This window comes from Nomascus leucogenys, chromosome X (assembly GCF_006542625.1).
Source record: "Nomascus leucogenys isolate Asia chromosome X, Asia_NLE_v1, whole genome shotgun sequence".
NCBI classification, from domain to species: Eukaryota; Metazoa; Chordata; class Mammalia; order Primates; family Hylobatidae; genus Nomascus; species Nomascus leucogenys.
Window position 1 is genome coordinate 1,528,242 of NC_044406.1, and position 72,089 is coordinate 1,600,330.

The 72,089-nt window shown below is 41.3% G+C and overlaps 2 protein-coding genes across 2 annotated transcripts; one reads left to right on the forward strand and one right to left on the reverse strand.

The window, feature by feature from the left end:
* Positions 1-8,838: 8,838 nt before the first annotated feature.
* On the forward strand, positions 8,839-49,049 carry ARSF (arylsulfatase F). The gene is made up of 10 exons (XM_030806487.1): positions 8,839-8,867; positions 12,754-12,903; positions 16,823-16,944; positions 21,124-21,246; positions 24,386-24,809; positions 29,851-29,987; positions 37,508-37,642; positions 40,178-40,340; positions 46,524-46,648; positions 48,563-49,049. Exons 1-10 carry the CDS (start codon positions 8,857-8,859, stop codon positions 48,943-48,945), a joined length of 1,773 nt encoding a protein of 590 aa, XP_030662347.1. The 5' UTR covers positions 8,839-8,856; the 3' UTR covers positions 48,946-49,049.
* Positions 49,050-49,293: 244 nt separating this feature from the next.
* On the reverse strand, positions 49,294-49,867 carry LOC115833210 (40S ribosomal protein S24-like). The gene is made up of 2 exons (XM_030806488.1): positions 49,775-49,867; positions 49,294-49,467 (listed from the first exon to the last, which is right to left on the reverse strand). Exons 1-2 carry the CDS (start codon positions 49,865-49,867, stop codon positions 49,294-49,296), a joined length of 267 nt encoding a protein of 88 aa, XP_030662348.1.
* Positions 49,868-72,089: the final 22,222 nt, after the last annotated feature.

Consider the following 72,089-nt stretch of genomic DNA (forward strand, 5'->3'; position numbering starts at 1 on the left):
GGAGTTTGAGACCAGCCTGACCAACATGGTGAAACCCCATCTCTACTAAAAATACAAAAATTGGGATTCCATTCCAAGATGACCTAATAGAAACAGCTCCAGTCTACAGCTCCCAGCGTGATCAACACAGAAAACAGGTGATTTCTGCATTTCTAACTGAGGTACCTGGTTCATCTAATTGGGACTGGTTGGACAGTGGGTGAAGCCCACAGAGGGCAAGTAGAAACAGGGCAGGGCATTGCCTCACCTGGGAAGTATCAGGGGACTTCCCTTTCCTAGCCAAGGGAAGCCGTGACAGACTGTACCTAGAAAATTGGGACACTCTCGCCCAAATACTGCACTTTTCCAATGGTCTTAGCAAAGAGCACACCAGGAGATTATATCCCGCACCTGGCTCGGAAGGTCCCACACCCACAGAGCCTTGCTCACTGCTAGCGCAGCAGTCTGAGATCGAACTGTGAGGTGGCAGCCTGGCTGGGGGAGGGGCATCCAACATTGCTGAGGCTTGAGTAGGTAAACAAAGCGGCCAGGGAAGCTCGAACTGGGCAGAGCCCACTGCAGCTCAGCAAGGCCTATTGCCTCTGTAGATTCCACCTCTGGGGGCAGGGTATAGCTAAACAAAAGGCAGCAGAGACTTCTGCAGACTTAAACGTGCCTGTCTGACAGCTCTGAAGAGAGCAGTGGTTCTCCCAGCATGGTGTTTGAGCTCTGAGAATGGACAGACTGCCTCCTCAAGTGGGTCTCTGACCCCCATGTAGCCTAACTGGGAGACACCTCCCAGTAGGGGCCAACTGACACCTCATACAGGTGGTGCCCCTCTGGGACAAAGCTTCCAGAGGAAGGATCAGGCAGCAATATTTGCTGTTCTGCAATATTTGCTGTTCTGCAGCCTCTACTGGTGATATCCAAGCAAACAGGGTCTGGAGTGGACCTCCAGCAAACTCCAGCAGACCTGCAGCTGAGGGACCTGACTGTCAGAAGGAAAACTAGCAAACAGAAAGGAATAGCATCAACATCAACAAAAAGGACATCCACACCAAAACTCCATCTGTAGGTCACCAGCATGAAAGACCAAAGGTAAATAAAACCACAAAGATGGAGAGAAACCAGAGCAGAAAAGCTGAAAATTCTAAAAACCAGAGTGCCTCTTCTCCTCCAAAGGATTGCAGATCCTCGCCAGCAATGGAACAAAGCTGGATGGAGAATGACTTTGATGAGCTGATAGAAGTAGGCTTCAGAAGGTCGGTAATAACAAACTTCTCCGAGCTAAAGGAAATGTTCGAACTCATCACAAGGAAGCTAAAAACCTTGAAAAAAGATTAGACGAATAGCTAACTAGAATAAATAGTGTAGAGAAGACCTTAAATGACCTGATGGAGCTGAAAACCATGGCACAAGAACTACGTGATGCATGCACAAGCTTCAATAGCCAATTCGATCAAGTGGAAGAAAGGGTATCAGTGATTGAAGATCAAATTAATGAAATAAAGTGATAAGAGAAGTTTAGAGAAAAAAGAGTAAAAAGAAATGAAGAAAGCCTCCAAGAAATATGGGACTATGTGAAAAGAACAAATCTACCTTTGACTGGTGTACCTGAAAGTGACAGGGAGAATGGAACCAAGTTGGAAAACACTCTGCAGGATATTATCCAGGAGAACTTCCCCAACCTAGCAAGGCAGGCCAACATTCAAATTCAGGAAATACAGAGAATGCCACAAAGATACTCCTCGAGAAGACACATAATTGTCAGATTCACCAAAGTTGAAATGAAGGAAAAAATGTTAAGGGCAGCCAGAGAGAAAGGTCGGGTTACCCACAAAGGGAAGCCCATCAGACTAACAGCTGATCTCTCGGCAGAAACTCTACAAGCCAGAAGAGAGTGGGGGCCAATATTCAACATTCTTAAAGAAAAGAATTTTCAATCCAGAATTTCATATCCAGCCAAACTAAGCTTCACAAGTGAAGGAGAAATAAAATCCTTTACAGACAAGCAAATGCTGAGAGATTTTGTCACCACCAGGCCTGCCCTAAAAGAGCTCCTGAAGGAAGCACTAAACATGGAAAGGAACAACCGGTACCAGCCACTGCAAAAACATGCCAAATTGTAAAGACCATCGATGCTAGGAAAAAACTGCATCAACTAACGAGCAAAATCACCAGCTAACATCATAATGACAGGATCAAATTTACACATAACAATATTAACCTTAAATGTAAATGGGCTAACTGCCCCGATTAAAAGACACAGACTGGCAAATTGGATAAAGAGTCAAGACCCAACAATGTGCTATATTCAGGAGACCCATCTCACATGCACAGACACATGTAGGCTCAAAATAAAGAGATGGAGGAAGATCTACCAAGCAAATGGAAAGCAAAAAAAAGCAGAGGTTACAATCCTAGTCTCTGATAAAACAGACTTTAAACCAACAAAGATCAAAAGAGACAAAGAAGGCCCTTACATAATGGTAAAGGGATCAATTCAACAAGAAGAGCTAACCATCCTAAATATATATGCACTCAATACAGGAGCACCCAGATTCATAAAGCAAGTCCTTAGAGACCTACAAAGAGACTTAGACTTCCACACAATAATAATGGGAGACTTTAACACTCCACTGTCAATATCAGACAGATCAACGAGACAGAAGGTTAACAAGGCTATCCAGGACTTGAATTCAGCTCTGCACCAAGTGGACCTAATAGACATCTACAGAACTCTCCACCCCAAATTCTTCTCAGCACCACTTCGCACTTATTCCAAAATTGACCACATAGTTGGAAGTAAAGCTCTCCTCAGCAAATGTAAAAGAACAGAAATCACAGCAAACTGTCTCTCAGACCACAGTGCAATCAAATTAGAACTTAGGATTAAAAAACTCACTCAAAACCGCTCAACTACATGGAAACTGAACAACCTGCTCCTGAATGACTACTGGGTACATAACGAAATCAAGGCAGAAATAAATATGTTCTTTGAAACCAATGAGAACAAAGACACAACATACCAGAATCTCTGGGACACATTTAAAGCAGTGTGTAGAGGGAAATTTATAGCACTAAATGCCCACAAGAGAAAGCAGGAAAGATCTAAAATCAACACCCTAACATCACAACTAAAAGAACTAGAGAAACAAGAGCAAACACATTCAAAAGCTAGCAGAAGCCTAGAAATAACTAAGATCAGAGCAGAACTGAAGGAGATAGAGACACAAAAAACCCTTCAAAAAACTCAGTGAATCCAGGAGCTGGTTTTTTGAAAAGATCAACAAAATTGATAGACTGCTAACAACACTAATAAAGAAGAAAAGAGAGAAGAATCAATTAGATGCAATAAAAAATGATAAAGGGGATATCACCACCGATCCCACAGAAATACAAACTACCATCAGAGAATACTATAAACATCTCTACACAAATGAACTAGAAAATGTAGAAGAAATGGATAAATTCCTGGACACATACACCCTCCCAAGACTAAACCAGGAAGAAATTGAATCTCTGAATAGACCAATAACAGGCTCTGAAATTGAGGCAATAATTAATAGCCTACCAACCAAAAAAAGTCCAGGACCAGATGGAGTCACAGCCGAATTCTACCAGAGGTACAAAGAGGAGCTGGTACCATTACTTCTGAAACTATTCCAATCAATAGAAAAAGAGGGAATCCTCCCTAACTCATTTTATGAGGCCAACATCATCCTGATACCAAAGTCTGGCAGAGACACAACAAAAAAAGAGAATTTTAGATCAATATCCCTGATGAACATCAGTGCAAAAATCCTCAATAAAATACTGGCAAACCAAATCCAGCAGCACATCAAAAAGCTTATCCACCATGGTCAAGTTGGCTTCATCCCTGGGATGCAAGGCTGGTTCAACATACACAAATCAATAAACATAGTCCATCACGTAAACAGAACCATCAACAAAAACCACATGATTATCTCGATAGATGCAGAAAAGGCCTTTGACAAAATTCAGCAGCCCTTCATGCTAAAAACTCTCAATAAACTAGGTATTGATGGGACATATGTCAAAATAATAAGAGCTATTTATGACAAACTCACAGCCAATATCATACTGAATGGGCAAAAACTGGAAGCATTCCCTTTGAAAACTGGCACAAGACAGGGATGCCCTCTCTCACCACTCCTATTCAACATAGTGTTGGAAGTTCTGGTCAGGGCAATCAGGCAAGAGAAAGAAATAAAGGGTATTCAATTAGGAAAAGAGGACGTCAAATTGTCCCTGTTTGCAGATGACATGATTGTATATTTAGAAAACCCCATCGTCTCAGCCCAAAATCTCCTTAAGCTGATAAGCAACTTCAGCAAAGTCTCAGGATAAAAAATCAATGTGCAAAAATCACAAGCATTCCTGTACACCAATAACAGACAAACAGAGAGCCAAATCATGAGTGAACTCCCATTCACAATTGCTACAAAGAGAATAAAATACCTAGGAATCCAACTTACAAGGGATGTGAAGGACCTCTTCAAGGAGAACTACAAACCACTGCTCAATGAAATGAAAGGACACAAACAGATGGAAGAACATTCCATGCTCATGGATAGGGAGAATCAATATCGTGAAAATGGCCATACTGCCCAAGGCAATTTATAGATTCAATGCCATCCCCATCAAGCTACCAATGACTTTCTTCACAGAATTGGGAAAAACGATTTTAAAGTTCATATGGAACCAAAAAAGAGCCTGCATTGCCAGGTCAATCCTAAGCAAAAAGAACAAAGCTGGAGGAACCATGCTACCTGACTTCAAACTATACTACAAGGCTACAGTAACCAAAACAGCATGGTACTCCTACCAAAACAGAGATATAGACCAATGGAACAGAACAGAGGCCTCAGAAATAACCCCATACATCTACCACCATCTGATCTTTGACAAACCTGACGAAAACCAGAAATGGGGAAAAGATTCCCTATTTAATAAATGGTGCTGGGAAAACTGGCTAGTCATATGTAGAAAGTTGAAACTGGATCCCTTCCTTACACTTTATACAAAATAAATTCAAGATGGATTAAAGACTTAAATGTTAGACCTAAACCATAAAAACCCTAGAAGAAAACCTAGGCAATACCATTCAGGACATAGGCATGGGTAACGACTTCAAGACTAAAACACCAAAAGCAATGGCAACAAAAGCCAAAGTAGACACATGGGATCTAATTAAACTAAAGAGCTTCTGCACAGCAAAAGAAACCACCATCAGAGTGAACAGGCAACCTACAGAATGGGAGAAAAGTTTTGCAATCCACCCATCTGACAAAGGGCTAATATCCAAATCTACAAAGAACATAAACAAATTTACAAGAAAAAAACAAACAACCCCATCAAAAAGTGGGCAAAGGATATGAACAGACACTTCTCAAAAGAAGACATTTATGCAGCCAACAGACACATGAAAAAATGCTCATCGTCACTGGTCATCAGAGAAATGCAAATCAAAACCACAGTGGGATACCATCTCACACCAGTTAGAATGGCCATCATTAAAAAGTCAGGAAACAACAGATCCTGGAGAGGATGTGGAGAAATAGGAACACTTTTACACTGTTGGTGGGACTGTAAACTAGTTCAACCATTGTGGAAGACAGTGTGGCAATTCCTCAAGGATCTAGAGCTAGCAATACCATTTGACCCAGTAATCCCATTACTGGGTGTATACCCAAAGCATTATAAATCATGCTACTATAAAAACACATGCACACTATTCACAACAGCAAAGACTTGGAACCAACCCAAATGTCCATCAATGATAGACTGGATTAAGAAAACATGGCACATATACACCATGGAATGCTATGCAGCCATTAAAAAGGATGAGTTCATGTCCTTTGCAAGGACATGGATGAAGCTGGAAACCACCATTCTGAGCAAACTATCACAAGGACAGAAAACCAAACACTGCATGTTCTCACTCATAGGTGGGAATTGAACAATGAGAACACTTGGACACAGGGTGGGGGACATCATACACTGGGCCTGTTGTGGGGTGGGGGGTGGGGGGAGGGATAGCATTGGGAGAGATACCTAATGTAAATGACGGGTTGATGGATGCAGCGTGCCAGCATGGCACGTGTATACCTATGTAACAAGCCTGCACGTTGTGCACATGTACCCTAGAACTTAAAGTATAATAAAAATAAATAAATAAATAAAATAAAATAAAATAAAATCAGGAAAAAAAAATTGGCCAGGCATGGTGGCAGGTGCCTGTAATTCCAGCTACTCAGGAGGCTGAGGCAGGAAAATCGTTTAAGACCAGGAGGCAGAGATTTTAGTGAGCTGAGATCGTGCTGCTGCACTCCAGCCTGGGCAACAGAGTGAGACTCTATCTCAAAAAAAAAAAAAAAAAAATGCACATGCCCTTTATATGTAAACTTTCATTTTAAGGAATAAGTTCAAATCTTCTTAACATATATTATGTTGGTGTTTTTAGACAATTCCAGTTCAAAATTCCTCTCCAGGTACATTTAGCTGAAGAAATCTGCATCTCTGGTCTGATGCAAGATCTGGTTTCCAGGCTGGGCGCAGTGGCCCTCGCCTGTAATCCCAGCACTTTGGGAGGCCAAGATGGTAGGATTGCTTGAGCTCAGGAGTTTGACCAGCCTGGGCAACATAGTGAGATTATGTAAAAATACAAAAATTATCCATGGACTAGTGGGTGCCTGTAGTCCCAGCTATTCAGGAGGCTGAAGCAGGAGGATCACTAGAGCCTGGAAGTCGAGGCTGCAGTGAGTTGTGATCACCATAATTTCACTCCAGCCTGGGTAACAGAGAGAGAGAACCAGTCTCAAAAACAAAACAAAACAAAATCCGGTTTCTAGAGTTTATAGAATCGTACAATAGCATGTTTAATGGAGCGTTCCATCTCACAAGATGGTGTTTGGTTTAGAGAGGGTTATTTATGCCCCCTGATATTCTCAAATCTTTATTTAAAATGCTGGGAGAGTTGCTATCTGGCTTTGCATCAGTGTTTAACATAATAGCCATCCATTTGGGGTGGGTGTTGATGAACAGCACACCTACCATCTTCCAAATTATAACCCACACTTTGTCTTGTTGAATATTATTAAGATACAAAGACAGGGAAGACCTTCCATTTTCCTCCCACGTACCCACCACCTTTGATTGGGAGCACAGATGTCCCTGAGGCACTGCTATAGACCATGAGGTCACCGCAACGCAAGGGACATCAAACGGGATTGCTCTGGCTCAAAACAGCCAGTCTTAATTCTGGTGCGATAAATGTCTTTGGTGGTTGTCACAGATAAGAACATTCAGCGTCAGCAAGAAATGCTGTAGGTATTTGGCTGAATGTAATGTTTTGTTGTTGGTGTGCCGTTGTTTTTTTCCTTCTGCTGGATGTGTAGTAACAGTTGCAAATGCGGGGTGCGGATTGCCTCATTTGCACATTAGCAGCAGGAACCATCTGGGTGAGCCTAGCACAGACCAGCCCTTTCATGGCAGAGAGAGGTGAGATGGAGCGGCTAACGCTTTCGTAATGATTCGAGGCAGCTGCCAGAAGAGGCAAAGCCTTTGCAGAATAGCCTGTCTGTTCTGTTCCCAGACATTAGAGAGACAATACGGCTGATAGGTGAGTTGGGGAAGCCTTGTTTGGACACATTTTCTCAGCCTTTTTTTTTTTTTTTTAACCTCTGGTTGAAATAGGCAGAGTCAAAAGATCCATTGACCTTTTGTATTCTGAAACTCAGTGGATCAGCTTAGGCACTGAGAAATTGATTCCAAACCAATTTTAGTGTAAGTTTCTCTCCTTTCTGTTACTCTCATACCCTTTCTTCTTTCTTCCCTCCCTCCCTCTCTTCCTTCTTCTTTCTTAACCAAGAACGTGTGTGTGTGTGTGTGTGTGTGTGTCAGTGTGCGTGTATGTGTGTCTGTGTAGTGTGTGTAGTATGTGACCAGAGTATCCATGCTTTGGAGCAAAATGAATTTAAGGAGGAATGCGTTTTTATTTTGTCCTTAGTGCTATTTTAAGGTACAAATATGGGTAATAACTTGCAGACTACAGATGGGCTTTTCTTTCATTGCAATGCATTTGGCTGTCGTATCCCTTAGTCCTAATCCCTCTGCCACTGCCAGTTAAATACAACCATTAGTCATTCAGTGGTTTCTGCATTTTGCAGTCAAAAAAGAGGCAGCTTATTTTGATTAATAGCCTCTTTCCTTATTCAGGACACAGAAGCTTTCTGAGTTTAAACTTTTAGGCTTGGCAGGACATTGAGACAATTCTCTTGGGCCAGCATGTTTCAGGGCAGGTTTTGCCACTGAGACAATTCATCCAAGAGCCCCAGGACTTGGGGCAGCAGGAGTTCTTTTAAAAATGGGCCAAAAGACGGGCAGAGAACTTGAGGTCAGGAGTTCAGGACCAGCCTGGCCAACATGGTGAAACCCCGTCTCTACTAAAAATACAAAAATTAGCCGGGCGTGGTGGTGCATGCCTGTAGTCCCCACTACTCAGGAGGCTGAGGCAGGAGAATGGCTTGAACCCGGGAGGCAGAGGTTGCAGTGAGCTGAGATTGCACCACTGCACTCCAGCCTGGGTGACAGCGAGACTCCGGCTCAAAAAAAAAAAAGGTCAAAAGAATGAACTCCTTGAAAGTTCAGGATTTGTGCAATAGTGGCCTTGGAAAATTGATTTAAAAATGTCGGAATTAGGGATATGGCTCCCAAGTCTAGTGAGAATTTCATGCTGGGAACTAATTTAATTGACACATGAATGATACTTTTTCTTTTTTTTCTTTTTTTGATCTTTTTAATCTTGTCTGTGTCTCCTGCCAAAGACAACAAGAAGGTATTCTGAGCTGCACAATGAGGCCCAGGTAGGTAAAGCCGTATACTGCATTGTGAGCACATTGAATCTAGAGTATAATTCTGTGTATTCGTGAATCCAGCCTTATAGGTAGAGGCATTTAATATCATCTGCCTTTTTTTCTTTTTTCTTTTTCTTTTCTTGTAACCTACTATGAGTCAACATGTTGTCTTTATATGGCTGGCCATAAGATGTCTAAGTTCATTCTCTCGACTTAGTAAGTGTGTAACTTTTTTAAAAAGGTAGGAGTTAGGCAATTGATAGAGATGTTAACTGTAAATTTCCAACAGATACATATGAGTTTATGTTTATTTTTATTTATTTTAGAGACAGGGTTTCACAGGGTTTTGCTCTGTCACCCAGGGTAGATGACAGTGGTGCAGTCATAGCTCACTGCAACCTCCAACTCCTGGGCTCAAGAGATCCTCCAGCCTCAGCCTCCAGAGTAGCTGGGACCTCAGGTGCTTATCACCACGCCCAGCTAATTTTTTATTTTTATTTTTTGTAGAGACAGGTTCTCCTTATGTTGCCCAGGTTGGTCTTGAACTCCTGGGCTCAAGGAATCCTCCTGCCTCAGCCTCTCAAAGTGCTGGGATTACAGGTGTGAGCCACCATTGTGCCCAGCTATATACATGATTTTAAAGTATTGTAAAAACAGGAGGTGATAAAAAAAATTCAACTCACTTTGCATAGATGAAAAGCATTTCTGTGCCTTCGGGGGTTTGGCCCACAGTCCTGAGCACGTAGCTTTTGCCTGCAAGACATTCTCAATCTTCAAGGAGATGTTTGCATAAAGCAAAAAAGTTGTAATCTTCTGTGGCTATCATTGCTTCAGAGTACTTACAAGGGACTCTGAGAGCCAATAGGGATGAACTCCTGTTTGTATTTTTCCTCTCAGAGGAGATATTTGAAGTGGGTTTTGAAACATGTATAGAGATGAGATAGGAATTGAATCAATAATCCACATGTCCAATATTCATTACCTGATAGCTGAGTAGGGATATGCTGAGAAGAGCGTCATGTGTTTCCTTAAGAAAATACGACCTCAGCCGGGACCGAGCAAAACTATGAAGTGGACTCAGGTGGTCCTCAGATTCCACGTTTCTTTCTTTTCCTCAATTCAGTTCTTTCCCCAACTTCCACTTTCCCTTTACTTGGTAATTCTTTATTTTATTTTATGTATTTAATTTTTTGCTTGTTTTTCTTTTCTCCCAAAGCTGCTATTCTCACACATTGTTCTTCTTTTGAGGGTCTCGTCCTGTAACCCAGGCTGGAGTGCAGTGGCGCAATCTCAGCTCACTGCAGCCTTGAACTCCTGAGCTCAAGCGATCCTCCCACCTCAGCCTCCAGAGTAGCTGGGACTACAGGCATGCACCACCACACCCAGCTCATTTTTATACTTTTTGTAGGGATGGGGTCTCACTATGTTGCCCAGGCTGGTGACGAACTGATTCTCCTGCCTCAGCCTCCCAAAGAGCTGGGATTACAGGTGTGAGCCATTGCAACCTGACTTTTTAAAAATTTGGAGTAATGATAAATTGCATGTATTTATTCTTTTTATATTACGAATATTTTATTTTTATCTTTTCTTTCTTTTTTAAATTCATTTTTCTTTTTAATTCTTTTCCTTTTTAAATTACTTTATCTTTTTTTATTGTCCCTTGAGTCAAAAAAACTGACATATAAATATTGCATAGATTTATGGTGTACAGCTTGATGTTTTGAAATACGCCTGCATTTTGGAATAGCTCAATTATGCTAATACATGTTACCTCATCCACTTACCTATTTGTGATGAGAACACTTTGAGTAGATTTTATCAGTAATTTTCAACTCTAAAATACCTTCTATTTTAGAAGTCACCACAAGTACAATAGATTCTTGGAACTTATTTCTCCTGTCAAATTGAAATTTTGAACTTATTTCTCCTGTCAAATTGAAATTTTGTATCCTTCGACCAACATCTCCCCGACCCCTCCACTGGCCCCCCGGCTACTAGCAGGCATCATTCTACCCTTTCCTTCTGTGAGACCAACTTTCTGAGATTTCACATAGAAGTGAGATCATGTGGCATTGGTGTTTCTGTGCCAGGCTTATTTTCCTTAACATAATGACCTCCAGGTTCATCCACGCTGTCGTAAATGACATAATTTCATTCTTTTTTAAGGCTGAATAGTATTCGACGGTGTACATGTACCATATTTTCTTTATCCATTCATCCAATGATGGACACTGAGGTTGATTTCACAGTTTGGCCATTGCGAATAGTACCGTAAGGATCACACACACCCACATGCCCTTAAATTAGAATAAAAATTCTAATTTTAGAATTAAGTTAAGGTTAAATCCCTTACCCTTAGAGACTCATTTAAGTCCCTGGAAGAGGGACTTAACCTCAGGAGTCTTATGGTCTCCATCCTCTGCAATGATTTGCCTCTGAGTATATGTTTTCAGACTTCCCTCCTGGAAGGGCATCTACTTTAGCCTTTTAAAAAAATTTCAATACTTTTTGGGGAGCAGGTGATGTTTGATTACATGGATAAGTTCTTTAGTGGTGATTTGTGAGATTTTGATGCACCCATCCCCTGAGCAGTGTACACTGCCCCCAATGTGTGGTCTTTGATCCCTCACTTCCCTCCCACCCTTTCCCTGAGTCCCCAAAGTCCATTGCGTCATTCTTATGCCTTTGCATCCTCATAGCTTAGCTCCCACTTATGAGTGAGAACATACAATGTTTGGTTTTCCATTCCTGAGTTACTTCACTTAGAATAATGGTCTCCAACTCCATCCAGGTTGCTGCAAATGACATTATTTTGTTCCTTTTTATGGCTGAGTAGTATTCCATGGTGTGCGTGTGTGTATGAATATGAAAATGTGATATGGATAGATACCTACAGATCTATACAGATAAAGAAAGTGTGCTATACATAGATATCTAGAGATCTATAGATATCAAGAGTGTCTCGCTCCAAGCACCAAGCACTGCTGCTGAATGGCAGCAGAAGTGCCCAAAGAAATGCTCTCTTGGCTTCTCACTTTGCATACAATCTATAGATATCTATCTCTATATATCAGATTTTCTTTATCCACTCATTGATTGATGGGTATTTGGGCTGGTTCCACATTTTTGCAACTGCGAATTGTGCTGCTATAAACATGCATGTTTTTGTTTTTGTTGTTGTTGTTGTTGTTTTTGATGGAGTCTCGGTCTGTCACCCAGGCTGGAGTGCAGTGGCACAATCTTGGCTCACTGCAACCTCCACCCCCCGGGTTCAAGTGATTCTCCTGCCTCAGCCTCCCTAGTAGCTGGGATTACAGGAGTGTGCCACTACACTCAGCTAATTTTTGTGCTTTTAGTAGACACAGAGTTTCACCATGTTGGCCAGGCTGGTCTCGAACTCCTGACCTCAGGTGATCCACCCACCTCGGCCTCCCAAAGTGCTGAGATTACAGGTGTGAGCCACCACACCTGGCCGCAAGTGTCTTTTATATATAATGCCTTCTTTTCCTCTGGGTAGATACCCAGGAGTGGGATTGCTGGATCAAACGGTAGATCTACGTTTAGTTCTTTAAGGAATCTCCATACTGTTTTCCACAGCGCTTGTACATTCCCACTAACGGTATAAAAGGATTCCCTTTTCACTGCATCCATGTTAACATCTGTTGTTTTAGCCTTTATTTTCCGCAAAGTGAGAAGCCAAGAGCGCATTACGTTGGGCACTTCTGCTACCATTCAGCAGCAGTGCTCGGTGCTTGGAGAGAGACACTCTTGAGCTTGGGTAGACATCTTGGAGATCCACGTGATCTCCAAAGACCCTGTTGTGTTGTGTTGGGAGGTGGATCCTGAATCCACCCGGAGAAGCCTGATACCAATAAAATCCCCGCTTGCTTTCCAGGAGACCCTTGATCTTCATGTCTTTGGTGTGTGCACTCTCGAACACGTGCCAGGCACACAGGGTGCATGACGACAAGCCTAATATTGTCCTGATCATGGTTGATGACCTGGGTATTGGAGACCTGGGCTGCTACGGCAATGACACCATCAGGTAAGGCGGTTTCATGGCCACTCATATGCTCATCAGTCATTCAGGTTCGGCAGGCTGATTGTACAACTGCCTCTATATGCAAAACCAAATGTATTTGTTGGGATTTTTTTTTAATTACTTTAAACTTTTTGATAGTTTTAAATTACTTAGATTATTTAATAGTTTTACAATTACATTTTTAATAATTTTAATTTGAATCTCTTTCAGTTTTTAAACTTAAGAAATAATAATTGTCCATCTTCATGGGGTACACAGTGAGGTTTGGATACATACAATGTATAGTGATCAGATCAGGGTAATCAGCACATCCAGTGCCTCTAGCATTAACCAGGATGATCATAGTAAAAGCACGGCTATCCGGACCTGAGTCCTGGCTCTGCATTGACTAACTCTGAAGTCTTGGAGAAGTCGCTGAACCTCTCTGTGCCTTAGTTTTCTTATTTGTCGAATGCAGAGAAGGCTTTATATCCCTGAGTTTATGTGTATAAAGAGCTTAGAATAGTACCTAACACACAACTACCCTCTATCATACAGCCTATTATGAAGCATGATGATTGTATACACATGTACATATACCTATATAAACATATAAATATCATTATATAAATATATGTGATATATTTCATATATGAATATAGTCTATAATATATAAAATATATATCATACATTTATTATATTACATATCCATATATTATGAATATATGAACATATATTCAATATATAAACATATATGAATATATTTATAATATATGAATATATAATACTACAAATATATATGAATATGTTATTCATATATGCATGAACATATACATATTTATATGTCTATGAATATGTATATTCACTTTTATATAAATGTATTTTAAAAATTAAATATAAATATATTTAAATAAATATATAAACATATATTCATATCTTTTATAAAAGTATGTTTAAATAACTATATGTAAGTATATATATTTATTTTATATAAATAAATATTTATATAAAATGAATATATATTCATATATATTCATAATATATAAAAGTATATATTATAAATATATAATATATATAAATATATAAAGTATATATATAATATATAAATTATATATTATAAATATATATTTATAACATATTTATATATTTTATATATAATATATAATATATAATATATAAATATATATTCTAAATATGTATGAATTTATGAATATATATTTATATATTCAATTATATATATTCATAAATACATAAATGTGAATATGTATTTTCAGCAGCATTCATTCCGTTTCTTAATTTGGTGAGCCAATACATTCTGTAAGGTGATGAGCTTGTATTTTTAACAATGGGCATTCTGAAAGAAGAAAAACAGACATGAAACAAACTCAGAGCTTTGTGGTGGATAATAGAAGCTATCTGTATTATCCGTTCTTATACTGAGCTTAGGAGTACGTCGTTATAAGACATACGTCATACACTTTTAAGATCATTGCATTGTGTGACTAATAGATGCTGAAGGTAGTCATCACAGTTTTCCACAACAGAGCTAGGAGTCATGAAAAAGTGGTCGCGAAAAATTAACCATTGCTAATGAGAAAAGAAGGGAGGACTCACCGAAAAGCACAGAAACACGGTGTCCATAAATAGCAGATATTTACAGAGAGTATGTTAGCGTGGGGCACCGGTGTTTTGCTGAAAATACTAGCAATTTGAGAAGTGAGATTATAATGTGAAATCTAAAACCAGGTACATGTGCCCCAGGAATGCAGTTTACAATTTTTTTTCTTTGCAAAACAAATAATGTTTTAAAAGTTGGTAGGTGACTTCCATATCTGAAAAAAAAATCAGATACACACCTTGGTAAAGCTGGAAATTCTTCTTGCACCAGTTACCTGTCATAATTTCTCTCATGAATAAATGCAGAACTCATTAAATATTTTATTTTCATCCAAGAGGAGACTGATTCTTTTTCCAGAAGTCTCTCCAGCCTCCAGAAATCTTTTGTTAAATTATTTTTTAATTGACGAATTATAGTTTTGTGTATTTCTGGTATACATCATGATGTTTTGATTCATGGATCCATTGTGGAATAGCTAAATCAAGCTAATTAACATGCACAACCACACATACTTATTATTTATATGTGGTGAAAATGGTTAAAATTATAGCAATTTCAAGAATAGAATATATTGTTATTAACTATAGTCACCACAATCTGCAACAGATCTCTTAAATTTATTCCTCTATGTGAGGAATAAATCAAATAGAGGATTTATTCACGTTTGGCTCTGTGAAATGTTGTATCCTTTAACCTACCCGTTCTCGACCCTCACCCCTGCCCCTGATACCCACCATTCTACTGTCTACTTCTGAGTTTGCTATTTTAGATTCCACACATAAGTGAGATCATGCGGTATTTGTCTCTCTGAGCTTGGCTTATTTCATTTAATCTAACACCCTTCCAGTTCATCTGTGTTGTTGCAAATGATGGGATTTCCTTCTTTTGAATATTTAATCATATGACAGTTTTGCAACCTATGTAGACTGCAGGGAAATGTATCTATCAAACCAGTGAGTGGGTGGTCTGTGAGTAGTTAGGCATAAGTAAGGTCTGTAAGCAATTAGCCTCGATGAATCACACCCCAATCCCTTAAGCATTTTATTTTGTAAGGCTGTAGTACAGTGAATGGACACCATATAGCAGCACCCATGTATACGAACCCCGCAGAACAACAGCTGCCTGGAATCTCAGTCATACTTCACCTTGACATGGGCAAAAAAGAAAAATGAATTCCGTGTGCAGTTACCTGCTGTGGGCACCTGGAAATCATAATAAACAGAGATGTTGTTTATCTTCAGATCTCTCTCTCTGTCTCTCTCTCTCCTCTTTCTGTCTCTACATCTCTTTCTCTGCCTGTGCCTGTCTCTGTCACTCCTCTCTGTCTGCTTGTCTCTCTTTCTATCTCTCTGATTGTCTCTTTCTGTCTCCCTCTCTTTGTCTATCTCATTCTATCCATTTCTATCTCTTTCTGTCTCTCTCTCTCCCTCTCTCTGTCCTTCTGTTTCCATCTCTATCTCTCTGTCTCTGTCTGTCTCTGTCTCCCCCCTTTCTCTGTCTGCTTGTCTCTCTTTCTATGTCTCTCTGATTGTCTGTCTCTGTCTCCGTCTCTCTCTTTGTCTATCTCACTCTATCCATTTCTTTCTATCTCTTTCTGTCTTTCCTTCTCTCTCCCTCTGTCTGTCTCTTTCCATCTCTCTCTTCCTCTCTCTCTCCATCTCTCTTTCTGTATCTCTGTGTCTGTTTCTCTCTTTTCATCTCTCTCTTTATGTTTGTCTCTCTCTGTTTTTCTTTCTGTCTCCCTCCGTCTGCCTCTCTTTTTCCACCTCTCTTTCTGTTTCTCTCTGTCTCCCTCCCTCTGTTTATCTCTTTCCATTTCTTTCTGTCTCTCTCTTAATCTCTGCATGTCTCTTTCCATCTCTCTCTTTCTGTTTCTCTCTCTGTGTCTTTCTCTCTCTCTTGTCTTCTCTCTATGTTTGTCCCTCTCTGTCTTTCTCTGTCTCCCTCTTTCTGTCTTTCTCTCTCTTTCTCTCTCCTTTTTTCTGTTTGTCTCTCTCTTTCCATCTCTCTGTTTCTCTCTGTGTGTCTTACCCTTTGTCTCTTTCTCTCTCTCTTTTCATTTCTCTCTTTCTGTTTGTCTCTTTCTGTCCTTTTCTGTTGCTCTCTTTCTCGTCTGTCTCTCTCTCTTTCATCCTTTCTTTCTGTCTGTCTCTCTCTCTGCCTCGCTTTCTCGGTTTCTCCCTCTCTCCCTGTCTGTCTCTCCTCTCTCTTTCCACCTGTGCCTTTCTGTTTGTCCTTCTCTGTCTTTCTCTTGCTCTTCCTCTCTGCTTCCCCCGCCCCCCACCTTTTCCTTCTCTCCAATACATCTTCCCTCTCCCCCTTCAGGACGCCTCACATCGACCGCCTTGCCAGGGAAGGCGTACGACTGACTCAGCACGTCTCTGCCGCCTCCCTCTGCAGCCCAAGCCGGTCCGCGTTCTTGACGGGAAGATACCCCATCCGATCAGGTGCGCAAACTGGCGGGCTCTGCTGGACTCTGCCCTCGTGTTAGGATATGAGGAAATAAAAATGTGGCTTGACTACGTTAACAAGGAAAAAAGGGCTGGGCACGATGGCTCATGCCTGTAATCCCAGAACTTCGAGAGGCCAAGGTGGGAGGATTGCTTGAGCCCAGGAGTTTCAAACCAGCCTGGGCAACAGAGCAAGACCCCATCTCCACAAAATTTTTTAAAATAAGTTGAGCATGGTGGCATGTGTCTGTGGTCCCAGCTACTTGGGAGGCTGAAGTGGGAGGGTCGCTTGAGCCCGGGAATTTGAGGCTGCAGTGAGCGTGATGACAGCATTGCACTCTAGCCTCGTTGATAGAGCATGTCTTAGAAAGAAAAAAAAGATACAAAGGAAAGGAAAGAAAAAGCACACATGTGCATAGACGCACTGGCATACACAGCTACTACTGGCCACATCAAAATCGCTGCGCTTCTAAGAGATGCAAGATCACCCTGTGTGGTTCAGTTGTCTTTTGATGCAATGACAGCTTTTTATCTGAATTCCAAGTCACAAGGTGTACATTTGAGTTTCCCAGGTCAACAAAGATAAGCTCTCTTGGAATGAAGTAATTAATACAACATATGTTTACACATTCAGTCTGTCACCAAAAAATATCTTTTTTTTTTTCTTTCAAACCACAAAGTCATGGCCGGGCGCAGTGGCTCATGCCTGTAATCCCAGCACTTTGGGAGGCCAAGGCAGGTGGATCACTTGAGGTCAGGAGTTCGAGCCCAGCCTGGCCAACATGGTGAAAGCTCGTCTCTACTAAAAATACAAAAATTAGCCGGACATGGTGGCATGCGCCTGTAGTCCCAGCTACTCAGGAGGCTGAGGCGGGAGAATCGCTTGAACCCAGGAGGCAGAGGTTGCAGTGAGCCAAGATTGTGCCACTGCATTCCAGCCTGGGTAACAGAGCGAGACTCTGTCTCAAAACAAACAAACAACAACAACAACCAAAAACCCAAAAAGTCATAAACCAAGAAATAGCCATCAGATTTTTAGACAACTTTCATCACAGCATTTTACCCATGGAGAGAGTAGTATTATCCCCTTGCTCAATCTATATCAACTTTATTTTATTTATTATTATTATTATTATTATTTTTGAAATGGAGTCTCGCTCTGTTACCCAGGCTGGAGTGCAGTGGTGCAATCTCGGCTCACTGCAAACTCTGCTTCCTGGGTTCAAGTGATTCTCCTGCCTCAGCCTCCTGGGTAACTGGGATTACAGGCACATGCCACCAGGCCTGTCTAATTTTTGTATTTTTAGTAGAGACGGAGTTTCACCATGTTGGCCAGGCTGGTCTCGAACTCCTGACCTTAGGTGATCCACCCACCTCGGCCTCCCAGAGTGCTGGGATTACAGGTGTGAGTCACCGCACCCGGCCATATATTAATTTTAGATAAAACAAAAATGAAATGAGAAGAAGGAAATTATCCTAAGCTCTAGTTGTCATGTTCTCATTACTTTTCAATTTATTACTATTATTTTGAGACAAGGTCTTGCTCTGTTACCCAGGATGGAGTGCAGTGGTGTGATCACAGCTCACTGCAACCTCAACCTTCCAGGCTCAGGTGATCCTCCCACCTCAGCTTCCTAAGTAACTGGAACCACAAGTGTGCACCACTATGCCTGGCTAATTTTTTAATTACTTAGGGTCTTGCTGTGTTCCCCAGGCTGGTCTCGAACTCCTGAACTCAAGCCATCCTCCCTCTTTGGCCTCCAAAAGTGCTGGGATTATAGGCATGAGCAACTGCACCCAACGTGGTGACTTTTTGTTTGTTTGGTTTTTTGCTTTTGAGATAGGGTCTCCCTTTGTTGCCCAGGCTGAAGCGCAGTGTCACAATCTCAGCTCATCGCAGCCTCAAACTCCAGGGCTCAAGCGATTCTCCCTCCTCAGCCTCCTGAGTAGCTGAGATTACAGGCACCTGCCACCATGCCCAGCTAATTTTTGTATTTTTGGTAGAGATGGGGTCTCACCATGTTAACCAGACTGGTCTCGAATTCCTGAGCTCAAGTCATCGGCCCACCTCGGCCTCCCAAAGTGCTGGGATTTTAGGCATGAGCCACTGTGCCTGGCCAAAATTAGCTATTTTTAAATGTGCAATTCAGTAGCATGTAGCTCTTTCCCAATATTGTACAACCGTCACCTCTATCGAATTCCAGGACATTTCCATCACCCACAAAGGAGATCTTGTCCCCATGAAGCAATGATTCCCCATTCCCCCTTCTCCCAGCTCCTGGTCACCAAGAATCCACTTTCTGTCTCTACGAACATGTCTGTCCTGGACATTTCACATAAAAGGAATCATACAGTATGTGACAGTCTGTGACTGGCTTCTGTCACCAAGCAAAATGGTTTATGGTAGCCTGGGTCAGAGCTTCATTTATTTTTATGTTGAATACTATTCCCTCGCATGGATTCACTACAGTTTCTCCATCCATTCATCAATTGATGGACAGTCAAGATGTTTCTACTGTTTAGTGATTGTGAGGAATACAACTATGAACATACATGTACAAGTTTTTCTTTGAATACCATTTTTTAATCCTTTTGGGTTCCTCAGGAACCTCAATTCTTTTGACATTCCCCAGGAGTGAAATTGTTGAGTTGCATGGTTCTATTTTTTTTTTTTTTTTTTTGAGGTGGAGTTTCACTTTTGTTGCCCAGGCTGGAGTGCAATGGCACAATCTCGGCTCACTGCAACCTCTGTCCCTGGGTTCAAGTGATTCTCCTGCCTCAGCCTCCTGAGTAGCTGGGATTACAGGCATGCACCACCACGTCCAGCTAATTTTGTATTTTTAGTAGAGACAGGGTTTCCCCATATTGGTCAGGCTGGTCTCGAACTCCTGACTTCAGGTAATCCCCCTGCCTTGGCCTCCCAAAGTACTGGGATTACAGGTGTGAGTCACCACATCCAGTCATATGGTTCTATTTTTAAAGGTGAGGGAAGTGGGCTGGGGGCACAGTGGCTCACACCTGTAATCCCAGCACTTTGGGAAGCTGAGGAGGGCAGATCAGTTGAGGTCAGGAATTCAAGAACAGCCTGGCCAACATGGTGAAACCCCATCTCTACTAAAAATACAAAATTAGCTGGGCATGGTGGTACATACCTGTAATCGCAGCTACTTGGGAGGCTGAGACAGGAGAATTGCTTGAACCCAGGAGGCAGAGGTTGCAGTGAGCTGAGATCATGCCACTGTACTCTAGCCTGGGCAGCAGAGTGAGACTTCATGTCAACAACAGCAATAAAAAAAAAAAAAAGAGAGAGAGAAAAAGAAAAAAAATAGCTGAGGGAAGTGGTCTTCGCTTGTGGGTACAGATGCCGCACTTTAATGCCAAATTATGTGGATTCCAGATAGTGGTTCTTGGAGGCAGAATAAAATCGCACTTATCAACCCTACTGCCAGTCCGCTGACGCTGATTTTGGACGAGAAGAAAGAAAAGGTCTTTTATGGCTGAGTGCAGTGGCTCATGCCTGTAATCCCAGCACTTTGGGAGGCCAAGGCGGGCAGATCATGAGGTCCAGAGATGCAGACCATCCTGGCCAACATGATGGAACTCCGTCTGTACTAAAAATACAAAAATTAGCTGGGTGTGGTGGCACGCACCCGTAGTCCCAGCTACTTCGGAGGCTGAGGCAGGAGAATCACTTGAACCTGGGAGGCGGAGGTTGCAGTGAGCTGAGATGGCACCACTGCACTCCAGCCTGGTGACAAAGTGAGACTTCATCTGAAAAAAAAAAAATGATCTTTTCTTAGTCTGTTTGGGCTGCTATAACAAAAATACTACAGACTGGGAGGCTTATCAACAGCAGACATTTATTGCTCACAGTTCTGGAGGCTGGAAGTCCAAGATCAAGGCATGGTAGATTCAGTGTCTGCTGGGGACCTGCTTCCTGGTTCATAGACGGCACCCTCTTGCTGTGTCCTCACATAGTGGAAGGGGTGAGGGAGCTCTCTGGGGTCCCTTTTGTAAGGGCACTGATTCCATTCTTGAGGCTCCACCCTCCTGACCTCATCCCCTCCTAACCATTACCTTGCAGATGAGGATTTCAATGTGCAAATGTTGAAGTGACAAAAATATTCCCTCCGTAGCAACACCTACTCATTGTACTTTTTTCCACACTACTTCTAGGTATGGTTTCTAGTGGTAATGAACGTGTTATCAGAAATCTTGCAGTCCCCGCAGGCCTCCCTCTTAATGAGACAACATTTGCAGCCTTGCTAAAGAAGCAAGGATACAGCACGGGGCTTATAGGTAAGACACAAGAGTTGGTGTTAGTCATTAATCATAAGGTAATCATGTCCTTTGTTCTACCCTTAACTTATGACTTTCTTGGAAACACTGTATTTTACAATGTCTTATGTAAAGGTGCAGTGGCCCAAGCCTACAATCCCAGAACTTTGGGAGGCCAAGGTGGGAGGATCGCTGGAAGCCAGGAGTTTCAGACAAGCCTGGGCAACATAGAAAGACCCCGTCTCTAAAAATATAAAATTAGCTGGGCACTGTGGCATGTGCCTATGATCCCAGCTACTCCAGAGGCTGAGGTGGAAGGATTACTTGTGCCAGGAGTCCTTTTTTCTATTATTATTTTTAAGACAGAGTCTCACTGTGTCGCCCAGGCTGGAGCACAGTGGCACAATCTCGGCTCACTGCAACCTCCATCTCCTGGGTTCAAGGGATTCTCGTGCCTCAGCCTCCTGAGTAGCTGGGACTATAGGCGCGTGCCACCACGACCAGCTAATTTTTGTGTTTTTAGTAGAGATGGGGTTTCATCATGTTGGCCAGGCTGGTCTTGAACTCCTGGCCTCCAGTGATCTGCCTGCCTTGGCTTCCCAAAGTGCTGGGATTATGGGTGTGAGCCGCCACACCCCGTCTGATTCTTCACACAGCTCAGTGATAGGAGATGTTTTAAAATGAATATATTACAACAACATAAATTTTTTCTGGCTCTGCCTGCCCGCATAGTCTCTCACCGTGTATCCTGTCACCTGCCTCTTTATTTCACTGAAACTGGACCACACAGATTTTCTTCTCACTGCCAAGGATGATAGAAGTCCTCAGCCACCCAGTAGTTGGAACTCCAACTACTATTCCTGTTTGGGAAGCCTGGGTTTCAGCTGGTGTGAGAATAACATGCTATTTTAAATCCCTTCAATTTTTGTAATACATCTGCTGTTGATAAGAGAAGGCAATCTCCATGGGGTTGCAGGACAGGAAGCCTAAGCCAGTAGCACTGCCTCTCCTCTACCTACCCCTGCAGGCACTCAGAGGTTGATGGAAGCACAGGCATTCTTGATGGGGCCCTCACCACATACAGGAAGCTGTTAATATTCCTAGTAGATACACATTACCGCAGCCTCTGGGGGTTTGCTGATCATCCACATGCTAGCAGGACTCACAGGCACTCTTTGGTGATCATTCAAGGTGTGGTACGTTTTACTGAATAAGTCCCTTACTTCGATCAGTTTTAATGAGAGCCCCTAGGATTTGCAGCCAGCCAGCTATTCATCCATCCACGCTGGTCCATTCTCCATGATTTATCTATAGCTATTATCGGTCATCTCTTTCTCTTTCTCCATCCATCCATCAACCCATATATCTCTATGCATCTATCTATCCATCTATCTACCTATCTATCTACCTGCTTGTCTATTGATCGATCCATCATCTATCATTTATCTATCATCTATGAATCTATCTGTCCATCATCTATTTATCATCTATAATCTATTCATCCACTCATTCATCTATCGTGTATCTATCTATCCATCTATCATCTATATCTATTTATCTAGCCATTCATTCATCTATCTATTTAGACATCATCTATTCACCCATCCACCCATATATCTCTATCCCTGTCTATTTATCTATCTATCTACTCACCCATCTATCCTTTCATTCACCTATACATAAAAATATGCTCCATCTGTCCTCCATCATTTATTTGTATGTGTCATATTTATTACATCTATGTCTCTATTGATATATACATACACATATGTATACATAGACGCATACTCCATAATTTATTTTTAGCCATATCTTATCTGTCTATTCATCCACCCACAACACAGATCTATTCATGCATCTCTCTAACTAATCACCCACTCATCCATGTATCCATCCATCCACCTACACACACATATATACATGCTCCATCTATCCTCCATCATTTATTTGAATCTGTCCTATCCTATCTTATCTATTTATCTATCCATCCATCTATCCAACTACTCACTCTATCATCTCTATCATCTATTTACCTATCTATCTATCCATTCATCTATTTATCTATCAATCCATCTATCCATCCTATCTATCTATCTATCTATCTATCTGTCTATCCACCCATATATCTCCATCCACCTATTTATCTACTCACGTACTCAGCCACCCACCTATCTATCCATGCATCCACTTACACATACATACATGCCCCATCTATCCATCCATCATTTATTTGTATCTATCATATTTATCACATCTATCTCTCTATTGATATATACATACACATATGTATACATAGATGTATGCACCATAATTTATTTTTATCCATCATATCCCATCTGTCTATTCATCCACCCACAACACAGATCTATTTGTGCATCTATCTAATTAGCCAGTCATCTATCGATCCATCCATCCACCTACACACACATCTATACATGCTCCATCTATCCTCCGTCATTTATTTGAATCTGTCCTATCCTCTCCTCTCCTCTATCCTATCTATCTATCTATCTATCTATCTATCTATCTATCTATCTATCATCTATCTATCCATCCATCCAACCACTCACTCTATATCATCTATCTGCCTATCTTTCTGTCTACATATTATCTATCATCTGTCTTTCTATCATCTCTATTTATCTAGCTAGCTATATCTACATATGCATCCATTCATCTATCTACCTATCTTTCTGTCTACATATTATCTATCTATATGTCTACCTACCTATCTATCATCTCTAGCTAGCTAGCTAGCTCTATCTATGTATACATCTATTCTTCCATCATCTGTAACCTGCCTTGCCTCTGTGATGTCTCTATCTTTGTGGCTATGACTTTGTCTTCTCAGCGAATGAGAAAATTTCTAGTTCACATCATTGACGGAAACTCACAATTCTATTTTTCTCCCTTATTGTTTATCCTATCCTGTTACTCACAACCGGATCTGAATACAAACTTCCTCTGTAAACTAAAGAAGAACAAAAAAAAATGTGGCTAAGTGGCACTTGGATTTTTTACAGGAAGGAGAATATCTCTGCTACTTTATTTTTGTGCATTAGCTGATTGTTTCACGTGAAGAACGCTCACATGGTCTCTGCGATGTGCTGGCATATGTTGACATATTGATGCGTAGATGTGTTTGTGTGTTTGGTTTTAGGCAAATGGCACCAAGGCTTGAACTGCGACTCCCGAAGTGACCACTGCCACCATCCATATAATTATGGGTTTGACTACTACTATGGCATGCCGTTCACTCTCGTTAACAGCTGCTGGCCGGACCCCTCTCGTAACACGGAGTTAGCCTTTGAGAGTCAGCTCTGGCTCTGTGTGCAGCTAGTTGCCATTGCCGTCCTCACCTTAACCTTTGGGAAGCTGAGCGGCTGGGTCTCCGTTCCCTGGCTCCTGATCTTCTCCATGATTCTGTTTATTTTCCTCTTGGGCTATGCTTGGTTCTCCAGCTACACGTCTCCTTTATACTGGGACTGCCTCCTCATGCGGGGGCACGAGATCACGGAGCAGCCCATGAAGGCTGAACGAGCTGGATCCATTATGGTGAAGGAGGCGATTTCCTTTTTAGAGAGGTAAGCGGAATAATTACAAATTCATGTAATAAATGATAATGATCTCTTTTTTAGATCTGTGGGGTGATTGTAGTTTATAATAATCTATTGTACACTTCTAAATAGCTAAAAGAGAATAAGTCAAATGGCTTTAGAATAAAGAAAAGACAAATATTTAAGGTGATGGACACCCCAATTACACTGATTTGAAAAAATAAATCATTTGTAATAATTCCCGACAAATTATATGAATGTATTAAATTGTAACGTGTACTCTTAAACTATGCACATCTATAATGCATTAATAAAAATAATAGGGGATGATGGTATTAAAAAGATTGAGTTAGGAAATGGAATATTGCTAAATGGTGTAATAGGGTTAGATAAAAATATGAAGTGTATTGAAGACCAGCTGGACTCTTCAGTTGGTACCTAAAGAGGTGGTACCTTGTTTGGGCTCCTGTTATTAAAATCATGGTCTCTCTATTGGCTGTGAAATTTATATGTGGTCAGACCATGGAGGCAGACCCTGGTAACTCAAACTCACAAATTGTTTACGTTAATTTACAATGCATCTTGTCATCATGTTAACTTACAACAGGAAATATATACATATACAACATATAGGTGTATATATATACATACAATATATATGTATATATATATACATACTATATATGTATATATACATATACATATACTATATATGCATATATACATATACTACATATGTATATATACATATAAATATACTACATATGTATATATACATATAAATATACTACATATGTATATATACATATAAATATACTACATATGTATATATACATATAAATATACTATATATGTATATATACAATGTATTTTATAATATTTTTTGTCTGGTTCCCTGATACATATAGATAAATATATATATATCAGGAAATCAGATGAAAAAAGTAAGTTTTCCATTGCATTATGCCCCTGTTGTTAAAAAACAAGAAAAAGCTACTTGGGGAAATTAAAATCGGAAGCCTTCTCTTCGAGCATGTGATATGTAAGGGCTATTTCATGAATTGGATGAGGTAAATGGTCAAAGGTGATTGTTATAAAAATTTTATGCATCCAGAACACAATGACTGGAAGTTTTCACGGGTATCTATCCTCTTGTTGTTGGACCTTCTTTCTTTAAAAAAAGTCTGTGAACACATTTTTCATTTGCTTTTTCCATATTGATTGAGGCTTAATCTTTACCAATAGCCATTCTAGGATCTGGATTTTCAGGATGTAAGGTGTCTTGTGTACTCTGGTACATAGCTTTGTCATTACTCTGTAGCCCAAGTGAAGGTGATAAATATGTAGTCTGGGGCTGGGCAAGGTGGCTCATGCCTGTAATCCCAGCACTCTGGGAGGCCGAGGTGGGTGCATCATCTGAGACCAGCCTGACCAACATGGTGAAACGCCATCTCTACTAAAAATACACATATTAGCTGGGAGGCTGAGGCAGGAGAATCGCTTGAATCCAGGAGGCGGAGGTTGCAGTGAGCTGAGATCACGCCATTGCACTCCAGCCTGAGCAATAGAGGGAGACTCTGTCTTAAAAAAAAAAAATGTTGTCTGGGAGTAATACAGCCATATTTGCTCTGTAGATGCAACTGAATGCTTGGTGTCACTTAGAGCAAATCATTCTGTTCCCTGGTACCTTTCCAAATGTGCAGAGTTCTATGAATTTTTACAGAAAGAGCATCAATATGTGCAAATTAGCACCAACCACTCTGAAAGTATATGATAAGCAATCCTATTCTCTTCTGTCTGCCAGTTCATCTTCAAACATTCCCACACAGTTCTCCTTAGGAATTTACATTAGTACTTGAAGAACAGATCCTATTGTTGAGATGTACATTGTTCACCAAAACCTCTGTCGAGTTTCAAAAGTTCCATATGATCCACAATAACACAATATTGAATGGAAAAAACGATGGTGAAGAGGAAATGTAAAGACTTGGACGTTGTGACAATAAGCTCATGGCTTAGGTTCATGAATGCTCAAAATTATTTTTATCTGGATTCTCAGTGTATGACTCTCCTACAGTTGCTATAACAAATCACTATAGGGCTGAGACCAATGGCTCATGCCTGTAATTCCAGCACTTTGGGAGGCTGAGGTAAGCGATCACTTAAGTTCTGGAGATTGAGACCAGCCAAGGCATCAGGTGGAGGCCATATTTTTACAAAAAAGTACAAAAAAATTAGCTGGATATGATGGCATGCATCTGTAGTCACAGCTACTCAAGAGGCTGAGGTGGGAGGATAGTTGAGCCTGGGAGGTTGAGGCTGCAGTGAGCCGTGATTGCACCACTGCACTCCAGTCTGGGCAACAGAGTGAGGCCCTGTCTCAAAAAATAAAAAAAATTCCCACAAATGTAGTGGCCTAATGCAACACAAAGTTATTATTCCGCTGTTCTTGAGGTCAGAAATCCAAAATTAAACTTGTGGGCTAAAATCAAGATGTTGGCGGGGTTAGTTACTTCTAGGGGTTCTAGGGGAGAAGCTGTTTTCTCTTTCTTCTAGTTTCTTGAAACTGCCTGCATTCTTTAGCTTGTAGGGTTTTGTTTTCTGACTCAGACCCTTCTGCATCTCTCTTATAAACGGACATTTCTGATTCCACTGGACCTACCCAGATAACCCAGGATAATCACTTCGTCTCACGATCCTTAATTCATTCCCATCTGCAAAAACCTTTTACCATGTAATATCACATGTTCACAGGTTTTGAGAATTAGGATGTGGATATCTTTGGAATGGGGCATTATTCAGCTGATCACTTTGAGCATGACTCTTTATTTTGGCAGCTGAGTTTGGGATGCACACTATTTAATTTTAAATATTTAATGTTCACAGCTGTGCTTCCTCTGGAGGCTCTAGGGGAGGATTCTTCCTGCCCTTCCCCACTCCTGGTGGCTTCAGGCATCCCTGGGCTTGTGGCCGCATCACTCCAGTCTCTGCTTCATCTGCATATGGCCTTCCCCTCTGTATTTGTGTCTCATCTTCTGTCTCTTATAACAACAATAGTCATTGGATTTAGTGCCCATCCTAATTCCAGGATGAGCTCATCTTCAGATCCTTAACTAATTACCTCTGCAAAGGTCTTGATATCCAAATAAGGTCTCATTCCAGGTTCTGGGCTTTAAAATGTGTGGACGTATATTTCTGGGGGCTACTCTTCAATCTACTACAATTGTATCCAGTTTCTTCCAGAGGCTCTAGGGGAGGATCCCTTCTGCCTCCTCTAGCTCCCAGTGGCTCCAGATGCCCCTTGGCTGGTGGTTGCATTACTCCATTTCCACATGGCCTCTTCTTCTGTGCTTGTGTCTCCTCTTCTCCTATAGGGACAACATTATTGGATTTGGGACTCATCCTAATCCAGAATGATCACATCTTAAGTAATTAAATCTCCAGAGGCCCCATTTCCAAATAAGGTCCCATTCTGAGGTTTCAAGTGAACATGAATTTTGAGGGGTCACTGTTCAAGACACGATGACATAAGTCTTGTTTTTAAAATTCATTTATTTTTATTTCTTTATATTTTGATATCTCATCAGAGCAGAAATTTCCCAACGAATGGCATTTGTGCTGTGTGTTTCCCTGGGTAGCTGAGGACTTATCATTCATGCAGATGGATTATCAAAATTAAAAGTGGGTCAGCCTAGTTCCCTGTATCCTCATGTGAGAATCTACAGGGTGCAAATGACTCACCAAGGCATTCCTGTTTGTACTGGCTTATGGCTCGTGAAACTCTTGATCTGGCTAAGAAATGACTTCCATACCACTGTCTCTTGATGTGTCTCAGGGTGTGACTCTAGTTTGAGGCTTCATGAGCAGTGAGAACATCCACCAAACAGAGCTCTATTTGACTTTTCACACTCGCATGATATGGGAGGTCCGTGTTGGCTTGCAGTATATTCTACAGCTGTCCTGGCATCTGAGAATCAACAGAACTGTGATGGTGTCACAGGACTACCAGGTTCATATGCCTGCTGCACAGTAACATACCAATACACTGAGGCAGCAGGGTTTATGGCAGAGAAAGGTTTAATAATTGCAGGGCAATTAGTGCGAACATGAGAGGAGACCTCAAATCCCTTTTTTTTTTTTTTTTTTTTTTTTTTGAGACTGAGTATCACTCTGTTGCCCAGGCTGGAGTGCAGTGGTGCAATCTCAGCTCACTGCAACTTCTGCCTCCTGGGTTCAGCGATTCTCCCACCTCAGCTTCCCCAGTAGCTGGGATTACAGGAGCCCATCATCACGTCTGGCTAATTTTTGTATTTTTGGTAGACAGGATTTCACCCTGTTGGCCAGGCTGGTCTCAAACTCCTAACCTCAGGTGATCCGCCATCTTCAGCCTCCCAAAGTGGTGTGATTATAGGCGTGAGCCACTGTGCCTGTCCTCAAACCCATCCTTCCAAGGAGTTCTGGGCTGGATTTTTTAGGGGAATCATGGAGGGTCTTGGGGTCATTGATGGGTTGGGGTAATAGGGAATGAAATCATCAGAATATGGAAACGGTATGCTTTGGTAAGTCAGCTTCTCATAGGGTCCTTCAGAGAAGCGGACATCAGCAGTTTCCCTGGTATGCACTACCTGAAAGATTATTGCAAATGGAAAACTTAACATTTCATGATGTTATGTTATCATCCTGTAACAGGGTCTATATGATTCTAGGACAAATAGGTACCAAACAAGTAGGAAGACATAGATTAGAGGGCAAGCTGACCTCAGGATCAAAGCTGAGTATGCTGCAAGCTTAGTTCATTTTGTTTCTCCCCCTCCCTTCCTCTCTGTTTGATTTTATGAAGTTTATAGAGATGGTTTCGGTAGCATCACCAAAGGGGTTAGGGAGCAGTTGAGGTGCTGCAGGATCATGGAGTCCATTCTATGCAGGATGGGGCCCTTGGGTGGACCCACTCTATCTTCTGCAGCTTGGAGAAGAAGGAAGCAGATCATGTCTATGAGAAGCCAAAACAATATTTTTCACATTCACAGATATTGAAAACTCACCAGTAGTTTCATTGATGTCTTCTCAGGCACCGTAAGGAACCTTTCCTTCTCTTTTTCTCCTTTCTTCACGTGCACATACCTCTCCCCACCACGGACGATTTCATTGGCACCAGCAAGCATGGCTTGTATGGGGATAATGTGGAAGAGATGGACTCCATGGTGGGTAAGTAACAGGACCTAAGTGGACAGAAACTAACGTGTTCTGATAGGACAGGACACCTGAAAACTGCTCTTGGTCAACCTGTAGAGTGAAGAGAATTATGCCTATGGGACAGAGTGGTCTGAGACATAAATGAGGTAATAGTTGCTAGCAATTGAGAAAGTCAGCAAAAAAACTATCTGCGTTTCCTCTCCTTTCTTTGCATGCTGTCCACTTATCAACTGGGGACTTTGTCTACTTGACTACATCTCCAGTGCTGGCCAGATAACAAATCAAGTCTTCTTTTCAAAAATTTCAACTCTTGTTTTAGATTCAGGGAGTACATGTGCAGGTTTGTTACCTGGGTGTATTACGTGATGCTGAGGTTTAGGATATGATCAAACCCTTCACCCAGACACTAAACATGGTACCCAATAGTTTTCAACCCCTCCCCCACTCCTTCCTTCACCCCTCTAGTAGTCCCCAGTATCTATTGTTCTCATCTGTGTGTCCACGTATACTTGATGTTATGCTCCCACTTATTTTGTTTTGTTTTTAAAAATAAATTTTATTGTGTATGTTTAAGATTCACAACGTGATGTTAAAAGATATGTATAGATAGTAAAATGATTACTATAGTGAAGCAAATAGTAATCATTAAGTAACATAATATAGTAATATTAAGTAATAGTAATATAGTAAGCAAATGTATCTATCATCTCACACTGTTACTTTTTTGTGACAAGATCAACTAAAATCTATTTAACAAAAATCCAGCTGAGCACAGTGGCTCCCATCTGTAATCCTGGCACTTTGGGAGGCTGAGGCAGGAGGATCACTTGAGCCTAGGAGTTTGAGACCAGCCTGGACAACATAGTGAGACCCTGTCTCTACAAAAATAGAAAAATTAGCTGAGTGTGGTGGCATGTGCCTGTAGTCCCAGCTACTTAGGAGACTGAAGCAGGAGGATTGCTTGAACCCATAAATTGAGGCCGTAATGAGCCATGATTACACCACTGCACTCCATGCACTCCAGTCTGGGTGACAGTAGCTCCTACTTATAAGTGAGAACATGCAGTATTTGGTTTTCTATGTCTGCATTAATTTGCATAGGATAATGTCCACCACCTGCATCTATGTTGCTGCAAAGGACATGATCTTGTTCTTTTTATGGCTGTGTAGTATTCCATGGTGTATATGCACCACATTTTCTTTATCCAAAACACCATTGATGGGTGCCTAGGTTGATTTATGTCTTTGCTTTTGTGAATAGTGCTGTGATGAACATATGAGTGCACATGTCTTTTTTTTTGAGACAAGATCTCACTCTGTCACTCAGGCTGAAGTGCAATGACATGATCTCAGCTCACTGAAATCTCTGCCTCCTGAGGTAATGCGATTCTCCTGCCTCACCCTCCTGAGTAGCTGGGGCTATAGGCACATGCTACTGCGCCTGGCTAATTTTTGTATTTTTTGTAGAGGCAAGGTTTTTCCATGTTGCCCAGGCTGCTCTTGAACTCCCAAGCTCAGGTAATATGCCTGCCTCGGCCTCTCAAAGTGCTGGGATGACAGGCGTCAGTCACTGCACCCAGCCCACATATCTTTTTGATAGAAAGAGAAATCATATTTTCAGACTCTTTAGTGACATAGCCAACCTTCATTTCAGGCCTGTTGAGCACCAAGATCTTAGTTGGGGATTGGGAATTAACTGGTAAGTCAGAATCCAGTACCCTCATGAACTCATCCTGTAGAGAGAACAATGTAAATGGGATGGATGTCCTAGGACTTACATGGTAAATATATTGATGAGCAAAATGGCTTCAATTTTCCAACATTAATGAAAGAAAACCATGAGTGAAACTCACATATGTGCAGGACACAAATTTAAAGTATAATATTTTCCAGATACAGATATTGTGAAATATATGTCACTAAATAGAAAGACACTTTGGAAAATTAAGTCTGGAAAAAGCAAAGCCAATTTGCATAGTCTTAAACACATAAAAATATAAAGTACTTAAAAATATAAATAATATTCAAGCCAAATACATACACATGAATAGTTGTTTATGTAGGTATAAGTGTGTGTGTCTGTGTCTGTAGTGTGTATGTACATATGTATAGAAACAGATGATTAACAGAGATAGACGATGGATGGATAGATGATAGGTAAATAGATGATAGATGGATAGATGATGGATTGATAGTTGATAGACAGATGATAGGTAGATAGATGATGGATGGATAGATAGATAGATGATAAATAGATGATAGATGATCGATAGAAAGATAGATGATTGAGAGATAGATACATAGATAAACAGATGATAGATGACAGAGAGACAGATGATAGATTGATAATTTATAGATGGATACATGAATAGATAGATGAATAAACAGATATATAGATGATAGATGGATAGATATATAGATAAGTACATGATACATATGACAGATGATAGATGACAGGTAAGATAGGTGATTGATAGATAAGATAGATAGATGATAGGATAGATTGACAGATACGTAGATGATAGATAGGTAGATAGATGATAGATAGATAGATAGATAGATACATAGATACATAGATAGATAGATAGCTATGCATACCCCTCTTACTTTCTGCCTCCACCAGCAGTAGTCCTTAAAGTTTACATTCTTAATATTGCACTCAATCTCAAAATCGTGGTGATCCTATTTTTGATTTGATCTTTGAAAATCAATGAAATAGGTCATTCAAACTCAGGCTGTGATAACTAAGACATTACTATTTGCTTTAAAAATTTAAATTAACAAAGCTCCCAAAGTACCTAATTTAATAAAACTGGTGATGTGTCATAGTGTTCAAACAAGGCACTTTGGGTGTGACTTTAATTTTGATGGGATTTTTCTGGTGACATTTAGATAATATTACACAAATGGATGGGCATGTTGAATCTGGGTGGACAAGCTGTGATATCTGAAAATTATATTTTGAAAAAGTGCAACTGAGATGTACATGATACTGGTGCCCAGAGTTTTTGAATGTTTTGTCCACACAGCCAGAATCAAGCCTTTAGGAAGAATAAATATTTGCTTTAATATATAATTTTAGCAATTCTCAAACAAACATATATTTACCCTGAAATTATTTATCCCAGAAGCTGTAACAATACCCCAAGTCCTAAGAATTGTTGCTTTTCTTATTAGAAAAGTTTATTTGTGGCCATTCCTGGTAGAGATATCACCTTCCTGCCTTTTATAATTATCATAGGTGGCCAGGCGCGATGGCTCACGCCTGTAATCCCAGCACTTTGGGAAGCCAAGGCAGGCGGATAACGAGTTCAGGCAATCAAAACCATCCTGGTTAACACTGTGAAACCCCGTCTCTGCTAAAAATACAAACACATCCGTGGTGGCGGGCGCCTGTAGTCCCAGCTACTCTGGGGGCTGAGGCAGGCGAATGGCGTGAACCTGGGAGGCAGAGCTTGAAGTGGCCGAGATCGCGCCACTGCACTCCAGCCTGGGCGACAGAGGGAGACTCCGTCTCAAAAAAAAAAAAAAATTATCATGGGTTTCCCACAGCAGTGCCCTGGAATAATGGAGTCTACTGATAGAATAAACACTTATTTTCATTTTTTAATAATTTCCACCTTTTATTTTAGATTCAGGGAGTACACGTGCAGGTTTGTTACCTGGGTATATTGCATAGATGCCAAGGTTTGAAGTACAATAGCTTCTGTCACCCAGGGAGTGAGCATGGCATCCAATAGATAGATTTTCAGCCCTTGTCCCCCACCTTCCTTCTCCCCTTTTGGAGTCCCCAGTGTCTATTGTTCCCATCTTTATGTCCATGAGTACCCAATGTTTAACTCCCACTTATAAGTGAGAATATGTGGTAGTTGGTTTTCTTTTTCTGTGTTAATTTGCTTAGGACAATAGCCTCCAGCTGTATCCATGTTGCTGCAAAGGATGTGATTTTGTTCTTTTTTATGGCTGCATAGTATTCCATGGTGCATCTGTACCACATTTTCTTTATCCATGTAGATTGGTTCCATGTCTTTGCTATTGTGAGTAGTGCGATAATCATGCAAGTGCCTGTGTCTATTTGGTAGAATGATTTATTTTCCTTTGGGTAGATACCCAGTAATGGGATTGCTGGGTCAGAGGGTAGTTCTGTTTTAAGTTATTTGATTAATCTCCAAACTGCTTTCCACAGTGGCCGAGCCAATTTAGATTCCCAACAATAGTATATAAGTGTTGCATCTTCTCTGCAGCCTCACCAGCATCTGTTCCTCTTTTATTTTTTTGACTTATTAGGTTCGTGCAAAAGTAACTGAGGTCTTTGTCATTGAAAGTAATGATAGATTGATAGATTGTAGATGGATACATTGAAAGTAATGACAAAGACCTCAATTACTTTTGCACCAACCTAATAGTAGCCTTTCCAGCTGGTATAATAAACACTTTTAAAAGCGATACTTCCTATGGGCCATGCACTGTTACCAGTGTATTCTGGATGAATCCCCACAACATCCCCAGAGACGAGTATCATCTTCATCATCATGTTTATCCCCACACAGAGAAGGAGGCCTTTGGAGGCCACATACTGAAGGGTCAGTGAGACAGGGTCTTACTGTGTTGACAAGGGTGGTCTCAAATACCTGAGTTCAAGGGATCCTCCTTCCTTGCCCTCCCAGATTGCTGGGATTACAGGTGTGAGCCATGATGCCCAGCCTCGAATAATTTTTTAACACGAAGATTTTCCAAGAAATAATATTGGAAAAAAAGCAAGTTGAAAACTGTGCATACAATATCAACCCAAATAGAGAGAGAGAGATGCATCTACAAGAGTATGTGATATGGTTTGGCTGTGTCCCCACCCAAATCTGATCTTGAATTGTAGCTCCCATAATTCCCACATGTTGTGGGGGGGACCTGGTGGGAGATAATTGAATCATGGGGGCAGTTTCCCCCATATTGTTCTCATGGTAGTGAATAAGTCTCATGAGATCTGATGGTTTTATAAGGGGAAACTCCTTTTGCTTGGCTCTCATTCTCTCTTGTCTGCCACCGTGTAAGATGTGCCTTTCACCTTCCATCATGACTGTGTGTCCTCCCCAGCCGTGTAGAACTGTGATTCCATTAAACGTCTTTTTCTTTATAAGTTGCCCAGTCTCAGGTATGTCTTTATTAGCATCGTGAAAACAGACTAATACAGTATGTAACAATTTTTTTTAAAATAGTCAAATGGCAATGGGGCATGAAATTGGTGATCTTTATTTTCCTCCTTATAATTTTCTTTATTTTTTTTTGTATTTCCCAAGCTATTTTGTATTTTTATAATCAGAAAAATATTAGCCTTGTTGTTTTTTCTTGCTACTTTTCACTATTTACTGAAAAGTAGCAAGAAGAGTAAAAACAACTCCCATGTCTCCTTCACCCATCTTTCCCAATTGTTAGCAATTTATCAAATATATCTTCTCTCTCCCTCTTCCTTTCTCCTGATCATCCTCTTTCTTCCTCTGTCTCTCTTTCTCTCTTCCACCTCCACATGTTTCTTATGCTTCTGAATATTTGGGAATAAGATGCAGATATGATGTTCATTAAATTTAGAAACTTTAGTGTGTATTTTCTAAACAAAGACATTCTCTTACATCATCACTGCGAATCATCAAAATCAGGAAATTAACATGGGTGGATTCTTAGGATTTAATTCACAAATCCCAGCCAAACTTCTCCAGCTGTCCTCATAAGAAAATTTATACACAACAAGCAAAACCAATGGACAAACAGAAACCAACCAACAAAAGCCCTGCTTCCTCTACCCTCTTTCTGTTCTGGTCCATGGATTTTCTTGTTGTATCTGTTTAAACTCCTCCGATCTGGACAAAGACTGAGCAATCTCTATTCTTTCTTGAATTCAAAGACCTTGACATTTTTTGAGAATAAAGACCAGGTATCATCTAGAATGTCCCTTGAATTGGGTTGGTTTGACATTTCCTTCAATAGAATTGGAAGTGATGGTGTGTTCTCAATCCAGTAGACAAGGAAGTCAATTAGCCCCAACAATGGTTATAAAATTCTTCATCACTTGATTAAATGGTGTCTTCCAGTTTTCTCCACTGTAAAGTTACTTATTTTGTCATTACTTAATAATTTGAAATTAGTAACTATTTTATGGGAGATACTTTGAGATTAAGCCAATATTTTGGTTCTTATCAAACATTCAATGCCAGGTTTAGCATCCATTGATCATTTTCTCTTGGATCAATTTTCAGTGCGATTTTTGCTAAAAGTATTGTGGTAAATGTTTTAAAGTATTTTAAAATATAAATTCTTTCTTAACTTGCCCTTACTTGTGTGCCTTGGCTCTAGAAGAAAATTTCTAAGTTATAGTACTTTAGGAATGTTAATGTAATGTTATCTGAGATAACCAACAGTAGAACACACAGAATTAGACACATTTGAGACTAATAAGTTTTTTCATAATTATGCGTAATACAGACTGGGTTTAGGAACTCTTGGAATTTAGCTATTTTCCTATAAAAATGATTGGAAATGTGGTTTATTTTGAATACGTTCTTCCTCTTTTAACTTGCCCATTGAGTCTAATTCTCCCCACCTAGTCATCCTATTCTCTATTTAAAATATCAAATAAGAAGAGAAGGCCAAATCGTTAAAGAATTACTTACCTAAATCATCTGCAAGAATATATCAAATACATTATGTGAACCCAACAGTGGGAGTGTCTTATTCTTGCCTCTGTCTCCTCAAATTCTGTAACGATATCTGCCTTCCGTGAGCAGAGAGGTTGCATAAACCGTGACTGCCATTCTGTGCAACATCAGTCAGAATACCACCACAGTCCTTCTTTTCATATCCAATGGGAAAAACTGTATTTCTCTGTTTAATGTTTTCATTCTGCATGAAGGAAATTATCAAGGAGAACTTGCCCTTTTAAATGATATCAGTAGCAACTGATGTTCATATGTATTGCCATAATATTTTTTTCTTAAAGCAGGTCATCTTTTATTTCTTAAAAATTTTGGACTCTCAGTTTTTTTGTTTTTTTTGTTTTTTGTTTTTTTGAGATGAGTCTCACTCTGTCGCCCAGGCTGGAGTCCAGTGGCGCGATCTGAGCTCTCTGCAACCTCTGCCTCCCGGGTGTAAGCAATTCTCTGCCTCAGCCACCCGAGTAGCTGGGATTACAGGCCTGTGCAACCATGCCTGGCTAATTTTTGTATTTTTAATAGAGACAGGGTTTCATCATCTTGGCCAGGCTGGTCTTGAACTCCTAACCTTGTGATCCACCCACTTCAGCCTCCCAAAGTGCTGGGACTACAGGCGTGAGCCACTGCGCCCGGCCTGACTCTCAGTTTTTTTCTCTTTCAATGGTTTGTCAATTTAAACTGTTAATGCACGTTTCTTTTCTTTTGTGGCTTTTGACACAGTAAGCGTCACACCATCCTTGTTTTCCTTTAGATAGCTCATGCCCATTTGACTTAGGGGTGAAATACCTCATAATGTCATTGTTTTTACTTGTCTCTTGTATATTATTTTAGGCAAGATTCTTGATGCTATCGATGATTTGGGCCTAAGGAACCACACCCTTGTCTACTTTACATCAGACCACGGAGGGCATTTGGAAGCTAGGCGAGGGCATGCCCAACTTGGTGGATGGAATGGAATATACAAAGGTGAGGAGAGGAACTCACGCAAGTGATCTGGTGGTGAATAAGCTTTTTTGTGGTTCTTATAATTAAAGCCCATGACACAAAGTAATGAGGCCTGAAAAACTGAACAAGTTTGTTTAATTTGACTCTTAGTAAAATGAAGTATTGGATCAAGGTCAAGAAAATTGGCCTTATATTTGTTAACATTTCTGTGGAAGGAAGCCATGTATGCAGAGGGAGCACCTAGAAATATGCCTTTCTGACAACCCTACCAAATTATGAGGAGTTAGCACAAGCAGATGCTTTTATGGGGTCTTTAAAGAAATATCTACTCATTCATTCCATTTATGAGATTATTGAGAGATTAAATGAGGGGGAATGTGATTCCTAGAGAACAGAGGTCAGAAACCAGGGATCCTTCATCATTAAGAAGTCTTTGACGCTCTCTTCCAAGGATATAGTATAGCATAGAAAGTAGCCAAGCCTGTCTTGGGTTTCATGATTAAATTCACATATACTGATTTTATGTCCTGCTGTAACATTTAGTCCACAAAATAGGTCCATAAGCTACTACATTGGCCAGGTCTATAATGTGTAACCTGATGTTAGTAGAATATTATCTTCATTTATGAAATGAGGATTAAAAAAGAAAAAGAAAAAAAGATAATTATCTGGAAAATGTCGAGTATATTTTATCATATGTCTTGAGAGAGATTTTAAAGTATTTTCTAGAGGAAAATACGTTGTTATTCATGCAACTACAGATTCCACAGTCTTGGATTTGGTAGGAAATTATAATTTCTGTATGAATGAGGTAAAGGCTCTGCCTCCATCTTGCAGAGGGTATGAATGTGTCCTCTTTAGAGTGTGTAGCACTAAAGTGTGCATTTAGGACCCAAAACAAATCCTTAGTGGAAATTGGTATTATAGACATTCTATTTAAAAAAAAATCAGTAGTTTTGGGGCTACAGGTGGTTTTTGGTTACATAGATAAGTTCTTTAGTGGTGATTTCTGAGATTTTAGTGCACCATCATCTGAGCATGTACTCTGTTCCCGATATGTAGTATTTTTTTCCTCAGCCCACTCCCAATCATTCCCCAAAGTCACCAGAGCCCATTATATGATTCTTATGCCTTTGCATTCTTGTAGCTTAGCTCCCCCTTATAAGTGAAAACATAGGCTGTTTGGTTTTCCATTCCTGAGTTACTTCACTTAGAATAATGGCCTCCAGCTCCATCCAAGTTACTGCAAAAGATATTATTTCATTTATTTTTATGGCTGAGTAGAATTCCATGGTGTATGTACACCACGTTTTCTGTATCCACCTGTTGGTTGATGGGTACTTAAGCTGGTTCCATATCTTTGCAATTGAGAATTGCACTGCTATAAGCATGCGTGCACATGTTAGACATTGTATGTTTGCTTATGAGAACTGTTTTTAAAAATTTTTGGCTCACGCCTGTAATCCCAGCACTTTGGGAGGCCGAGGCAGGCGGATCACAAGGTCAAGAGATCGAGACCATCTGGCCAACATGGTGAAACTCCATCTCTACTAAAAATACAAAAATTAGCTGGGCATGGTGGCGGGCACCTGTAGTCCCAGCTACTCAGGAGGCTGAGGCAGGAGAATCGCTTGAACCCGGGAGGCGGAGGTTGCAGTGAGCCGAGATAGCGCTACTGCACTCCAGCCTGGCAACAGAGCGAGACTCCATCTCAAAAAAAAAAAAAATTAACTTTTTAGCATGCCATGACATAATGTAAACTTTACTCTGATTAACTTAATAAAATAAGAGTCAATTAACACAGGAAAGTGGCCATTTCTCCTAATTTTCCCCTGGAAATCCTGGTGTATGCCTGTCACCTTGGTATAATTAAGACAACTTTCTGTTTTTATTCTCAATAATACCTTGATGTGGACAATACGTTACCATATGTCCATAGTATTCCATTTGTTTTCAGGGTGCATGAATCAACAGTGAGCAAAATAGGCAGAAATCCTCGTCTTCATGGAGTTTATATCCTACTGGAGGGAGGCACAGCAGAAAATAAAATAAAATAAATAAATAATATAACATATTAGAAGGTGGCTGTAAATATGAAAAAACACGAGAATAAAGAATTCTGGGGTGGGACTGCCATTTCAAATAAAATGTTCAGGCACGCCTCATTGAGGTTACTGTCAGTTCCATAACCTTGGGGGCTGGATACAAGAAAAATATTAATTTAAAAAAATATAGGAAGTTACTTTGAGCAGGGAGGTTGGAAATGAAGTAGGTGTATATTTGAGATAAGAACACTTTAAGTAGAGAAAATAGCCATGCAAGTAGAATGTAAGTGTCCAATATTACATATGTTTAGTTATTTAATCAAAAACCTACCAGCAGCACAGGAAAATATAATTCTGTAGACGTGCACTACTTACCCCACTAGGACTCTACATAGAGTAGACACTATACAAATGTGATCTCTTTTGATACTAGCTTACCTTTTAAATACATTCAATGCAGTGACTATTTTAACTAGGCACAATAATTGAACTTACTTGCATTGTCTTATAGGTGGAAAAGGCATGGGGGGCTGGGAAGGTGGAATCCGTGTCCCAGGAATTGTCCGATGGCCTGGAAAGGTACCAGCTGGACGGTTGATTAAGGAACCTACAAGTTTAATGGATATTTTACCAACTGTCGCATCAGTGTCAGGAGGAAGTCTCCCTCAGGACAGGTGATGTCATATAAACTGTTAACAAGAGCTTATTTTCACCCTTCTTCCTTCTCAGAAGATTCAGAACAAGGAGACTGACTCTACCCTGGCAGACCCACTTTTTCCCTAGTATCTACACAGTTTTACCTTCCTATATGACTGTGGCTATTCAGCATTCTTCAGAAGAGACCAGTCTTTTCTTTTTTTCTATTGAGGTAAACTATACATATATAATTTACCATCTTTACCATTTTTCAGTATACAGTTCAGTGGTAATAAACATATTTATTTTCTTTTTTTCCCCTTCATTTTCCTCTCATCTCTCCCCTCTGGTCATCACTATTCTACTTTCTATCTTCCTAAGATTCACTATTATTTATTTTTAGCTCCCGCACTGAGTAAGAAGATGTGATGTTTGCCTTTCTCTGGGCTTGGCTTATCTCACTTAACATAATGGCCACCAGTTCCATTCATGTTGCTGCAAATGACAGGAATTCCTTCTTTTTAGGGGTGAATAGTATTCCCCTGTGCATATATAACGCTTTTTAAAAAATTAATTTGTCCGCCGATAGGCAGTTAGGTTGATTCCATAGCTTGGCTATTGTGAAGAGTGCTGCGATAAACATGGAAATGCAGATATTCCTTTGATCTGTTGATTTCTTTTTTTTTGGGTATATACCAAGTAGTTGGATTTCTGGATCACATGGTAGCTCTATTTTTGGTTTTCTGAGGAACACCTCACCACACAGAACAGATAAAGCAAATTACAACCAAAAATAGAGATGGAGAGATTTATAACCAGAGATCCTGAACAAGTATCAGAGACCAGTCTTAGATACTAATCTAATATGGACCATCTTAGATACTTTAACATTTTCAATTGAGAGAAAGATGGAGACAGGAAGCTTTGGAGATGAAGACGTGGTAGGTAAAACTAACTCATCTCTATAAGAAAGGGAAAAATAATCCTAGTCTCTGGTGTGAAAGATCTGGAAGACTGAGAAGGAGGTAAGATGTTTGAGGATGCCTTGAACTCTATCATGAATACTTTGAATTTCTTCAAGAGGAGATCGTTCATACTACATTGCTCCATTCCCTGGCAGCAACCAACCTAGGTAGGTTTGCTGCTGATTGATTGACAGTTCATTGATCACAGCTCTGCAAGGGAATCCAGATAGGTTAGAACCACAACTATGTCTCTCCTCCAAGCCCACAGAGTTCTTGTAACAGTGCTTTCTTCATGTAACAAAGCTAATCTATTTCTGAAGAAATAGGTTCTGTTGGCACCAATACAGAAAAGAAAAATATTTTAGAAGTCATGGTTAACTTACCGAAAAACAAACTATCAAGAACTAATCAAGACACACCCCCAAGTTTGCCTTTCTAATATTTAAAAATATATGTTTGATGCTAGCAGATATCTGTATCAACACACTAAGGCTGGAATTTATTCTATAATTTTTGGGACTGAACTTTAGATGAAGACGTCTTTATTTTCTGCCTGAAAAGAAGTTAGGCATTGATGATGCTAACACAGGAAAGAAAGAATATTTTATTTTTTATTTTTATTTATTTTATTTTTGAGACAGAGTTTCACTCTGTTGCCCAGGCTGGAGTGCAGTGGCACGATCTCGGCTCACTGCAACCTCTGCCTCCCGGGTTCAAGTAATTCTCACACCTCAGCCTCTCGAGTAGCTGGGACTACAGGCACGCACCACCACGCCTGGGTAATTTTTGTATGTCTTGTAGAGATGGGTTTTCGCCATGTTGGCCAGGCTGGTCTTGAACTCCTGACCTCAAGTGATCCTCCCTCCTCAGCCTCCCAAAGTGTTGGGATTTACAGGTGTGAGCCATCGTGTCCAGCCCAGAAAAAATATTTAAAAAACCACTGTGAAGTTATTGCAAAAAGAACCTATCAAAAAAACTAGGGAGAAGCCCGGCTTCCCTGTTCTACCATTTAGAAATAGTTGTTTTAAGAAGTCTGTCGTTCCACATAGCCCAACAGCCTGTTAGGGAGAAGGCAAATGTCCAGGCACAATATTGTTACGTTGCATGAGGGTGGAAGGCAACTGCTGCCAAGTTCCAGCTGTTGTCCTCACGTTAAAAAGAAGAACGAGTTGATTGGAGTCACTCATCACTCCAGTGCATTCGGCGCCATGAGATTACATGCTCATCTGGTCAGGGGTTTAGGGTTATGAGTTTGGTGTCCTTGGTAAGATGTATAGTACAGCTGTCCTTTCCTGCCTGCAACCATGACTCCACTAGCCATAGGCTAAATCCTCAGAGGACGCACCATCTTTGTAGTTAAATGGGAAGATGACTAAGGCACTGTGGTGGGAGACCTAACCTCAGCTTCACGTACTGGTTGGCGTGCCGGGTACTACTCCTCAGGTTGATTTTTTGGTTATTCCTATGCTTGGTTCTCCCAAGCCTCTTTATTTGAATTCATGACTTCTTTGGCATGTGCATTGACCAGTTAAATATGTCCCTGCTAATAGAGAATAGCTCTACTATGTAGAAGGGAACAAACAGCAAATTCACAGCATCAGGCTCACTGTCTATGACACCAGCATCATGAGGGCCTGTGGATACCTCTCTCCCGTCTCCTTCAATCGCCAACACAATGAAATCAACAAGAAGAACTCAAAAGCGGCTCTCACCTGTACAGAAATGAAGGCTGCTAATACTATAAAAGCCAAATAGTAATTTATTTTTAGAATTAACACAATTTGTTTCACCACCTCACCACACAAAACAGATAAAGCAAATTACAACAAAAAATAGAGATGGACAGATTTATAACCAGAGATCCTGAACAAGACAGTAGAATAAACAAAAAAGAAAAGTAAAGATAAAACAGACGACACCATTAATGTGTAGAAACACAGGAATCTGAGGATGCAATGGTTTATCAAAGTGTTGGGAAAAAATGACTTATCAGGTATGTGGTTTACCAATACAGCTGTCCCTTGGTATCCCTGGGGGGTTGGTCTCAAGACCTCACATGGATACCAAAATACCCAGATGCTCACGTCCCTGATATAAAATACTGTAATATTTGCATATTACCTGCACACATCCTCTTGTATATATTAAATCATCTCCAGATTACTCATAATACCTAATACAATGTATGTAAATGCCACGGAAAATAGTAGTTATATTGTATCCTTTAGGGAATAATGACGAGAAAAAGTCTGTACATATTCAGTACAGACAAGACCATCCCTAAAAGGACCATAAGCCTAAGTGTAAACCCAAAATTATAACACTTCCAAATAAAAACATAGGAGAAAATTATTGTAATATTCAGATAAGAAAATAATTTTTTTAGATTTATCAAAACAGTTGCAAGCTATAAAAGAAAAAAGTGATAGATTAGTCATTATCAAAATTTAAAATTTCTGCTTTTCAAATATCAATATCAAGTAAATAAACATGTGACCTCAGTCCATTAGTGGAGAAGAAAAGAAAAGAAAGAAAAAATTAAAATATTAAATACGAACTTAAAAGAAAGTTTAAAAGAAAAGAAAAAAGCCGTGGAGTAGAAGCAAATAGTCATCTCTCTGAACTCAGAGGTTCTGCATCTGCGAATTCAATCAACTGCAGATCAGAAGTATTTCATAGGATTTTCTAGAATAAAGAACCTAGAATAGCCTAAAATTTTTTGAAGAAGAAAATCACTTGAAGAATCACTACATAATTCCAAAATTTACTATAAAGCTAGAGTATTCAAGTTTAAAAGAGTAATCAAGATGGTGTTCTAATGCTCTAAACTTTTTAAAATTAATATTTAATATTTTAATTTTTTTCTTTTCTTCTTTTTCCCCACTAATGGAGTGAGGTCACATGTTTATTTTGTTGGCGTTGCCATTTGAAAAGCAGAAGTTTTACATTTTGATAATGGCTAATTTATCTTTTTTTCTTTTATAACTTGTGATTTTTGTGATAAAACTTAAAAAAATTTTCTTATCAAAAGATCACAGTGATTTTCTCATATGTTTTCACTTAGAAGTTTTATAGTTTTGGGTTTACATTTATTTAGGCTTATGGTCCATATTGAGTTAGTTTTTTAATGTGGCTTGAGGTATAGGCTGAGATTTATTTTCCTTGCATTAGGATATCCAATTTGTCTACTGTCATTTATTGAAAGACAGTCCTATCTCTACTGAACTATTTTGAGCATTTGTTGAAAAGCAGTGTACATATTGGTCAGTTCCCGGACTCTCCTATTTCATTGATCCATTGAAACCCTTATTTCAACACTACACTGTCTCAATGAGTCTCGCTTTATAGTAAACCTGGGAGTTATGTAGTGAGTCTTCAAACTATTTTCTTCTTCAAAAAATTTTAAACCATTCTAGGATCTTTATTTTCCCACGTAAATTTTAGAATAAGTTTCTTCATTTCAACATAAACCTTTCTGGAATTGTGATTGAGATTGCTTTAAATCTATAGATCAATTTGCGGAAAATTGATGTCTTAAAAAACTTTGAATTTTCCAATCAATAACTATAGTTCATTTCTCCATGTATTTCTCTTATTTGGTGCTTTGTGGCTTTTCTCATGTAAATTTTTCACATAAAAATGCTATCCCTAAATACTTCATGCTTTCTCATGTTATAGTACATGATACTTTAAAAATAATGTCATTCCCAGCCATTCATTGCAAATATATAGACATTTTTAAAAGTTGGTGTTGTATTGTGTGATCTTGCTAATCTTACTCATTATTTCCGGCGGGTTTTTCGGTGATAATTAACATAGGAAATCATTGTATCTGATAGTAAATATAGTTTTATTTCTTTTAAGATCCTTTTTAGGCGTGGCGTGGTGGCTCACACCTGTATTCCCAGCACTTTGGAAGGCCAAGGCAGATGGGTCACCTGAGGTCAGGAGTTCGAGACCGGCCTGACCAACATGGTGAAACCCCGTCTCTACTGAAAATACAAAATTAGCCAGGCGTGGTGGTGCACGCCTGTAATCGCAGCTACTCAGGAGGCTGAGGCAGGAGATTTACTTGAACCTGGGAGATGGAGGTTGCATTGAGCCGAGATCGTGCCATTGCACTCCGGCCTAGGCAACAAGAGCAAAACTCTGTCTCCAAGAAAGAAAAAAAAATCCTGGCTGGGCACGGTGGCTCACGCTTATAATCCCAGCACTTTGGGAGGCCGAGGTGGGTGGGTCCCCTGAGGTTGGGAGTTCAAGACCAGCCTGACTGACATGGAGAAACCCCATCTCTACTAAAAATACAAAATTAGCTGGGTGTGGTGGCGCATGCCTGTAATCCCAGCTACTCGGAAGGCTGAGACAGGAGAATCCCTTGAACCCGGGAAGCAGAGGTTGCGGTGAGCAGAGATCATGCTACTGCCCCCAGCCTGGGCAACAAGAGTGAAACTCCATCTCAAAAAAAAAAGAGAAAAATCCTTATCTGGGATATATTATTATGTGTCCCATTACAAAGCAGGTTTTATTATTATTGCTTTCTAATATAAGGCATAAGATATATTTTCTAATATAAATTTTTAAAATTCATTTTAGTTTAGATTCAGGGGCCCATGTGCAGGTTTGTTATTTGGATATATTGTGTGATGCTGAGGTTTCTATTAAATTTGTCACCCAAGTAGTGAACATAGTACCCAACAGGTAGTTTTTCAACCCTTCCCTCCTCCCTTCCTCTCGCTTTTTGGAGCCCCCCAGTGTCTAATGTTCCTATCTTTATGTTCATGTGTACCCAATGTTTAGCTCCCATTTGTCCCGTGGTGATTGGTTTTCCGTTTGTGCGTTCATTTCCTCCATTTCTCATATAAAATTAGAAGTATATGACTTTTTAGTGATTACATAAAATTTTTTCAAAGGGTAGCAATATAATTGCAAATGAAGTTCAGATTTATGAAATTGCCACAAATTGCCGAGCTGTGGAGGGCTCTGTGTCACAGCCAAGGCTGTCTGATCTTTTCGCCTTTGGGGCATGCATTGTCACATTCCTCGGCCTCATCATTTCAGGATCAGAACTTAGCTTTCTTCTCTCGCCCACTGTAGTGTAATCTCCCAGAGAGGATGCATGAGTTTTCCTAAAGACTCAGTACGCTGTCCTCTGGCCGTGAGGCATGACGCAGTCTTCACCAAGTACCCTTCAGGTAGCTTGGGACCCAACGTCCTTTCTCCCTATTCTCCTTATTTTCACTGTCTGTGTCTCTGCAGGGTCATTGACGGCCGAGACCTCATGCCTTTGCTGCAGGGCAACGTCAGGCACTCGGAGCATGAATTTCTGTTCCACTACTGTGGCTCCTACCTGCACGCTGTGCGGTGGATCCCCAAGGACGACAGTGAGTGTTCAACCCGTTGCTTCCTGTTCCCTGCCAGGAGCAGGGTCACTCAGGTGTATCCTGAACACATTCTTCCTTTCCTCTCTAGACGGGTCCTTTCATTCCAGGGCTCACTGAACACATGTTTCTGGAGAAGTTTCTCGGAATTGCTCTTTTGCAGAAAGGCAGGCGGGGGTAATGGAGATGCTAATTGGCTTCACTTAATGATCTCAGCAGTTGCACCTACATTGAAACATCACATTGTACATGGAAAATCTATGCAATTTTTACTTATCAATTACACTTTAATAAAGAAAACAGATATATGAACATAAGATTTGCCTATAAAGTCAGGGAGACACTTTTACGAAACATACATTTTTAGCCAGGCGTGGTGGATCACGCCTGTAATCCCAGCACTTTGGGAGGCCGAGGTGGGCAGATCACTTGAGGTCAGGAATTTGAGACCAGCTTGGCAAACATGGCGAAACCCTGTCTCTACTAAAAAATACAAAAATTAGCCAGGCATGGTGGTGCATGCCTGTAGTCCCAGCTACTTGGGAGGCCGAGGCGGGAGAATCACTTGAACCCAGGAGGCAGAGGTTGCAGTGAGCTGAGATCACACCATTGTACTCCAGCCTGGAAGACAGAGTGAGACTCCATCTCAAACAAAAACAAAACCAAAAAATATGTATATACATTTTTAGAAACAGGACTGACATCTGCTGGAAAATGTGTATATCATTTCACCAGGGGACTCTAATGTTCTCGTTTTGTTGTAAGGATTGCATAATATTTAGCATTGACCTGCGGGCAAAAAGAAGCCCAAGAACCAGCCTTGAGAAGATGGAGGAAGACAAGAGAAGCCAGCACCTTGGGTGCATGCCTCTGATGTGCTTTCTTTCTTTTTTTTTTTTTTGGAGATAAAAAGATATTTATTGAATATCTTCTATGGGCAGGTTATTTTGTAGGCCTGAGTGGTCATGGCTAAACTTTCATTTATAACAATCAATTCTAGGCAGACTAAAGATAAAATGTAATATTAAAAGTGTTAGAAGAAAATGAGTTTATGACCCAGAAATTGGAAGATTTTTAAATTTTTAAAAAGTGACACACACATAATAATATGCACACATTGCACATGAAAATTGGGGGTATCTAGTGATATTTTGAGATAGGCAACGCATAGTGATCAGATTAAAATAATTGACACAGCCATCATCTCAAACATGCATAATTTCTTTGTGTTGGGAACGTTGAATATCCTCCTTCTAGCTATTTGTAACTATGTAACATATTATTGTTCACTATAGTTATTCTACAGTGTTTAGAACAGGGGTCCCCAACTTTTTTGGCACCAGGGACCAGTTTTATAAAAGATAATTTTTCTGTAGACTGGGGTGGGGGATGGTTTGGGGATGACTCAAGTGCGTGACATTGTGCACTTTATTTCCATCATTATTACATTGTATTATAGAATGAAATCATTCTACAACTCATCATCAAGTAGAATCAGTGGAGCCCTGAGCTTGCTTTCCTGCAACTAGATGGTCCCATCTGGGGGTGATGGGAGACAGTGACAAATCATCAGGCATTAGATTCTCATAAGTAGCATGCAACCTACATCCCTCGCAGGGGCAGTTCACAATAGGGTTCGTGCTCTTATGAGAATCTAATGCAGCCACTGATCTGACAGGAGGCAGAGCTCAGGCGATAATGCCAACGATAGGGAATGGCTGTAAATACAGAGATAAAGCTTCGCTCTCTCGCCCCACCACTCACCTCCTGTGTGTGTGACCAGGTTCTTAACAGGCCACGAACAGGTACCAGTTTGTGGCCTGGGGACTGGGGACCCCTGCTATAGAACACTAGGACTTCTTCCTTTGGTCTGGCTGAAGTGTGCATCATTTGACAAGTCTCTCTTTTCTCCTCCAGGTGGGTCAGTTTGGAAGGCTCACTATGTGACCCCGGTATTCCAGCCACCAGCTTCTGGTGGCTGCTATGTCACCTCATTATGCAGATGTTTCGGAGAACAGGTTACCTACCACAACCCCCCTCTGCTCTTCGATCTCTCCAGGGACCCCTCAGAGTCCACACCCCTGACACCTGCCACAGAGCCCCTCCATGATTTTGTGATTAAAAAGGTGGCCGACGCCCTGAAGGAACACCAGGAAACCATCGTGCCTGTGACCTACCAACTCTCAGAACTGAATCAGGGCAAGACGTGGCTGAAGCCTTGCTGTGGGGTGTTCCCATTTTGTCTGTGTGACAAGGAAGAGGAACTTTCTCAGCCTCGGAGTCCTAAAGAGAAGAGATAATTACAATCAGGCTACCAAAGGCCATTAACTTTGGTGCTTTCAAGTTGGCAAGGAGTGCATTTAATAGCCAATAAATTCATCTACCATTCCAGATTATTAAAGGCCCACTGGTTATTCCACCTGCTGCTTTTTTTTGGATTCCTGTGGATAAATGTTGATTGAAATTTGTTTTATTTCCCGAAAGCTTATAATTTACTAATTCTCTTGTAAAAAAATCCACACAATGGCTGCTGATAATGTCACTGCAGAATTGCTACTTCTTCTGTTTTTCACCCAGTCTCCACCTTGCCTATCGCCAGCACCAACACTGGCCTTTGCAGTCTTCCTGACTTTCTTCGTTCTGTTCTTTCATTCCACTTGCTGTTTCCTTGAGGTCTTTTTCGTCTCACATGGGCTGTGTCTTGCAAGTCTATGTTTGGGTTCATTTTTCTTTGCATAATCTGAAGATTTGTAAATCGTGCCAAAACCAGTCGTCTTGACACCACCAAAATGAATTCTGAATATGAATACAAAGAGGACATCCTGGCTGGGCATGGGGGCTCACTCCTATAATCCCAGCACTTTGGGAGGTTGGGGTGGGTGGATCACTTGAGGCCAGGAGTTTGAGACCAGCCTGGCCAACATCATGAAACCCTGTCTCTACTAAAAATACAAAAATTAGCCAGGCGTAGTGACATATGCCTGTAATCCCAGCTACTTGGGAGGCTGAGGCAGGATAATTGCTTGAACCTGGGAGGCGGATGTTGTAGTGAGCCAAGATCGCACCACTGCACTCCAGCCTGGGCAACAGAGCAAAACTCCATTTCAAAAACAACCAAAAAACCAGGACATCCTCTGTGGTCTTGTCCATTTTGGCTAGTTTTTCCTGAATTTCTGTCTTAGGTACTATTGCCTTCCTGGGGTGAAGGACATCAATGACCATTTTTTGCCTCTGAAGAAGTCAGTAGCTCATGACCTTCCTGTGTAGATAGTTACTGTGTCATTCATGTTGACAGCTGACTGCACTGGCGCAATCATAACTCACTGCAAACTTGAACTCCTGGACTCCACAGCAATCCTCCCAGTTCAGCCTCCAGAGTAGGTGGCACTGCAGACACATACCACCACACCCAGCTCTTTTTATTCTTTTGTAGAGAATGGGTCTTGCTATGTTGTCCAGGCCAATCTCAAACTCCTGTCCCTAAGTGATCCTCCTGCCACAGCCTCCCAAAGTGCTGGAATTATAGGCATGAGCCACTGCATCAAGCCTAATTTCCATTCTCTAAACATGTCTTTCCATGCCAGAAAACAAGCACCTACAGACACTTGTGCCATCTGCTCAGTTGCTTTGCTCTAAATATAAGGCCCTGTGTCATCAGGAGGCAACATACAAGGCATTGAAACAGTGCATTAAGAGGAACAAGTCTAAACGTGGCCACTAACCAACCAAAAGGGTTTATGTTTGTCAACAATAGACAGAAATTGAATCAAGAGTGGTGCAATAATTCAGCAAAACGTGTCTGAACCCAGAAAGTCTGAGACAGGTCTCAGATAACTTAGAAAGTTTATTTTGCCAAGGTCAAGGACGTGCCCGTGACACAGCCTCAGGAAGTCCTGATGACATGTGCCCAAGGTGGTTGGGGCACAGCTTCATTTTGTACGTTTTAGGGAGACAAGAGACATCGATCAACATATGTAAGAAGTACATTGGTTCGCTTTGGAAAGGCGGGACCACTTGAAGCAAGGGCTGGAAGACTTGAAGTGGGAGGGGGCTTTGAGGTCACAGATGGTGAGACACAAACAGTTGCATTCTTTTGACTTTCTGATTAGCCTTTCCAAAAGAGGCGATCAGATATACATCTATCTCAGTGAGCAGAGGGGCGACTTTGAATAGAATGGGAGGCAGGTTTGCCCTGAGCAGTTTCCAGCTTGAGTTTTCCTGAGTCATTTTGGGGGCCCAGGATATTTTTTTTTCACACATGCTAGCACTGAGTGACATAGCAATTGGTCTCCTGGCAGTGTGGAAATCTCAGCAACAGCTGACAAGACAGCGTGGTGAGCAGCCAGGTTCTAGAAAGCAAAGAGAAGTAGGCATCAACAACCTGGGAGGGGCACTGCTTTGATGTCCCCAGAATGTGCCAGAGCATTAATGAAGTATCTTATTTCCTTCTTAATTCAGCCTCATGATTTAGGTATAAACACTTGTGTGAGATTGCCCAGAGCGGCCATAAAAATCACCATAAACTTGGTGGTTTAAGAAAACAGACATTCATTCTTCCACAATTCTGGAGGCTGGAAGTTCAAACATCAAGGTGCTTCCTCCGAGGCCCGGGGTAGAATCCGTCCTTTGCCAATCCTTGAAATTCCTTGGCTTGTGGACACATCACTCCAATCTCTGCCTTTGTCATTACATGAATGTCTACGCTCTGTGTCTTTAAATCTCTCTCTCTCCTTATAGAGAGAGATTATAGTCATATAGAATTTAGAACCCACCTTCATCTAGTATGACCTCATTTTCTCTTGATGGCATCTTTAAAGACCCTATTTCCAAATAAAGTCTCATGCACAGGTACCAGGGTTTAGGACTTTCATGTAACCTTTGAGGAGGTCATAATTTAACCCTTTGCACTCTTAATATACCAAGAAGAGTACCTGGACTTGGAAATGCTCTGTAACTTGCTCAGGAGAACACAGCTTAGGTGTTACTGGGCTGAGACTGGCACCCTAGCCATGCCAATCCCAAATCTCCATGTACATCAACCCTATGGTGTTGAAGCAGGAGGCGGGACTTGACTCCAGAGGTGGGGGTTGGACACCAGACCAGACTGAGGGCTAGCTAAAACAGGGCAGACCAAAGCAGCTTTCAGTCAGACACGCCCATCAGTGTGCCATGTCAATTTACCATTGCCATGGCAACACCCAGGAGTTACCACCTCTTTCCATGGCAATGACCCAATAACTCAATGATTACTACCCTTTCCCTAGAAATTTCTGCATAACCTGCCCCTTAATCTGCATGCAATTAAAAATGGGTATATATTTTGGGAGGCCGAGGCGGGCAGATCATTTGAGGTCAGGAGTTTGAGACCAGCCTGACCAACATGGTGAAACCCTGTCTCTACTAAAAATACAAAAAAATTAGCTGGTTGTGGTGGAGCATGCTTGTAATCCCAGCTACTCAGGAGGCTGAGGCAGGAGAATTGCTTGAATTTGGGAGGCAGAGGTTGCAGTGAGCCAAGATCGTTCCGCTGTGCTACAGCCTGGGACACAGAGTGAGGCACGGTCTCCAACAAGGAAAAAAATAAAAATAAAAATAAATGGGTATAAATATGACTTCAAAAAAACATATGCCCTGAGCTGCTACTCTCTGCCTGCAGGGTAGCCCTGTTCTGCAAGCACAGTCACGGAGCTGTAACACTGTCACTTCGATAAAGCAGTTTTCTTCTACCTCTGGTTTGCCCCTAAATTCTTTCGCGAGCTAAGCCAAGAACACTTGTGGGCTAAGCCCCACTTTGAGACTCACCTGTCCTGCAGGAGTGTCTCTCCAAGGTACAACCCCAGGAGTAACATAATCATGTGTGTTCGTCAACTTGCAGTTGCAAAAATGTGGAACCAGCCCAAATGCGCATCAATCAACGAGTGGATAAAGAAACTATGGTATATATATATATATATATATATATATATATATATATATTCATACAATGGAATATTACTCAGCCATGAAAACGAATGAATTAATGGCATTCACAGCAACCTGGATGGGTTTGGAGACTAAGTGAAGTCACTCAGAAACGGAAAACCAAACATCGTATGTTCTCACTTATAAGTGGGAGCTAAGCTATGAGGATGCAAAGGCCTAAGAGTGACACAGTGGACTCTGGGGACTCTGGGGGAAAGGGTGGGAAGGGGGTGAGGGATAAAAGACTACAAATTGAGTGCAGTGTATACTACTCAGTGATGGGTGCACCAAAATCTCACAAATCACCACTGAAGAACTTACTCATGTAACAAAACACTACCTGTTCCCCCAAAACCTATGGAAATAAAAAAAATTAGAAAATTATGTGTGTTTGACTTATTTCAATGGACCGATGCTGTTGCCTTGTCTTTACTAAGGAGTAATATGAATGTGTCAAGTGAAATACAAATAACTGTCTTAATATTAACTATTAAAAAAAGGATATCTTTTTCCTAAATGATTTGGGGCAACCATATTAGACCTTATTTGTCCACAAAAGAATTCCTTACAAAGGCTGAGCATTTCTCTGCCACCCTTTGTTCTAAGATCTCTAAAACATCTTCGTTTTCTCATCACTCTTAGGAGGAGGTTCATTTTGAATTTAGAATATCCTAGAACAGAATCTTAGGATTTTAGCCTGAGAAATAACTTCTGAAATCATCTTCTCGAATGCTCTTATTTTTTCAGATGAAGAACACAGAGTGTGAAGACATGAAGAGGCTTTGGTGAGTCTACACTGTAAAGGGAGCAGGACCATGAGGTCTGGACCCAAGGTTGTCAACCCCAAATGCGAGGTCCTTCTCCTTCCCTGGCTCCGGTCCTTCCATTTTCTTTAACCACATGGCAAGGAGAAGGTAGTAGATAAAAGCAAGCTATGTACAACCAAGGGAACACATTCTTTTCCACATAGTGGTGTTCAGAGGTGGAAAGAATGTTCTCTAGGGTTTGACACAATGGGGTGAATGGGAATTGTTCTTCTTGCCAGCTAAATATCTCTGGACATATTCCCTAACCTGTCTATACTTCAATTGTTCCATTTGTGAAATGCAACTGAAAAGTACATTACGGGACTTACAAAGACTAATGGAGATGATATCTGTAAAAGACTTTGCACACAGCCCATAGGCCCATAGGTAGCTCTTAATAAGTATTATATTTCCTTTTCTAGTGGTTATTTTGAAAATACCTTAAGATTAAAATTGAAAGAATGTCATCTATCGAAATGATACAAACCTTTGCCATTGGTCTAAACACTCCAAACTCAATGCTTAATTAACCTATGATGACCCATTGCATCGAGAAAATTACCTTCACCTGCCTTGTCTATCCGAGGTGGTCAATATTTTCCATATGCCCCTTAAGCCCTTAATTAACCTTTTTCCCTAAATAGAAATATAAATTATACAATTCAGTCCACAAATATAATTACTTAAGGGATGTCTATTATTTCCTCATTCTGAATTATCCTTTAAATAATTTATATTCTTTCCTTCGCATCGAGGAATACAAGCCTGATTGAGCAGTGCGTGTTTTAATCATTACATGAATTTAAACACTAGGTGGCATGCTAATACAGCTGCCTGCACAGCTAGCTCCAAATTCCTAATACGATAAATGTGTACATTTATTTCATTTTTGTAAAGAGAGCATACATTTTAACTTTATTCTCGGAAGAGGAATTTGAAAAGGAAAGACATTTTCTTCAACCCATATTGTTTGATTGCATCCAGAAATTCACCTCCACCTACTTTATCCACCTGAGGTGGTCAGTATTTTACATAAGCTCCTCAAACCCTTAATAGCTTTGAAGGAATGGAATGCATTGCCTAAAGGTTCAGACAGGAATAACAGAAAGCAAAAATTAGAGAAAGAAAGACAGACAGAAGGGTAGTGGGAGAAAGAGAGAGACAGAAGTATCAAAGTGCATCATTTATCATCTGGATTTTTCTACGCACATATATTTTAATTACAACTAGTATGTGTGATCCGTGCTACTCATTCATCCCCCAGAGGGTGAACATAAATGGAGAACCTAGAATAATCCAGGCACTGGTCTAAAGTTGGAGAAAAGATACGTAGTTCCGTCTGTCTCAAGACCGTGTTCGGAGGATGAATAAAGCAACGTGAATTAGAGTTGAGATGGGCCAACAATAAATAATCCCAAAAGGCTTGGCTGAAAGCAGCACCCGCACCTCAGATCTTGGATATAATTTAGCTAAGGAAGCAGTGTATTTGGGAGCCTACTTGCAATGAGTGTTTTCAAATCCAAATCTTTTATGAAATTTGACTTGGGTGGTACAGGGATTCAGGAGCAAATCCCAAATTGGATGGACCCACAAATGGTAAAGGCTCCTAGGTTTAGGGTTATAGGGCTTTCCTTACTCAGATCTGCAAATGGCCTCAGAAGCCCTGCCTCTGGCTGGAGCGGGTTTCCTTAGCACTGTTGTAAAAAAAAGCGGGAGATACAGGAAGTACACATTGCATGGAGGCACAGTTTGTATGGGTGGATACCTTGCGGTGATGTTATGGGGTGATGATTAGTTGCCCGGCCACCTTTTGGTGAGGGTAATTGAGCAATGGACATTTTCCAGCTGCGGATGGCAGGATGACAGTCAGATTCTGCAGAATAGAAAGCTTGGATTCAGATTCAGAAAAATCCTGCCTCTTCAAGTACGCCTTATTTGATTTTCCACTGCATTTAGATGACATGCAAGTGAAACTCCCACTTGCAAAATGCCAAATATCCACCCACATCTCCAGCCTGTATCCATTCTTTAAACAGTAAAGACTTCCTGCCTTCCTTCCTTCTTTTTTTGTTTTTTTTTCTGAGACAGGGTCTTGCTCTGTCACGTGGGCTGCAGTGTAGTGCTGCGATCATCATTCACTGCAGCCTCGACCTCCCAGGCTCAAGTGTCCTCCTGCGTCAGCCTCCCGAGTAGTTGGGACCACAGGTATGAGCCACCACTCCCTCCTAATTTTTGTATACTTTGTAGAGATGGGGTCTCACTATGTTGCCCAAGCTAGTCTCAAATTCCTGAGCTCAAGCCATCCGCCCTCCTTGGCCTCCCAAAGTGCTGGAATTACAGGCATGAGCCACCATGCCCAGCTTATTTTTGTTTCCTCTAAGCAGAATTTTGATCAGCAATCCAGATTCCCTAACTTTAACCCCAAGAGCCGAATGTAGGTCCTTGCCAGAGAAATGCTATCAATGGTATAGACTTAGGAAATATGCACATTTAAGAACAAACTTTTGAAGAAACCCACTCTTGCTATCGATATGAGTAATAATGACTTAAGCAACCTCAGTTCTTGGCATCATTCCTTTGTGGATAGAACCGGGTATATAGTTTGCAAGGCCAAGTGCAAAATGAAAACGCTCAGCTCTTGGGGAAACAGGTAAAAGTAAAAATAAAATGGTTATATCTGTTAAAGCAAACTAAATATGGCCCGATAAGTACTCCGTACTTCTATATTTGAGTCCTTGTGTATGAAGGGTATCCTAGCTTAACAGGCAAACGAAACTGAAAACCTAACTTAATAGTATGCATCTGTAACAATAGCTGAGTGTTGGCCAATCCCAGCCGCCGTACTTCAACCACTCATAGACTGCTGAGTGTTCAAACTGAAATAAAATCAGGCAAACGCCGAGCTGTAATCCATTTCACTGTTTCCGTACCACACTTCCGATTCCTGTACCTCTCTTTACTTTTTTTGTTTGTTTGTTTGTTTTCTTGAGACGGAGTCTCACTCTGTCGCCCAGGCTGGAGTGCAGTGGTGCGATCTCGGCTCACTGCAAGCTTGGCCTCCCGAGTTCAAGCCATTCTCCTGCCTCAGCCTCCTGAATAGCTGGGACTACAGTCCCCCACCATCACGCCTGGGTAATTTTTTTTTTTTTTTTTTTTTTTGTATTTTTAGTAGAGACGGGGGTTTCACCGTGTTAGCCAGGATGGTCTCGATCTCCTGACCTCGTGATCCGCCCGCCTCGGCCTCCCAAAGTGCTGGGATTACAGGCGTGAGCCACCGCGCCCGGCCCACTTTACTTTTTTTGTCTATAAATTTGTTCTGACCATGAGGCACCCCTGCAGTCTGTCTGAATCTGCTGTGATTCTGGAGGCTGCCTGATTCAATCAAATCTTTTCTTTGCTCAATTAAACTCCATCAAATTTCACTTGTCTCAAGTTTTCTTTTAACAGCTCCCTGTTCCAAAATGTTTAAGAATTTCGACAACAATAACGGCTTTTTCCTCTGTCCTCCTCAGCTCTCCAGCTACCGCCCTGGAAATTAAACTGCCAAAAGAACAAAAGAAAAGCAGAATTTATTAAGACATGCAGTGCATATCCACATGGGGTGAAACTCAGTGATGAATAACTCAAAAACATGGTTAGAACTTGGGGCGCATACAACAAATCAGCCAAGAACAATACGTTTGTCAAGAAGGAAAAAGGCAAAGGAAAAAGGCCTTTTAAGCTCCTAGGAGCTGCAAACTTTGGGAAGACAAATACAGGAGGAAACAAATGGAAGATAAAGGCAAATTGAGTAAGGTTTGTTATGTAGATTCCTCTAGGCCTGTGTCTCTGATGATTAACACTCTAAGTCTACTTTCAGGCTAATAGGAGAGTGCAGAGAGTTGTTTTTTTTTTTTCCACTCCCTTAGCTGACTTGCTTTTATCGTTTGAGTAAAAAAAGAACGAGATCATATCCTTTGCAGGAACACAGATGGAGCTGGAGGCCATTATCCTTAGCAAACTAGCACAGGACCAGAAAACCAAATACCGCATGTTCTCACTTATAAATAGGAGCTGAATGATGAGAACACACGGACACAAAGAGGGGAACAACACACATTGGGGCCTTTCGGAAGGTGGAGCGTGGGAGGAGGGAGAGGATCAGGAAAAATAACTAATGGGTATGTGAACCCAGAAAGTCTGAGACAGGTCTCAGTTAACTTAGACAGTTTCTTTTGCCAAGGTTGAGGACGTGCCATGACACAGCCTCAGGAAGTCCTGACGACATGTCCCCAAGGTGGTTGGGGCATAGCTTCGTTTTACACATTCAGGGAAACATGAGACATCAATCAATATATGGAAGAAGCACATTGATTCGGTCTAGAAAGGCTGGACAGCTTGAAGCAAAGGCAGGAAGACTGGAAGCAGGGAGGGGGTTTCCAGGGCACAGATAGGTGAGACAAAAACAGTTGCATTGTTTTGAGTTTCTGATGAGCCTTTCCAAAGGAGGCGATCAGATACGCATCTCTCAGCGAGCAGAGGGAGGACTTTGACTAGAATGGGAGACAGAGGCCCTAAGCAGTTCCCAGCTTGACTTTCCTCTTTAGCTTATTGACTTGGAGACCTCAAGATATGTTATCCTTTCACAGGTTCTTTTTTTTTTTTTTTTGAGACAGAGTCTCGCTCTGTCGCCCAGGCTGGAGTGCAGTGGCGCAATCTCGGCTCACTGCAAGCTCCGCCTCCTGGGTTCAGCCATTCTCCTGCCTCAGCCTCTCCGTGTAGCTGGGACTACAGGTGCCCGCCACCACGCCCGGCTAATTTTTTTTTTGTATTTTTAGTAGAGACGGGGTTTCACCGTGGTCTCGATCTCCTGACCTCGTGATCTGCCCGCCTCGGCCTCCCAAAGTGCTGGGATTACAAGCGTGAGCCACCGCACCCGGCCCCCTTTCACAGGTTCTAAGCTTAACTCCTGGGTGATGAACTAATCTGAATAACAAACCCCCATGAGAGGTTTATTCTGTTTTCTTTTAGCAGCTCTTGCTTCTCATTTGTCTTCAGCTCAAAATAACCCTTATGCCAAAGTGATATCTTTTGGGGTGACCTATCCTGCTCTCCTACAAGAGCTTTAAGCAAAGTTTAGAGCTCTCTTGCAGAAGACCACCCAGGTGGCCAAATAGTGTAATAGAAAGGAGAGTTTTATTGGTGATGTCAGTGTGCTAACTGGGGAGTGAGTGTCCCTGGCATAAACAGAAGGTGCTCTCTCTCTGAAGAGGGAAAAGAGAGATTGGGCCTCATGCCTCATAGGGATCATATTACACAATAGAGTCATGCATATTCAGCAGATTTGGGGGAGAAGCTATGCATATTTATGAGGGCAGCTGAGTGCATGCCCAATGGGTAAACATATATGTAATATATGTCCCATGTTCACTTTGAGGCTATGTTTTAGCATTAAAATGAGGTGGGGCGTGGTAGCTCATGCCTGTAATCCTAGCACTTTGGGAGGCCAAGGCAGGAGGATCACTTGAGCTCAGCCTGGGCAACAGGGTGAAACCATGTCTCTACAAAAAATAAAAGTAAAAGAGCCAGGCATGGTGACAGACACCTGTGGTCCCAACTATTTGGGAGTCTAAATTGGGAGAATCGGTTGAGCCCAGGAGACTGAGGTTGCAGTAAGCCATGACTGCACCACTGCACTCCAGCCTGGCTGACAAAGTGGGACTGTGTATTCAAAACAAAAAAAAAAATGAGATGGCATTTGGCTCTTCATATGAAGAGGTGAACTATAGGACACAAAGACAGTTTGTGTGAAGCCTCTATGAGCTGGTGAAACTGGAGTAAGGTCTGCAGTTGCTTATCAGAAAAGAATGTGTGTAAAGCTGCCCCTCTGTCTGAATAGTAGTCTGGGTCGTGAAGACTTGGAAGGGGCTGAGCACAGTGGATCATGCCTGTAATCGCAGCACTTTGGGAAGCAGATGCAGGCAACTTGCCTGTACTCACGAGTTTGAGAACAGCCTGGGCAACATGGTGAAACTCCATCTCTACAAAACATACACACACAGAAATTAGCTGAGCATGGTGGCATGAACCTGTGGTCCCAGCTACTTAGGAGGCTGAAGTGAGAGGATTGCTTGAGCCCAGGAGGTCAAGGCTGCAGTGAGCCATGATCACACCACTGCACTCCAGCTTGGGCTATAGAGTGAGACCTTGTTTAAAGAAAAGGGTTGGAAGGGTCTGATGATTTGCCTGGTAGCTCCTCTTCTTAGGGAGTTTAGCAGGAGTGTGGTTTTTCTTATAGCCGTAGGAATTTAGGAAGTTGCCACGCTAACCTCTCTACGAACTCAGCCTGTAGCGAACTTTTCTTTCCTTAACCTTAGGGTCTGTTTTAATTGCTAAAGGGGCATTTATTTTGGTCTCTCTGATGACAGGGCCTTGTGCAACGGTGGAGTACCTTCATCATGAAGTTCACCCTGAACATGGGTAACACCACCCAGACCACACCTGGAGCCTTCACGGTAGCTTAGGGCAAGTGTCACTGGTTTTCCAAAACGCAGCCGAAATTTCAGGTCTGACTAGACAGGCACGACCTTCTTCTTAGACTGTTCATGTTTAAGGCAAGAGCTATATTTAAGCTGAGCGCCAAAAGATGTGTTGAATTAAGTTTAGCCTAAAGCTGCCCCCTGACATATTTTAAGTTTTGCCTAAAGGTTTCTCCGTACGCAGTGAAACCTAACTGGATGTGTAAACAGGGTGGAACCTACTTTTGTGCCAATCACAAAGTTTTGTCCGAAGGAAGCCAACTGTCCAAACCATGCTCAAATAAGGCCAATGGTGAGCTGGAACGAATTTGGCTATTTCTGTACCTCACTTCTGTTTTCTGCACATCACCTTCCTTTTTCTGTCCATAAATCTTCTCTCAACATGAGACAGTGCTGGGGTCTCTCTGAACCTACGCTGGTTCCATGACTATCCAATTTGTGAATCGTTCGTTGCTCAATTAAACTCTGTTAAATTTATTTTACTTATATATTGTCATTTTTATTTTTTTTTTTAGAGACAGATTCTCTGTCGCCCAAACTGGAGTGCAGTGGCAGCATCATAGCTCACTGCAGCCTCCCACCTCAGCCTCCCAAATAGCTAAGACTACAGATGCCCCCCACCTGCCTCAGCCACCCGAGTAGCTGGGACCATAGGTGTAAGCCTGTTTTTTTTTTTTTTTTTTTTTTGTTTTTTTTTTTTTGGCTTTAGCTGCTAGAGGAATCCTGGTGCCACTGGCAGGTCTGATGGAAGAAGGTATGCATTGCAAACCCTGGGTTGGAGATGGCACTGAGATACCTCAGGGGAAATGCCGAGGAAGGAGTGGAAGGCTGGATGACAGGAGACTGTTGGTCTGCAAGTGAGACAGAGGTGCTAGGGGATCCTGGTTTCAGCCACACTGGGTGGTTTTCTTTAAATTTACGTCTCATACTAGTTCAAGTCATATCTGGCCTTCTGGGGACACAGTCCCAACATGTTTCTTTTGTTGTTGTTTTTTGTTTTACTCCTCTGATGCTACAAAAGCTCCAATGTATACTTCTTTTAAGGTGCCCTGGCTCATGCCTGTGGGCCCAGGTACTCAGGAGGCTGAGGCAGGAAGATGGCTTGAGGCCGGGAGTTTGAGGCTGCAGTGAGCTATGAATGCACGACTGTACTCCAGCCTGGGTGACAGAGTGAGACCCTATCTCAAAAGAAAAGACAAAAATAAACAAGATAGTGCATTTCAATGAAAGAACATTCCCTTAAAACGGAATAGAAAACACTTTCAATGGATGGGCATGGTGGCTTATGCCTATAATCCTAGCACTTTGGGAGGCGGAGGTAGGAGGATTGCTTGAGCCCAAGAGTTAGAGACCAGCCTGGGCAACATGGCAAAACCCTGTCTCGAACTCCTGGCCTCAAGTGTTCTGCCCACCTCGGCCTCCCAAAGTGTTGGGATTACCTGTGTGAGGTACTGCACCCGTCCAGAAACCTCGTCTCTACAAAAAACACAAAAATCAGCTGGGCATGATGGTAGTGCATGCTGTCCCAGCTACTCAAGAGGCTGAGGTGGGAGAATAGCTTGAGCCTGGGAGGTGGAGATTACAGTGAGTCGAGATCGTGCCACAGCACTCCAAGCTGGGTAACAGACTGAGACCCTGTCTCAAAAAAAAAAACAAAAACACGCCAAGCGCAGTGGCTCACGCCTGTAATCCCAGCACTTTGGGAGGCTGAGGCAGGTGGATCACAAGGTCAGGAGTTTAAGGCCAGCCTGGCCAACATGGTGAAACCCCATCTCTACTAAAAATACAAAAAATTAGCCAGGACTGGTGGTGCATGCCTGTAATACCAGCTACTTGGGAGGCTGAGGCAGGAGAATCACTTGAACCTGGGATGTGGAGGTTGCAGTGAGCCGAGATTGCGCCATTGCACTCCAGCCTGGGCGACAGAGAAAGACTCTGTCTTGAGAAAACAAACAAACAACAACAAGCAAACAAACAAAACAAACAAACAAAAACAGAGTAAGCCAGGCTTGGTAGCTCAGCCTGTAATCCTAGCATGTTGGGAGGCAAAGGTGGGAGAATCACTTGAGCCCAGGAATTCGAGATCTGCCTGGACACCATAGTGAGACTCCATTTCTATTTATATTAAAAAATAAAAATCAAAAAAACAGAGTACCTCAGAGTCACATGTCATCAGTGTAGATACAATCATTACCTACAAGGGGATGAAGTGTGTCCCCAGCAAAGTGAGAATTGATGATATCTCTTCAGATGTTTAATCTCATGAAGCAACATCACTTTTGTTGATTCAATGGTACAAATATAAAGTTCCATGAAGGAAAACAGTCCTAACGTTAGATAGGTCAGTAGGGTGACTATAGTTTACAGTAATCTATTACATGTTCAAAATTGCTGGAAGAAAAGAATTCAAATGGTTCTAGTATAAGGAAAAGACAAATATCTACAGTGATGAAGATCCCAAGTACTCATTTGATTTCTACAAATTATATGAATCTATTCAATTATTACATGTATCCCCAAACTATGTAGATCCATTACGCATCAATTAAAAAAACAAAGAAAACTCCAAAAAACCCATGAGCTGTGAAGTAGATTTCAATATGTTTCATATTGAATATTTACATATTGAATATTCACATATCGGCACATTTACATATTGAATATTTACATATCGGCAAATTTACATATTACATATTCAAAAAGCATGCAATGAGTGGAGAATACCCCGAGGGAACATGCTAGCAATGTGGATACCATATTTGTCTTTCTCTTACGTTTTAGTGGAGAAAGAAATAACAGTACTAGTTCCTACTTCATTAGTACCAGGAGGAGTGTTTGGCAGTAGAATTAAAGGAAGGTTAGAAGACATTCCCCAAGTTTGGAAAGGAAGGAAGGATTCCCCGAGAAAGTGATGTTTGAAGGAAAATCTGATGGTGAGTAGGGTAAGAGGTGGTAATATGGAGCACTGGGTCCTTCCTGGTAGAGTTTAGCGAGGAATGGAGTAGGGAAACTGTAACCATGAGATCAGGTCGAACCAGTTCAACTCAATTGTTTAACCATTGTTTAAGCTGTTATGCAGTTGCAACAGAACCAGCATTGCATGTTGTGTAGCCTGGGCACAGGCAAAGGGAAAAAGCTTTGACCTCCAATCACACCGGAAACTGATGATGCTTCCCTATGGAACCAAAAACAGCTGGACACGACGGGAACCAGGATGCAGAAACCCATTCAGAAGCAAAAGGTCCACTCTCCCAGAAGACACTGTGCTGAAATCCACCATTCCATACCTTATTATAAATAGCCAAGGTTAAAGCCCTTTGATTAAAACTTGCCACACCAGCACTTCCACATACTTCTTTTTCTTTTCTTTTCTTTCTTTTTTTTTTTTGACAGCATCTTGCTCATGGTGCACTGCAGCCTCAACCTCCTGGGCTTAATTCATCCTCCCACATCAACCTCCTGGGTGGGTAGCTGGGACCACAGGCATGCACCATCACACCTGGCTAGTTTTTGTATTTTTTGTAGAAATATGGTTTCGCTATGTTGCCCAGACTGGTCTTGAACTCCTGTCCTCCAGCAATCCTCCTGCCTCGGCCTCCCAAAATGCCATCATTATAGGCATGAGCCACTGTGCCCAACCACATACTTTTTAACCCATAAACATTTGAGTTAACTCCCCAGATTGGGGAGACAGATTTGAGCCCTGCCTTCTCTCTCCTTGCCAGTTGACCTCACAATAAAGTCTTAAAAAGAAAGAAAAAACAAACAAACAAACAAAAAAATCGGTACCCTACAGCAGGGCGTGATGGCTCACACTTGTAATCCAAGCACTTTGGAGGCTGAGGCAGGTGGATTGCTTCTGCTCAGGAGTTGGAGACCAGCGTGGGAAACAGCAAAACCCTGTCTCTACCCAAAAATACAAAAATTAACTAGGCATGGTGATGTGTGCCCGTGGTCACAGCTGCTCAGGAGGCTGAGATGGGAGGATTACTTGGGCCTGGGAGGCAGAAGCTGCGCTGAGCCAAGATTGTGCCACTGCAACAGAGTGAGACCCTGTCTTAAACAATAACAACAAAACCCCCAAAGCAATGCCCTAGTATTGGCTTATATACACATCAAGCAGCAAGCCCATTGCTCAGTAACAAAATGGGTGACGCAACCCTGAAGAGTAGTAAGAACCGCAGTGTGGCTGGGAGACACAGAATGAGGTAAACCATGGCAAACATTGAGGGTGGAGAGGTAGCAGGAAAGAAGCAACAAGTACAGATGATTCAGACCTCGTGGTCCAAGATGAGGAGCCTCTTCTTTATTCCAGGAACAGTGGAAAACTGTGAAATGGGTCTACACAGAACACAGCGTGGTCAGGTCTATAATCTCATCTTCTACTGTGTCAAGAGGGTTTTGGACTAGAGAAGAATACGGCTGGGAATTGAGGCGGTACCAGTTAGCGGGATGTTGCAATCAAGAAAGGAAGAGGTGATGAAATCTTCCACCTGGCTCCTGGCATCATGAGAGCTGGCACGATGTGGGCTGGTCCAGGAGCTATTTAGGGTCAAGCCACAAGACAGGAAGATTAAATGATTCATGATTAAATGGTATTCGCAGCCTCCAATAAATCGACTTCACTATTATTCATCCTTGTTTTCTTGTTCCAGACCATCATCTCTGAGAAAGAAGTAGGATTATTGTGAGAAGTCTTCTTTGATCTTTTGTTCTTTCCTTTTTTAGGGGGTGGGGACAAAGTCTCACTGTCACCCAGGCTGGAGTGCAGTGACTTGATGTTGGCTCACTGCAACTTCCACCTCCCAGTTTCAAGCAATTCTCCTGTCTCGGCCTCCTGAGTAGCTGGTATTACAGGTGTGCACCACCACGCCCAGGTAATTTTTGTATTTTTCGTAGAGATGGAGTTTTGCCATGTTGGCCAGGCTGGTCTCAAACTTCTAGCTTCAAGTGATCCACCCACCTCCGCCTCCCACAACGCTGAGATTACAGGTGTGGGCCATCACTCCTGGTTGCTCTATCCTTGAAGGGCTATAATGGAACCAACCAAGGAAAGAACATAGCAGCAAATGGCCACTCTTCACCTTGGTATTTCTGGGAATTTTATGAGGCTACTGAAGAAAAATGGTTTGATGAAATGAAGCCTGTGATCACCTAGTAAATTGTAGAGAAATGGCTTCCACATGTGAGGCTGTCCTTTCCCAAATACATGACCTTAAGGTGAAATGGATAAAACTTCTGGCTTGGAAAGGTAGTTAGTATAATTAGGACCATACTTATTTTTCAAATACAGAGTTGAGGACCCCTGTCGTTTTCTGTAATGCAAGTCTAAGTGGGCTCGGAGGGACTGTGAACTCTGGTCCTGGAACTGATTTCATAACCTGGGGCACGTTCATGGAAATATACGGTTGGAAGGGAGCTTGGACAGGTCTCTACAGATCCCACTGCTGATTGGTTTTGATAGAAGAAATCACTCACGTGCCTCTGTAGTTGACTCCATTTTAGTAAGACAGCGCAGCTTCCTCTCTTCTCAGCTTTGAACATCTGTGGAGACAGAGAATAAGGATTCTCATGCCATCTTTTAATGATGCTTTTATAAAACTTTTGACTAGATCACAGGGCTTGCCTCTACTTTTCTCAAGCTGCATTAAGCATTCTTTCTTCCCATTTGCATTCACCAACCCCTTTACCTTCTCTGTGTCCTCTCCAACCAAATGTTTTTTTTAAAAATAGGCGTCTACATTTGACCAAAAGTTGAATACATGTCTACCTGATGATGCTAAAAGAGTTCTATCTTGATTTTCGTACCTCTGACCTATATGTTATTTTGTCTTGTTAATAATTGTAACTTCCAGGCCAGGCACAGTGGCTCATGCCTATAATCGTAGCACTTTGGGAGGCCAAGGCAGGAGGATCACTTGAGGTATGGAGTTCAAGATCAGCCTGGCCAACATGGGGAAACCCTGTCTCTACTAAAAATTCAAAAATTAGCCGGGCGTGGTGGCACATGCCTGCAATTCCAGCTACTTGGGAGGCTGAGGCACAAGAATAGCTTGAAACTGGGAGGCGGAGGTTGCAGTGAGCCGAGATCGTACCATTGTACTCCAGCTTGGGCGACAGAGTGAGACTCCATCTCAAAACACAAACAAAACAAAACAAAACAAAAAACTACATTGTAAAGATATGCCATGAATGGGGTTATACTATTAGTAAATGTTTGGATCAACATCTGTAGTCCTTTTAGGAAGTAATAAGAAGGTATAAGAAGAGAGGAAAGAGACCTTTCATTGCAATCTATGTGAGGCTTTGGGTGTGAACTAGGTTTCTGGGGTTTTCTCAGAGAGAAACAGCAAGAGAGAGAGAGGCATGTTTATATTCCATGCTGCCGAGAGTGCAAAGCTATGACAGCATTGCTTCAGCAGTAGTGGCGACAGTGAGAGGGAGATGGTCGTAGGAAGTGAAAAAGGAGAATTTTCCCAGTGGAGCACTTTTTTTTTTTTTTTTAATAGAGAAGGGGTCTTGCTATGCTGTTCGGTCTGGTCTTGAACTTCTGGCCTCAAGTGATCCTCCAAAACTGGCCTCTCAAAGTGGTGGGATTACAGGTATGAGTCACCATGCCTGACCCACAGTGGAGCACCTTGGTGCTTGGCTATAAAAGTTATAGTCCCAAGAAGCCCAAAGATGGAGAAAAAAACGTGTGTTGTGTTTACCAAAAACAAGGTGTCTGCTTTGTATATAACCCCAAGAGAGATCACCTGGGGGCCCCTCCCAAATATTTGGAGAAGAATTTGCAGAAAGTTCCAAGTCCTTCAAGAGTAAAGACGCAAGAGTAAAAGAACACACCAGCATTCCTGATTTCAAAGTTTGATTTGCTCCCGAATCGAAAGCCAGTTTTTTCATTTTGATTCAGATCTATACGTTCACAAAAGCCATGCTCATTTTGCAAAACTCTTATGCTAAAAAAGTGATGCTTCCTCCTTCTAAACAGAAACCCCTTTCTCTACAAGTGTCTACTTTTCCTACTTTCTGATAAAGGGAAGACAATCTACCCTATCTGTTTAATTTTTTACATGCAGCCTCTCTGACATGTGGAATTGGGAGACTGGGGTGCCAAATCTGTTTTTTTCAGTGTGTAATTTTATAGCTTTCCCCAGAGCAAAAGAGGACAAGGCAGGCAAGCTGTAAAGCAGAGGGGAGGAATTTCATGGGACAATTTTATTATGCCATGAAATCAAGACAGTTTGATGCCAATGACCATCCTGGACAGGCAGGATCCAGATAGAGATGAAGCCCGTGACCTGCAGAAGCGCACTTTGAAGAAGGCATGCTGCACCCCAGCCGTTCTCTTTGCCCTGAATGGTTCCTGCCTTATGGGACCAAGGAAGCGGGTATTGCTACAAAGGCAAAATTGGCAGCTTCCAGGAAAACTTCTGGAGGAATGTCCTGAGGCCCCTAACAAATTAACATATGTTGGGTGGCTAAAAATAACAAGACTTTTTTCTCCCCCAGTTCAGAAGACCCAAGCCTGAGATCAAAGCATCTCAGGGCTACGATTCTCCAGAGGCTCTAGGGGAGGCTCCGTCCTGCCTCTCCCGGCTCCTGGGGGCTCCAGGCATCCCTGGGCTTGTGGCCGCATCACTCCAGTCTCTGCCTCCGTCTCCACATGGCCTGCTCCTCTGTGTCTGTGTCTGTGTTACCCCTTCTATCTCTTATTTTATTGTATTTATTTATGTATTTTCTGCATCAAATCATCCATTGCTCTTCTGTCTCTTTAGGGACACCTCTCATTTGATTTAGAAATCACTGTAATCCAGTATGATTTCATGTCAAGATCCTTAACTAATTACATCTGCAAAGACCCTATTTCCAAATAAGGTCTCATTACAGATTCTAGGCTTTAGGATATGGACAGATCTTTCTGGGGGCCACTGTTTAGTCCACTACATTTGTATTCACTTCCTTCCGGAGGCTCTAGGGGAGGATCCCTCCTGCCTCTTCCAGCTCCTGGGGGCTCCTGGCATCCCTGGGCTTGTGGCCACATCACTCCAGTCTCTGTTCCCATCTCCACATGGCCCTTCTCCTCTGTGTCTGTCTCTGAGAATGGCAAAGGTCTGACAGCATTGCTTCAGCAGTAGGGGTGAGATTGAGAGGGAGATGGTGGTAGCAAGTGAAAGAAGAGAATTTTCCCAGTGGAGCACTTTTTAAAACAATAGAGATAGGGTCTTGCTATGTTGTCCAGTCTGGTCTTGAACTTCTGGCCTCAAGTGATCCTCCCACATTGGCACCTCAAAGTGGTGGGATTACAGTTATGAGCCACCATGCCTGACCCCCAGTGGGGCACTTTGATGCTTGGCTATAAAAGTTATACTTCCAAGAAGAAGCCCAAAGATGGAGAAAAAAAAGTGTGTTCTGTTCACCAAGAACAAGGGGTCTGCTTTGCATATGACCTGAAGAGGACACCTCTTAGAAAGACACTGGTCATTGGATTTAGGGCCCACCCAGATAATCCAAGATGATCCCATCTTGAGATCCTTAACTTGATTCCATCTGCAAAGACCCTGTTTCCAGATAAGGTCCTATTTCCAGGTTCTGTGGTTAAGATGTGAACTCATATTTTAAATGTCTCCATTCAACCTACTACAGCTTCCATGGGACATATTTGCCCAGCATCCAGTGATGTAAACTGGATTTCTGTGTGTTTTAAGAGCTAAAAAGGAAGGAATAATTATCATTCCTGAAATACCCTTGGTATTTTAGCAAAATAAAAGTTCCCCAGATTTGCTTAATGAATCTTTACAATAAGTAGCAGGGAATTAAGTATCATGGGTGTGATTTGAGACTTGGATGAATTAAGGGAAAAACTTAAAAGTTGTGAAAACCTTACTACCTCCTGCCAGCCCACCAGACACCTTTAATGCTTCAGGAGCAGCACACGAAATATAATTTTTGAGGAAGGAGAGTTCCATGTCCACATTTACGCCAATGGAAAAAATAGCTGGGTGGAAAAGACTAGGAAAATGAACAGAGAGCAATTTTCAAGATTCCCTTTCATTAAAAAACAAAACTTGCTGGTTCAGAGATAAAAGACAGTGAAGCACTTTTTTTTTTTTGTAAAGGAAAGAATTCTAAGATTTGGAGTGAAACATTGATATGAGCAGTAAACGAATAGCTGAAAATATAAGGTAACCTTAGTGGAAAGGGATTTTGAAATTATTCTTTGAAACTCCCTGTTTCATATGCTTTGTTAATCTGATTTATTTACATGCATTTAATGTGAGCGTAGGGATTCATGCTTTTACTCATGTTATGCAGGATTTGGTGTACAAAGAAATATGTCTACCTATACTGATTTTGATTATTTGTAAAATTAAATGAAGATTATTGGTCATCATGTCTTCCTGGATTTGCAAATACTTGGTATACACCCGGTTTCAATTGTAGGGAAGTATATTATGGGGAAACTTATGAATCACTGCTTATTTTTTCAAAGCATGTGGAAATTCCACTCACATGAAAAAACATACTTCCCCTTAAAATAGCATAAGTCCAATGGGTACTTTTGAAACAATAGAATCAAATCAGAATCAAAATTCTCTAGCTCTCTGATCTTCAGTTGTAGAGTTAAAATATTAAGGGAAATTGCTTAAATGTTGAAAAAATTTTGAACAGATGGCTACCACATAACCATATGGAATCAATGACCCTCCCCAAATGCATGAGAAAGTCATTTTAAAAATTGATGATGCAACTATAGTTGGAATACACACACGTAAACACACACAAAATGACCTATGGCAAGTTTTATTTATACCATGCAAATGTTAAGTTAATCATCGCCTCTAGTTAATGCATATCCCAGATTTACTGACACTGTGGATGAAATCTAGACCCACTTGTTGTTTTTGCAGAGTTACATGGAAATGTTGATTAAGTCCAAATGGAATCACAGTTTAGCTGAATTAAATGCCAAATGGCTCCGATCACTTTCTGGAGTGAGAGAGAGGGGAATTCATTGCAAATGCAACCTACACAATGCCTTCTGTTGAAAATGTAGTGGATACTTGGTTTCACATGGTCACCTCCATGCAGTAGCTTAGAAAAGTGGTGAAACTTTACAGACAGACAGACAGGGAGAGAGAGAGAGAGAGAGAGGGTAAATTAGATAGATAGATAGATGAGATAGATAGAGATGACAAATAGGTGAGATATCTAATTAGATAGACAAATAGAGATAGATAGACAGGTGATAGATATAGATAGATAGAGGAATAAGTGACAGACTAGATAGATAAGATAGATAATTAGACAAAGATAGACAGGTGATAGACGAGATGGATAATTAATAGATGAGATAAATATAATAGATGAGATAGATAGATAGATAAAATAGGTAGGTAGCTAGGTAGAAAGAGAAAGGAAAGAAAGAAAGAAAGAAGAAAGAAGGAAAGAAGGAAAGAAAGAAGAAAGAAGGAAAGAAATAAGGAAAGAAAGAGAAAGGAAAGAAAGAGAAAGGAAAGAAAGAATACATGGATGGATAGATAGGTGGTAGCTAGGTATGTAGATAAATAGGTGATAGATAAACAGAATATATGGGTGAATATTTAGATAGATGGATGGAATACATAGATGAAATTGATGGATGGATGGATGGATGGATAGGTAGGTAGCTAAGTAGTTAGGTAGCTAGCTGGATAGTGATATAGTTTGGCTGTGTCCCCACCCAAATCTCATCTTGAATTGTAACTCCCACAATTGCCATGTGTTCTGGGATGAACCTAGCAGGAAGTGACTGAATTATGGGGGCAGGTCTTTCCTGCACTGTTCTCATGATAGTGAATGAGTCTCACCAGATCTGGTGGTTTTAAAAAGGGGAGTTTTCCTGCACAAGCTCTTTCTCTTTGCCTGCTGCCATCCATGTAAGACGTGATTTGCTCCTCCTCCCCTTACACTGTGATTGTGAGGCTTCCTCAGCCACGTGGAACTGTAAGTCCAATAAGCTCCTTTTCCCATATAAATTACCCAGTCTTGGGTATGTCTTTATCAGCAGCCTGAAAACAGACTAATACAGATAGATGCATAGATAGATAGATAGATAGAAACATTAATTCATACATACATACATAGATGACAGATGATAGATAAATAGATACATAGATATATAGATAGAAATAAATAGAATAAACGGTCTGGACAGCAGGATAAAGAACAGAATTTATTGAACCCAAATTCTCCATATGCGTCTGAAACAGTGCTAGCCAAAGCCCTTCTCAGATACAAGAGAGGGTCCCTTGATTTTCATTCCCTTGTTCCTCACACTGATACCTCCTTGTTCTCAGCAGCGAGGTGCTCTGTTTAGCACTAGGAGTCACTGTCCCAGCTCCTAATGCAAGAGACATCTGCAGGTTAGTGCTCAACCTTAAAGAAAGAAGGTGAAAGCTGCCAACGCTGTGGAATGGGATGAGGCGGGAGAGCAGGTGACAGCCACCATTGCAAGTCCGCTGGCTCCATCAATGCTCTGTGTGACTTCAGTCCTACTCAAGGCAGCCCTTGCCTGTGGGCTCTGCACAGTTCATTTTGGCTTACAAGAGCATGCAGGGATGGCGAGAGAGGATTAAAGCTTCTGCTTGCCTCTGTCCAACCTTGACCCAACTTTGAGAAAAGAACAGTTTAATGATGTCTGAGACAGCACAAAGAACAGGACTTGCAAGCCAGTTAGACCTGCATTTTAATCTTAGCTTTAAAGCTCAGTCAAGATATAATCTTCCCACCTCCCTGCACCTCTGAGATATCCTGTTACACGATGGGCGTTGTTCTTCGCAACATCATTTGCATGTCAATAAGACTGCAGTGCACACATTCAAATACAGGAAGGCTTTGTTTCACACAGACGTCACTTTGAGTGAGCCAGGATTGAGCCTCCAACACAGCTCAATTTACACAAATAGCAATTTACTCCAAAAATTAACTGATTTTTTAAATAAGGTGTTGACTTACTTTACAGTTTTGTTTTTCAGATGAAAATATTGAGAGGTTTTTTTTTCTCTTGTATTCTTTACACTTAGAGTTGGTTTATCACACAGTAGACATCAAGAATTTGTTGAGTGAGTCAACAAAGAATCTAAAATTAGTGAGGTTAATACCTGATGTTGTTTGCCATAT

Excerpts from the sequence above, each read along its gene's own strand:
- LOC115833210 (XM_030806488.1), bottom strand. The coding sequence starts at position 49,867 with ATGGTCATTGATGTCCTTCACCCCAGGAAGGCAATAGTACCTAAGACA. Across the intron at positions 49,468-49,774 it reads TGGACAAGACCACAGAGGAT|GATGTCCTCTTTGTATTCAT; the intron begins GTCCTGGTTTTT and ends ATGCCCAGCCAG.
- ARSF (XM_030806487.1), top strand. Across the intron at positions 12,904-16,822 it reads TACGGCAATGACACCATCAG|GACGCCTCACATCGACCGCC; the intron begins GTAAGGCGGTTT and ends CTCCCCCTTCAG. Across the intron at positions 29,988-37,507 it reads AGAGATGGACTCCATGGTGG|GCAAGATTCTTGATGCTATC; the intron begins GTAAGTAACAGG and ends ATATTATTTTAG.